Raw genomic sequence first — 72,089 nt, 5'->3', positions numbered from 1 at the left:
TGAACGAAGCTCGACTAGGCGGTCCAGTTCAAAGTAAATGGATGTATCATTCGAACGGTAAGCAATTGCAACATATTTAAATTCATGCATATATTTTTTTAATATAGTAAACATCTAACCATAAGATTGTACAGGGCAATTTAAAAATTAAAAAGGGGTCCAAAAAATAGACATAGGGTGGAAGGCTCTATAGTTGAGGCATATCTTGCAAGAGAAACTTCTCAATTTTGTACATACTACTTTCGTGATAAAGTTGCTTGTTCAAGAAACCGACCGAATCGTCAGCAGAACGATGTGAATGAGCCTCATTTACAACCGATATCAATTTTCAATCAATCTGGTTGTAAGGCTAAAAAGATCATACGTTGCCGGCTCACTCCCACGGAGCGCAAATCAGCAACTTTGCATGTCTTTCTTAATTGTCCGAAAGTTAAGACCTTTTTGAAGTAAGGAGATTAAAATTTTAACATACCTTATTTGTTTACTCATTCCCTTAAAGAAACTAATTGTGTTTCGCATGTTGGATCTTCAGTTCATTTAAGACTCAATTTCACGAAAATCAAGTGTATGCATCCTTTGCAACATGATTTACAAATGAGGTTAGTAAGTATGTTAACATTTCTACAAATTTTAAACATTTACACATTCCTCAACTAACACACACACACACACACATATATGTATAATATTATTAGGTACACCAGTCACCAAATGCATCTGCATACGATCAGCTCTTGAGAGATATTTCTTTGGGTCTAGTTGACGCTCATGCAATGTCCCATTACACAGTAAATGGGTTTAAATTTTTCACCAAACAACACTCCAGAACAAGGAAAACAAACAATAGTGGTGTTTGGGTTTAGGGTGATGATGATATTGATTAATTTGGCATCATACACGAGATCTTAGAACTGAAGTATATTGGTTTCCCAATGAAAAAAACTATCCTCTTTCGATGTAAGTGGTTTGATCCAAGCACAAGAGGCACAAGAGTACATAAAAAGCATAACATCATTGAAGTGAAGCACAATAGGTCGTATCCTGTTTACGATCTATTTGTTCTAGCACAAAATGCTAAAAAAATGTATTATTCTCCTTATTCGTCGCGCAATGACAAGTCTGATTGGTGGGCTATAATCAAAACAAAGCCTATAGGACGGGTCGATGTTGAGAATGTGTTGGAAACTGCGTATCAAAATGAAATACAGATTGATCACCAGCTAGTGGACGTTGACTTAGTGGATACTTTGAATCACTCAAAAAATATATTTGAAGAAGTTAACATTACGGAAGAAGAGACTGAGTGGGTAGGAGATGAGGAAACTTCCGGCGAGGGTGAATGATTTAGTGGAGAGTTTTCAGAAGAGGAGGATTTGTTTGTGTAGGTTGTATTTACTATGTATTGATGTCTTTATGCTTTATGGACTATATATTTACCTTTATGTTTCTTGTTTAAGATTGATATTAAGATTGTTCTTTTTGCTTTATCATGATTTATATAGTAATAAAAATATTTTTGTCTATCTCGTGTTATTGAAGCGATTTGAAATGTGAATTAGTAACTTGAAATTAATTACTTGTAATGTTTTCTTATATATTCATTTTGTAGGAACTAACTACTTGTTAACTTTACGTAATTTAGATGCCAGGCAAAGGCGACAAAGGTAAGAAAAAAGTTGTTCTTACGAAAACAAAAAGAGAAAACAATCTCCGCCGTATAGACGACCGACAGGTATTCATATATCTGAGGGTCGGTTTGCTGACGCGACAGCACCACCCTTATATTCTAGGTCGTCTCAGCATTCAGTTCCTACACCTACGTATGTGGGGCCACTTCATGGATCTACACCGACTCATTCTGCTTCTATCACCGTGCCACCACCATCACAGCACTATCGGTCGACGGCTGGCACATCCTCACATCTACTATTGTCAGTACCCTCCTGTAGTAGTCACGCAGCTACGTACAGTGATTCCGCTTGATCGATTGGGTTGTCGGATCTTCAACTTGGAGGCACTCTATCTGGTGCTTCAGATCCGCCCACGCCGGTACATCTGCCATCACTTGCTCCGCAGCCAGAAGACAAAGATGATTCTGGGAGGATTTATCTTATTCCATATGTGACAAGGTAAGACTTTTAAATATAATAACATTATTCATTTTTTCATTACTATATTATTATGCACTATGAAATTACTACTTGATCTTGTGTTGTAGGTTTAAACCAGATGCTGGAGTTGGACAAAATACGAGAAAATGTATTTGTCGAAACTTCAGCGACTACTGAACTAGTTGGCAAAAGACTCCAGAAATTGACAGGGAAAGAATGTTTCAAGAATTTCATGTAAGGATTTAACTTATCGACTACTTAACACTTTGTTATAGCGAAAGATTGAACATTATATTTTTATCTTTGTTGAAGAAATTTTACTGGTGTAATGATGCGAATATATTTCTTATAAAGAGGAACTTTTTCAGAAGATGTAGAGCAAGATTTAATGGGCTGTTGGATTCTGACCGAACCAAGTTGGTAAAACCCGATTGTATTGCTGAACCCATATGGCAACAGTATCTTCGCCATTGAAATAACAAAGAATACCAATTGTTGAGGGAGAAATGAAAGAAAGCCCAGGCATCATCCAAGGGTGGCTCCCTACATACTACGGGTGCCAAAAGTATGCTTGTTGTGGAGGAAAAATTGATGTCACTATTACAGTTTTAATTGTTTGTTTCTATTTAAATTTTTGATTATTTGAATATTAATAATTTTTTCATATGCAGGAAAAAGAAAAGGGAAGGAGCATACCACAGGATGAGCTATTCGAGGAGACGCATTTGAAAAGGAAAAAGACCCCGACTGATGAAGATGTCTGGGTTGAACCTCGTGCAAAAGCTGTCCATGTAAGAATCAAATTTTTAATTTATGAATCTTTTTCTCAAAGTTGATATTATTCAAGTATAAGTATTTTAATATTATTAGACTAGTAATTTTAACTTTACTTTGAATATAGAACAAATATAGGCAGCTCGTTAGTGAGTATCGTAGTAGTCAGCCTCCTGAAAGTCAGGGTAACCCAATACCCCAACATGTAGAGAAGGAGTTATAGGAACAAGTTGCAGGTCCTGCAGTTAAAGGTCATTTCTATGGATACCACAAAAAAAAAATTGGCGAGAGTATTAGGTGTTCGTTCGGCCCTGCATACTCTACCTCTTCAGTTGATAGAGAAACCATTGAAAAATTACAAAATACGGTTTCTAAACTCACTGAAGAGCTTGCTGAACAGAGAGAGAGGCAGCAGAAGACGGAGGAGGAAGCAACATCACAAATCAGGATGCTGCAGCAGTAGTTCAGCTCTTTCATTCAGACTGGAGGGATTATTCCTCCGTGTCCTGGTGATGCAGTTCGAGCGACAAAAGTTCTAGACCCTCTGGATTCTATCAACTCAGATAAGGATGCGGAAGACGAGGACGATTACGATGACGATGTGTTTTAGTTTTTTTTTACTTTTGTATGTTTTGTACTTCAGATTTGGACATTTTGTTGTAGTTTTTACACTTTTACAATTTTGTTGAACATTTTGTATGTATTGTAATGCATTTTATATGTTGAGTGGGAATACATTTGATTTTTTGTTGTTGTTGTTGTATTGTATTGTTTCATTTGTTGCTTTTTATTTTTTTTAAAAAAAAATTCAAAATAACCGACCATTTTTTGTTGATTTTAAAAAGAAATCAGAAAAACCGACCACTTGTGGTCGGTTTCTTTTAAAATTAATTAATTAATTTTTTTAAAAAGACGACCACTTGTGATCGTTTTTTTTTTTTAAATTGTTTTTTCCTATTTTAAAAAAATAATCATTACTTTTAAAAATATATATATATTTTTAAAAAAACCGACCACGTGAAAGCTACCACTGCTTTACCGATTATGCATTTTGATCGATTTTATGGTCGGTTTTTGTGGTCGATTTTCCTAATTTTTTTTTTTAGTAGTGATGGTTTTTCACCTGTCGACATATTTCGAAGTGTCTAATTAAGCAACATAGTATGAAAGAACCCACTTGAAGTTAATTAAATAAGGGATCCACAAACCAAAGAGGAAATTTGACCCGGTCCAGACATGTTGACTCTAATATAATTTTCGTAAATTGTTTAGGGAAATGAGAATGCACAATATGCAAAAAATGAGTAAAAATTTTTTAATCCAACACGTAATAATTAAGAATGTATATTATCGTTTAGAGTCAACTATTGTGAAAAACTGTGTTAGAACTATGATATCATCCAATATGTCAACACTACTTGCTCCTTGAGTAAACAGAAAAAAAAAAAAATTTAGTATATTGACATTATTAAGCATAGAATCTTTGGAGAGTTGGCTTTGTCAAAAATGATTTGTTGCTTAAGAAGCAGGCAAACCTATTCAGTTCAAAAATGTGCATGCAAGTGTTCAGGCTAGATTAAGCTACGGGCTCGATTAAATTCAATAACTTTAATTCAAATACTGTATTTATATCATGAAATCAACAGCTCAAGAAGGCTAAAGTCTTAAGCACATAAACTTTAAATTCTTAATTCACGATTGAATGTACTTCAAAATAATCAGAGGCGGAGCCAGGAATTCAAGTAAGGGGGTTCAATATTCGAAGAAAACTAAATCGAAGGGGGTTCAACACCTACTATAACCACATAAAAAATAATTTTAATCATGTATAAATAGTATGTTTTTCTATCGAAGGAGGTTCGAACGAAACCCGATAGAGGGCTGGCTCCGCCTCTGCTTCAAATTCTTCTTTTTCCTGCCCAGGGTAATGTTTTTCACTGTAATTACAGCTAACTCAATTAATTACTCAACCTCCTAAGGTCCCCCACGTTAGATAATTCAGTAGATTCTTCCCTTTAGGATTTTTGCAATTTTCAATTATTTGGTGTCATCTATCTATTTGGGCGCTGCAAGTAAACAAAGAATTGACGATCGACAACATTTCATAATTAAACCTCAAAAATACTATGTTAATTTCATTTATGTATGGATTAGCGATGGATTATAAGAAAAAATAATTAGTTAAAAGCATTTTAGCAACAAATTAACTAGAGATTGTGGATAAATTTCGTAGCTAATTTCATATTTTCTTATAGTGGGGCATAGGAGAGGAGCCCTCTCCAAAGAAGACATAAAGAATATTCTCAATTCTTAATGTAAGCATACTTTTCAGCATGGCTCACCTACTTTTTTCTGTTCATTGGTTCTGCCAATTACAACCCTGGCCAATAATTAAAAGAAATTAATGGCGTAATTGCTCTGTAGCTAATATAGATGTTGAGAGTACGTGTGCCTGTTTGCCGCCTACTCTCAATATATTTTATTTTCTGCGTCTTAAAATATTTGCACGAGTGTTTGTAGTTTTTTTAGAACAATTATCACGTACTAAGGGTTAAAATTTTTAAAATTGTCTTACACTTCTAAAATAACAGATAACTATTTTAATAAAGAGGACAACTATTTTGAGACCGGAATAGTATCTCCACAGCATAATCCATTTTGCTATCAATATTATCGCATATGAATAGAGCAATTGACGGCAAGTCAGCTTAAATTACTGATAATTTGATAAAGTAATTGTTGGGTTGAATATGAAAAGTGTGAATGGAAAATGAAGGGAATAAAGTGGAGGAAAAAATTGAGAAAACACTAATATGAAAAGTGTACTCTAAAATTGGGAAGTCTACTAATTCTCCCACATTGATGGAGAGAATGTGACTTTTAAGTATTTATATTAAGAAACACTTACTCCATATGGAAAATGAGGCAAGAACCAAGAGTTGCCTCGCGCCGCCGTCGCCATTGCTCGCTCGGCTTCGGCTTTGGCTTCGGATTTGTCAAATGATTGATTAGTGAGATCTACTTTTTGGACAAAATTTATTTGAAAGAAATTCAATCCGAAAAATTCAAAGGAAAAAACGCAATTGTTTTCTGTATTTTGATCCTCCAGTAATGCATGCATGCAGTGCAGAAACACGGTTTCGAAATGCAGTTTAGAATGCGAAATGCTGCTTCGGAAAGGGATGCAACCCTTCGACGAAATAACACACTGATTCGTGAAATGGTACGCTCGTTTGGATGGTTGTAGCTGTTCGAAAAAGACACTTTTTGAAATGAACAGACATGATTTTTCAGAAGGGATACACTTTTTTGGTGAACCATTGCCACCTTTCGGAAGGGGCACTTGATGGCTATATAAATCTGCTTTTATCCACAGGTTTACACACGAAAATTTCTGCATTTACAAACTCTTTTTATCTTCTAAAATTACTCTATGTGATCATCTAATCGTTAAGTGAGTTCGAAGAGAATTCGACAGTTTGAGGTATCGCAACAGTCGAATTGTTCGGCTATGTTATCCTGGGAGGAAAATTCCACAACCTCGGGTACTAGAGGAAAATTATTTCCTTAAGGACACTCCGTGAATTCGGAGGACTTGGCCCTTTTCTATTTCATCTAATTTTTTGAAAATCACACTTCTTTGAAAGATCACTTTGATCTTGTGTTGAATGTGGTATTATGCTACGTAAGTGTTCTTGTTTTTATACTTAACATGAGTTGAAGTTAATCTATCAAACTACAGATTCTTGTGTACCCGTAAACTAATAGTAATATGCACATAGTTAGCTTTTATTACTCATACTTTATGTGATAAAATATGTTGCTCTCCTCTATAAACATGCATGCAGAAACGTTGAAAAGCTACTTAAAAAAGACACAACCCTTTATGAAAAAGACACACTGTTTCGAAAAAGGTGTGACTGTTCAAAAAAAATACAATGTTTTGAAATGGACAGACATTACTATTCCAAAGGGATACACATTTCTAATGAACCATTGCTTCTTTTTGTAAGAGGCACTTGATGGATATAAATACATACATTTTTTCACAGGTAGTAACGAAAAAAAATTTCTGCATTCAAAACACTTCTTGTCTTCTAAAAACTCTATGTGATCATCTTCCGTTGAGCAAGTTTGAAGAATCCAATAGTTTGAGGTACCACTATTGTCGGATTGTGAGCCACTTTATTCTGGAAGGAAAAATTTCATAACCTCAGGTACTTGAGGGGAATTAATTCCTTAAGGACACTCCGTGAAATCGGAGGACTTAGCTCAAATTCTGCTTCATCTCTTTTCTTTAAGAATATTGATTAACACATTTCTAATGAAAGTTCATTTTTTATCTTGTGTTGAAGGTGTTGAAACTTTTAGTTGTTCTTGACTAGTTTGTTCTTGAACTTAGTTGAAGTTTATGCGAAGTAACATACAGATTGTGTACCCAAAACAACAATCTTAAGGAATTAACCTTTCATAATCTGTAGTGTTTGATTTCTGGAGATTAAAGCTTTATGTTTTCTGCTCTGTTTGAACTTAAAAAGTGATTTGAAAAGATAAAAACTTCATCACAAGTTAAAGATCATTCGATTAACAATTGGAAGACATAAAAACTTTATCGTTAAACTAGAAACAAGGGGTGTTTAAATTTGCTACAACCATATAAATAGTATTTCAATATACTAAAGTTGAATGTCTTTTTGTGACAAGAAAAATGACTAATAACGGTCATGTGAATGATGCTGGGACAAATATGACAGTAACGAATATTGCTACAACTACTCGGAAAGTAATAACGAAAATAGCTAACCCAATAGCAGATTTCGCAGCTGCCACCGTTGGAACCAATGAAGCAAATGATTGACCCATCATATCATCCAAAGAAACAGAAAATACCAAAAAGTCGTACGAGTGCTCCGCAAACAATGGCACCAGCGGAGAAACCCAAAAAATTCACGGGTGTTGATTTCAAAAAGTGGCAACAGAAGATGTTATTCTACCTTACCATCTTGTATCTTCAAAGATTTACATCTGAAGAAGCTCCAGAATTGCCCGAAGAAACTTTGGACCAGGAGCGATTTATTGTTATGGAGGCGTGAAAATATTCTGATTTCCTATGCAGGAATTTCATTCCAAGTGGCCTTCAAGATGACCTATACAACGTGTATAGTGGAATGAAGACGTCAAAAGAGTTTTTGAGTGGGTTGGAAAGAAAATACAAGACTAAGGATGCTAGAACCAAGAAGTTCTTTGTTGCAAGATTCCTTGAGTATAAAATGATTGACAATAAGTTTGCCGTATCTCAAGTATAGAAACTGCAAGTTATCATCCACGATCTCCTTACGAAAGGTATGAGTTTGGAGAATAATTTATTTGAACATGTTAAAAATGTTCTTAATGCTCATATGAACTTTATTGTAGGTTTGGTTGTGAACGGGGCGTTTCATATCGCTACAATAATAAAGAAGTTGTCACATATGTGGAAGGACTTCAAGAACTACTTGAAACATAAACGAAAGGAGATTACAGTCGAATATATCATAGTAAGGTTGTGCATTGAAGAAGATAATAAAGTCGCAGAAAGGAGGTCAATAGAAAATTCTACAAAGAATGCAACAAACATTGTAGAAGACGACCACAACAACTCGAAAAGGCAGAATAAAACTGGACAAGAAATCAATCAACCTAAGAAGAAATTCAAGGGAAAATGTTTTAATTGTGGGAATATTGTCCACAAGTTAACAAATTATCATGCACCAAATAAAGGCAAAAAGAAGGACCAAGCAAATAAGACTGAATCCAACAATGAAATAGACGATCTGGGTGTCATGTATTCTAAATGTAAATTGGTGAGAAATTCTCGAGAATGGTGGATGGATTTCGGTGCCACCCGCCACGTTTGTGCAAATAAAGAGTTGTTTGTTGCATTTGCTCCGACTCAAGGCAAAGAAAAGATCTATATGGCAAACTCCGCAACTGCAAAAGTTGAAGAAACAGAAAAAATCTACTTGAAATTAACATCAGGCAAAGTGTGGACTTTTAACGATGTCCTGTATGTACTGGAGTTGAGGAAGAACTTGATTTCTATATCACTTCTTGATAAAAATTGATTCAACTATGTAATTGTCTCTGACAATATTGTACTTAACAAAAGAGAAGTGTATGTAGGAAAAGGCTACCTCACTGAGGAGCTATTCAAAATGAATGTAATGACAGTTGAAATCAATAAAAGTTCTATTTCTTCTTACTTTCTCGAGCCTAATGAATTATGTCAGGAACGATTGGGACATGTCAATTATAAAACTTTGCAAAAGCTGATTCAATTAGAAGTTTTGTCAAACTTTAAGTGCAATAAAACAAAATGCCAAACGCGTGTGGAATTAAAGTATGACAAGCATCCGTATAAATACGTTGAAAAGAATTTCAATCCCTTAGACTTAATCCACACTGACATTTATGATATGAAGTCAACCCCACCTCATGGTGGGAAAAAGTATTTTATAACTTTTATTGATGATTAAAAGAGGTATTATTATGTCTATTTGCTAAACAGTAAGGATGAAGCAATAAATGCGTTTAGACAATATAAAACAAAAGTTGAAAATCAATTAGAGAAAAAGATCGAAACAATAAGAAATGATAGGGGTGGAGAATATGAATCTCCATTTATGGAGATATGTTTAGAGATTGGAATTGTCCATCAAACTACGGCCTCGTATTCACCTCAATCTAATGAAATTGTGGAAAGCAAAAATCGAACCCTAAAAGAAATGATGAATGTCTTATTAATCAGTTCAGGTTTACTGCAAAACTTGTGGGAGAAGCTATACTTACATCTAACCGAATACTCAATAGAGTGCCCCGTAGTAAGACACAATCAATTCTATATGAAAAATGGAAAGAAAGAAAACTCACTTGAAATATTTCAAAGTGTAGAGGCGTCTAGCGAAATTTCAAGTTCCTATGCCAAAAAGGGTGAAAATAGAATCTAAGACAGCGGATTGCGTATTCGTATGATATGCTAAAAGTAGTAAAGCATGTTGATTTTTGATTTATAAATCCGAACATCTGGATATCAATAAAATATATGGTAATTGAATCAAATAATGCTGAGTTCTTTGAATATATTTATCCACATAAAACTAGACATAAACAGTCATGTAGAAGGTCTAAACGACCTCGAGATGAACCAAGTGAGGATGTACATAATGACGAGAATCCAAGACGTAGTACACGTCAAAGAACGTCAACTTCGTTTGGATAGAATTTTGTAATATTTTTCTTTAAAAATGAGCCTCAAACATTTAAAGAAGCGATGTCATCTTCAGACTCATCATTTTGAAAAGAGGCGATTAATAGTGAGATTGAATCAATTTTGAGCAACTATATGTAGGAGTTGGTTGATATCCTTTAGGAAATAAACCTTTAGGTTCTAAATGGATCTTAAAAAGGAAAATGAAAGCGGATGATACTATTGACAGATACAAAGCAAGACTTAATAGTAAAAGACTTTAAACAGAAGCAAGACCTTGATTACTTTGATACATACTCGTCTGTAATGAGGATATCATCAATTTGAATGTTAATTGCCTTGGCGGAGCTATATGGTCTCAAAATCCATCAAATGGATGTGAAAAAAACATTCCTAAATGGAGAATTGGAGGAAGAAATTTACACGAAACAACCTGAGGGTTTTGTGGTTTCAGATAAAGAAAGAAAGGTGTGTAAGCTTGTTAAGTCACTTTATGGACTAAAATGAGCACCTAAATAGTAGCACAGAAAGTTTGACCAAACCATGTTGGCAAACAGGTTTAAGATAAACGAATGTGGTAAATGTGTTTACATTAAAGGTACCCCAAATCACAAGGTCGTTGTTTGCTTGTATGTGCATGATATGTTGATTATCAGTAGAGACATTTCTGACATAAATACTATGAAATGAATGTTTGAGAGAAAGTTTAATATGAAAGAGCTTGGAGTTGCGGATGTGATCTTAGGAATAAGAATCTATAAAAATCCACAAAGGTTGTCATTGTCACAGTCTCATTACATTAAAAAGGTATTTGACAAATTCAAGTATTTGAAATTTGGCATTGCCAAGACTTCATTGAACGTGATCTTTGCACTTCAAAAGAATGAAGGTAAAAGTGACTGACTCTTGGACTACGCAACAGTGTTGGGATGTTTAATGTATATCATGAATTGTACACGGCCAGACATAGCATGTGCTATTAGTAAGTTGAGTCGATACACGAATAATCTCAATAAAACTCATTGGATTGCAATGAAAAGAGTTCTGGGGTATCTTAAATACACTCAAGACTATGCTTTGCGTTATAATAAATATCTTGCGGTAATTTAAGGATATAGTGATACAAACTGGATTACCGGATCGAATAAAGTAAAATCCATAATGGATAAGTATTTACCATAGGTGGAGGAGCAGTCTCTTGGATATCCTCCAAACAAACAAGTATTGCTCGTTCTACAATGAAATCTGAATTTATCGCATTAGATAAAGCCTGTGAAGAAGCGGAATGGCTTCAAAATTTTTTAAAAGATATTCCTTATTGGCCCAAACCATTGGCACCAGTATGTATATATTGTGATAGTCAAGCGGCGATAGGTAGGACAGAGATCATGATGTATAACGGTGAATCTCGTCATATAAGCCGAAGACATAATACCGTTAAAGAATTTCTCTCTAGTAGAATTATCATTGTTGACTATATGAAGTCAACGGATATTATATCAAATTCACTTACAAAAGGCCTATTTAGAGAAGGAGTTGAGAGAACATCCAAGGGAATGGGTTTACAGCCTAGGATAAGTCAGCATGGTAGTAACTCTACCTAGCAGACTGGAGATCCCAAGAGTTAGGTTCAAGGAGATCAAACAAAGTTATATCTGACAGGTTCAACATTGTCAATATACCCAACCCATTCTCATGATGTTGACAATGTTTAGTAAATAAGGATAAGACTTATGGTGTGAAGTCTTTTAATGATTATCTAAATTTGGCAAATTTGATTAAATAGTTTAATCTATAGGATTGAGCCTATTCTCTACGCTCTCATGAAATCAGGATATATGCATAGCTGAAACGAATAAAATCGTGAGAACCATAAATGGTAAAAGGCTGATTGTGTGACATGTGTTGTCTAGGTGTACATTAAAGCTCGACGGTTCAAGGATATCAAATCTACCAATTGACCGAGTGCATCTGATGTATGTTCGCTACGGAAAATTCAAAGGGAAGCTCACTTATCCAGATGTAATCAGTCTTTGTTTGCTGATCACATACTTGTCCGTAAAATTTTATAAAGAATAGTCATTTTTCATTCATGTGGGGGATTATTGGGTTCAAGTTGGACGTGTGAATGGTAAATGGAGAGAATTAGTGGAGGAAAAAATTGAGATCACACTTAAAAATAAAAGTGTACTAAAAAATAAGGAAAGTCTATTAATTCTCCCACATTGGTGGGAGAAAGAAACTTTCATGCGTTCTTATTAAGAAACACAACTCCACATGGATAGTGAGGCAAGAACCAAGAGGTGCCTCGTGCCGTCATCGTCGTCGCTCGCTTGGTTCGGCTTTGGATTTGAATTTGGAAAATGATCGATCAATAAGAATAATTTTTTAGACAAAATTTATTTGAAACTTGAAAAAACAAGTGATCCGAAAAATCCAAAGAAAAGCGATAATATTTTTTCCTCCGTGAACATGCATGTAGAAATGCTGAAACGCTACTCGAAAGGGACACATCCCTTCAAGAAAAAAGCACACTGTTGCGGAAAAGGTGTGACTGTTCGGTCGGATGTGACTGTTCAGAAAAAGCACAATATTTTGGAATGGACGGACATGCCTGTTCCGAAGGGATATACCTTTTCGATGAACCATTGCTTCCTTTTGTAAAAGGCACTTGATGGCCATAAATACCTGCATTTTTTCCACAGGTAGTAACGAAAATTTTTTCCTGCATTCAAAACACTTCGTGTCTTCTAAAAACTCTGTGTGATCATCTCCCGTTGAGTGATGTTCAAAGAATCGGATAGTTTGAGGTACCACTACTATCGGATTGTGAGCCATTTTATCTTGGGAGGAAAAATTCTGTAACCTCGGGTACTTAAGGGGAATTAATTCCTTAAGGACACTCAGTGAAATCGAAGGACTTGACTCAAATTCTGTTTCATTTCTTTTCCTTAAAAATATTGATTAACACACTTCTATTGAAAGGTCATTTTTTATTTTGTGTTGAAAGTGTTGAAACTTCAAGTTGTTTTGACAAATTTGTTCTTGAACTTAGTTGAAATTTATACGAAGTAACACACAGATTGTGTACCCAAAACAACATAAATGTATTCAGTAGTTTTGTCTCAAAAACACTTATTTTTTAAATAAACATCTTTTGAAAAAATACACACTTTTAACCTCCTTAAAACTCGACGGAACAAACTATCAATTTGATGTCATAATCGTTAAAAAAAAGAAAAAAAAAAGAGGCCAATAAATGCAACGACATCAGTAATAATACTTGCTGTAAAGTGGAGTATGAAAATAAATAAAACAAGTCTGAAATGACATATTTTTGTATAATAATGTTTTGTCTGACTAACACAAGAATCAAATGAGAATTGGTAAAGTTTGTTATGTATGATTAAGAACACAATTGTTGGACAATATAATGAATAATTCACCTAACCTAGGATTCTACTAGTTGGAAACACGTGTTGTAGAACATGAAACTAATTATATTGTAGGAGACACATTTAGATGGACAAGACCTCTATCTGTTTTTATTTTGCTTGTTGACATTGCTAGGTTGATTGTAGTATACTAATTTTAGTATAAATTCCAATATAAAACTACTGTATATAATAAAGTTTGATTAGACATAAAAGAAATAATAATAGTAATTAATTTTTAAAAATAAAAAATAAAAAATCATCCGTACAAGTATCCCGACTTGGATTCTCGTCGGCCGCCGCATAAGACTTATTTGAAGTAAAAACGCTCTCTAACCAGATTCTTTTTCACTCTCAAAGTTCAAACGCGAGACATCTAATTAATAATAAAGAAAACCTATTCATTTCATGACTAGCAGCAAAATTTGGATTTTTACTAAGTAAATATATAAAAAAAACAAGTGACATATACTGCATATACATAAAAATAATTTTAATTATTTATAAATAATGTAATTTTCTCTGAAAAAGGACTCGAATCGATGAACTTCTTGGCACTACCTGACTCCGCTGCTGATCATCACCACAACCCTTATAGATAAAATAATAAGTGTTCCATTCATCCCAATTGTATATAAAGGTGTTGTTGTCATTTAGGGAAAATACATCAAAAACCCCTCAAACTTGTTGCTAAAATTTACTTTAAACCTTAAACTAATCGGACAATTATTTAATCCCCTTAATAACTTTCAAATGAATTATTTACCCCCCTAAAAAAATTATACCACTCTCACTACGGAGAGTGAAGTACACACGCCCCAGGTCATTGCCAAATTAGCGTCATATCAGTGCCACGTCATTTCCATGTAAGAAATTATAATTTTTTTTTTAAAAGTAATCCAACACATATATGATTTTTATATATTTTTTAAAAAAGCAAAAAATATATGTGTATTATTTTTTTTTATATATATATATAATATATTATTTTTTTAATATATATACATATAAATTATTTATATATTATTTTTAATATATATAGATATATATAAAAAAAAAAAAAAAAACCCACCCAACGCCCTTGCTCCTCCTTCTTCTTCAATAGCCCACTCCACCCTTTCGTTCCTCCTTCTCCTCTTCCTTCTTCTTCAAAAACCCCCACCCCCATCCCCATTCTTCCATCTCCTTTAATTTCTTTTTCACCATTAACACCATTAACATCATTATTTCACTATTAACATCAATAGCTTAATTCGAATTTAACAAGAAACTGAAAGAAAATTCACCCACATAGATGAGATATGCAATCGTATAAGATAGAAAATTCACCAGATTTCAATTTTTTCGATGAGAGTGGAACGTTTTTAATCATAAATTTTTTCAATGAGAGTGAGACACCCACAGTAGTCACAGAAATTTACCAACAAAATTCCACCATTGAAAACTGAACGAGATCAACTCAAGTTAAACCGAAACCCAACAAGTATCACTCAAAAGAAGAGCAAAAATCAAATCTTTAAACAATAAACATTGAGCTAAACAAATCTGTCCGTACAAAAATTGAGCACACGCAAATCAGATAAAATCGCAAGAGATCTGCTCAACCATAATAAAACAAAAACAAAAAGAAGAACAAGTTCGTAATCAAATCAAATAAAAGTAGTGTAAGATTACAAAATCAAGAATTCCGAAACGAAGAACACGGAGCTAGATAAATCAACCAGTCTGGTGCTCTAATCGGGAATTAGTCAGGTGCATAAGCTAGCTCGAATGGTAGTGAGAGGATGAGCTACCATGACTGAAAAATTTGATAAAGAAAGAAGGGGGTGGGGGGTTACAAAGAAGATGATAATGAGGGTGGGGTTACGGCTGGGAAAGAAGGGAAGGGTGGGTTTTTTTTTGTTTTTTTTTAAATTTTATATATATATATATATATAATAAAGTGGGCCCTTTAAAAAAAAATCACTCATTTTTTTTTTTGCCACGTCAGTCAGAGAGGGTGAAATTAATTCACTTGAAAGATATTAAAGGGGTATATAATTGCCCGATTAGTTTAGGATCTAAAATAAGTTTTGACTACAAATTTAGGGGTATTTTGATGTATTATCTCAATTTTTAAGAAAAGATAAAAGAATTTTTAAGCTTAAATTTTTTAGCATTACTAATTTCATTGCCCCAAATTAAAGTGAAATGTGAATCTTGACAGGTATAGACTTATGTAACCAAACGAGTCTTTGAAGTTATAAATAATTTATCCATAACAATTCTTTCATTGATAATTATCATACAATAATTTTCTTTATTATTATTCACTGCATATATAACCAATTATAGGGTTATAATTCTGAATAATAAGTGAAAAGACTTAGCGGCCCCTTAAGTTACTCAATTTGAGGTACTTCCATTTGTGATCTTTTAGCAATTCATTTCATGTACCACAAAAATGTAAATGTCATAAAAATAATTTATAGAATGTCCTCAATTTTAAATACAATATCCGCATATGAATTAAAGCAAACAGATATTTTTAACTTTCCTTTTTAACTTTATTGAGCAAGAAGTTTATGTGCTCACCTTTTTGGGGTTATCATATCATTCTGTTAACTATGTTTTTAAAATAATTTTTTAGAAGCATTCATATGGTGTTGTTCATAGTTTTGCTGAAGTATAACACTCAGTTAGAGGCGGAGCCAGAATTTTAAGTAAGAGAGTTCAATAGTCAAAGAAAACTAAGTTAAAGAGGGTTCAACACATACTATAACCAGATAATAAATAATTTTAATCATGTATAAATAGTATATTTTCGGTCGAAGCGGGTTCGGACGAACCCCCTAAAGAGGGTCGGCTCCGCCTCTGCACTCAGTTGACATCTTAGTTTCAAGGTTAAGATACAACACTCGGTTAACTTCTCATATGTTAGATTGAATTTGTTTTTTAAAATTTTCAACTTTTATCATTAGTTAAAGTTATAAACCGAAAAAACCGAACCAAACCAAACTAAACAGACAAGAACCAAACCGACGATTATTTTTTTGTATGGTTTGGTTTGGTTTTAGAAATTTAAAAATCGACTAAGTTGGTTTGGCTATGGTTTTGACCAATAACTGACCCAAACCGACCCATGAATACCCCTAGGTGGGGGTTTCACTTTAATATTTTAATTCAATTTTGAGATTAAACAAGTTTAATAACTATTTATTTTCTTAAAATCAATGAAAAATATTTGAATATGTGTTTGAAGTATTTGAAATTGAGCAAATACCCCGATATACAGTTTAGCTTTCTTGTCATTTAATATAAGTTGATTTAAATATGCTTTTAATTTAACTGAAATCCCCACCCAACCTAATTAGTTGATTCATAAGTTAAAAGGGATCAAATATATCCTAAAGTAGGCAAAATTAAGTAGATATGTTTCTTGTTATTTTAAAGGGATAATTAGCCCTTTTTTGCTTATTAATTAGGTTAACGGGAGGTTAGTTCCAGTTAAATTAAAGACGTATTTGAACCAATTATTGAACGATAAATACTTGTGTAATCTAAACTATTAACGAATGACATATCTGCTAGCTGCTGCTACCATTGAAATTGGTCATTTTCCGTAAAATCAAGTCTTTACTAGCAAACTACGAGTAGTACTAATAGGAATTAAAGTACAAATGACCCTACCTACACCTTTGAAAATTTGATACAATTGTTGCCTTGTTGGGTTATTGTCTGTAATCAAGTCTTCAAATTGAAATGATATGGTCGGTAATCAAATAGATAAGAAGTAATTAAAGTGAAGAGTTAGTGGCAAGCTAAGTGTACTTAGACAATGAAATCAAGTGAATTGTGTGTATGGTAAAATGGAAACAAGACAAACTAACTTTTTGACTTTGTAGTTAACCATTCTTGGCTTTTAAGTCAGACTTCAGACAGAGCCAAATTAGGCTTTAACCCAGGATTAGTACATTTGATTAATAATTGTACAACCCACTACTAATCTTAATCTGATAGTCTGTCTTTTCGATTAGAGAGTCGCTTTCTTGGTTCCCCATATAATCTCAGAAAGCAATCCAATATATACCAATAAAACTAATAAAATCAGTTAGGAGTGGTTTGGTTGCTAGTCAGAGATATGTGAATATTATTAATAATACATATATGGGTTGTTTGGTAAGTTTTACAACAATAATGTAAAATATGATATATTTGTTATGTCGACATTATTTCTGATGTAATGTTTGATTTAATGTGTTAAAAATAATTTGCATTGCAGATTTTTAGATTAATTTTTTTTTTTATAAAAATACTATCCACAAATATAATGAAAATGATGTGAAAAAAGTTTTTAGGGGCTATTATGTCTTTACATATGCTAATGCATATGCACTAAAGTCCCTACATTGCTAATACCAAGGTTTCTCATGCATTAGTTGTGCATAGCATAATACACAATAGAGTTTACCAGGGGCGGACCTACCTTGTGTTTTGTGGTGCTTCAACACCCACTAAACTCGATGCGGAATAGGTATAATTTATAGAAACTATATGAAAATAGGTATAAAACATATAAAAATATCAACTAAAATAAAAGTTGATTGGGTGCATTGGCATTTAAGTTGATTTTAAGCCTTAAGGTGCTTCATTGGAAGGAGGTCTTAGGTTCGAACCTAATTGAGGTTATTTTTTTACCTTTTTCTATTTTTAAAATTTTCAAACACCCACTATCCTTAAATCTTGGGTCCGTCATTGGAGTGTATAACTAATGCTTGCATTAGTTACACATAGGCTGAAAAAGAGTACTCCCACGTAAGGTATTAATGCATCCTACCAAATTACCCGATATTAGTTATGAGAAATTTATGTATTATTTTATGCAAGGTTTACTTACTCATGTTGTTTATTCCTTCTTTTATCCTATATAAAATAGTAAAACATAGATTCCTTATAACTTATACATATATTACGATTTCTAAATTGCAAATCAAACACCATATTAATTTTACACATGAATAACTGATCTCCCAATCAGCAACCAAACATAATGATAGAATTTAATACATACATAACTCTTTTCCAAATAAACCAGCTACCAAATAACCCCTTACTTAATCATATTTATGAGTAAATTAAAGACCGAACTTCTGGTGATATTGTAGGTATTTTTCGTTCTTAAGAAAAATATGTTATTGACAGACATCGTAATTTTAATTGTCGAATTTAATTTTGTGAGACTTTTACATTGTTGTAAAGGACATGTAAAACGATATTATAAATATTCAAATTGTGTGTGCATGGCATTGTTGACTATGCATGATGAAAAGTTATTGATTATAAATCGATAAACAGTGGGACAATTTTGAAGTATAGAAGACTTTGTCAAATTTTTAAGAGAAAATACGATAACATGAGCTTACAGGCGGAGCTACCCTTAAGTATAGGGTCATTTGAATTTCATTTAATGAAAAATTATATTATTTATATTTAGTTAAAATTATCTTTTATATATATATAATAAATGTTGAATTTCCATCGATCAATTTATATGTTTATTTCTTAACCGCCGTTATAATAATTCTACCTCTACTACTGCGCATGAGCTTGATAGGTTTGTTCCACCTCACTAATTAAGCATCACTAATTTCATTGCCAAAAGTGAGTCGTGGACCCATGTAGACTTTGCCACTTAGGTAAGGAGTGTCTTTCATTTAATTGGTCTTATATACTAATGCAATGTAATTTAAATTAATTGGGACATCAAAATAAGTATTTGGTAAAAGATAATAAGCAAAACAAAAAATAGTAATACTCCTTTCATCTCATTCACGTGAGATACTTTTTCTAAGTTCGTTTAAAAAACGAATGTATTTTACTATAATTAAAAATAATTTAACTTTGAAATTTTTATTATTTCCTCCGTTTCATAATTAATAAATTATTAAATTTTGACACACATATTAAGGAAAAAGCATTAAAAACATAAACTTAACATAACTTTTTATTTTTACTCAAAAAAGGGGAAAAAGGTGACCTTGTATACCTTTTCAAAAGTTAATTGATTGTCAAATCATAAGGATAAATTTGAAAAAAAATTCAATGATTCACTTATTTTGAAATACCAATAAATACCCCAATAATTCACTTATTTCAAAATGAAAGGACTATCTTTTAATAAAATAATTTACAGCTATGCAAATATCGAAAGATTATTTTTAGATAATAAATTTGATAGATTTTTCTTTTTTTTTCTTAAAATCATACTCTATAAATTAAATAAAGTCACAACCGTGATTAGTAAAAATTAGGAGATGAGAAAAAAAGAGAAGTGAAAGGTTGAAAGAAAGGAGGCAATAGGCAAAACCAATAGCATAAAAAGAGGAGAAATGTCAGAAAAGTTAAAAAAGATTGATAGAGGGAGAAACAGACCAACTGTTGGATTTGGCTGCAAGTTGTCGGTACATCCCTTAACCAATGTGTGCCGTTCGATTCTTCATCACTCTACATTATTGAAAATAAACTAATTACCCTATTACTTCATAATATATCGTAAGTATTATTTTGATAAATCTTTTATCGATATAATATTATGTATCAATAATTTGAAAAATAAACTATAAGAAAAATAGAGTACGAGATAGAGATATAGGATTATTGTTGGGCTCAGATTAGTCCAAAGACATATTTACTTGTGTGATATAGTCCGTTTTGAGCCAAGTCCGCATGATTTTTCCTAAAAGGCAACACATATTAAGAGATACTGCACTTCATATGTAGCTTTCCAATTCCTTCAGCTACCAATGTGGGACTGGTTCGTACATCCAACAATCTCGCCCTTGAACTAAGTTTCATGTGACCCATCACCATGATTCAAGGGTTAATTTTCAAGATTCAATATATTATGTGCTACTCACCCCAACAATCTTTCTCTCAAACTAAGTTCCACGTGGTCCATCACCACGATCCATGGGATCTTGATTCGACCCATGTAATGAGATGAGTATGGTCCTTCTCCTTGTTAGAAATCTTGGTTCGATCATTAGGAATCAATGGCATGTTATGTGCTGGGCAAATTAATTCATTTGAGTTTTAAAATGGATATTGAACACTAGAATTTACATTGAATTCTTATTATCAAATTTTTGATCTTTCAAGTAATTCTAATATGGGTTGGAAATGTACCATGGTTTCTGAGATATGTCTTTTTTTCTCTTTACTTCTTTTTGCACCATTAATTGATTGTAACAAGTTGGCATTATTCTCATCAATTTATTTTTTTCGGTCGGTTATAATTCTTATATTTTAATCACACTATAATTCGTTATTCTTCTTGCTTACATTATTGAGGCTCTGTTTACTAAATTTGAAAGTTTCTGCACCACGTATAGTAGTCAATTTTAAAATAAAATATCCACAATATGTTCTCTCCTTTCAACTTTAAATAATTGGTAATTAAGGGGGTGTTTGGTTGGTCAAAATCTTTAGGAAATAAGATTTTTTTAAAATGAGACTTTCATAAGGAAAGTAAGGAAAACAAGTTATATGAGTGAAATTTCAAGTTTATTGTATTTTCTCGACCGATACGATACCACCAATTCCCACTTGACCATCTCTCCCACCTCCGCCACCCTCTAATCTCACCCCCGACACCCTTGAAGGCTTGAACCATCACCCACATGGTATTTTGTTAGATTATGTATAAATATTTTTGAAATAATTTTATCTAACTTATAAAAATTATAATAAATAAAAAGTTTTTTTTTTTTTGTCAAAAAAAATATTTTCTTAGAAACACACCCTACATATTCACGTAATTTCCTCTCCCTACCCGGATATGACCATAAATTTAACCTGTGATTCAAAAATATTTTCGGGTCAAATCTTTTAACTTATTGGCTGTAAAAAAGAATGAGAAGTATGGAGAATGAAGGTCAAAACAAGTAGTAATTTTTTTTAATGGATATTTAAACAGCTTCTCAAATTTTCAACGCATTATTTATATACTTTATAAGTCTAAAAGTTGTAATTTGTCATAATCAGAATATTTGGTGAACATTTTGAAAGATGTACTAAAAAAAGCTGTAGAATTAGATTTTCAAAAATTAGAAAAATATTGGTCAAAGTCAAATTAATCCTACGGATTTTGTTTCTTTTACTTCCAAGTCTATTTGTGCACTTTGACTTGAAAAAACCTCTTCCTCCCTTGTCTACTTTTTGTTTTTTATTTTCTTTTTTCTTTTTTCTCTCAGTTTTGTTAGTGCCTTAATTAACAAATATTGGTTTATTATAGAGAAATGACAAAAATGGTCTCATATCTTTGCCAGTAGATTCAAATTATGAGTCCCTTAAGTATTACTTTAATAAGTTTGATTCTTTAAATTTATTAAAAGTAAATAATTTTAATCTTCATCAAATGTTTATCAAACTCTTATCATTAAATTTAATCAAAACTTTAAAACTCTTTCAATCATAAACCTAAAAAATCTCAATCAGAACCTCAAAAATCGCAACATTATACTGCACCAGACACAAAAATAGGCAAAAAGCAATATAAATTGCACAATAAAAAGTTTCACCGAAACATAAAATAGTTCAAAAATAAATAAATTGCAAAAATTATACCTCCAAGAATAAGTTTCCGTTAAATATTTTATATTCTCACCTTTCCAATTAAATTTAGCTATTAGAGTTTAATAAATATTTGATGATGATCAAAATGCTCACGTTTGCTAAATTTAACGGACTAAAAATACTTAAGGACATATATAAAGGACTACTTTAAACTTACTAGCAAATATAATAGACCATCGTGTCATTTTCTCGTATATATTGTAAAAAGAAATGTTTCTTTTTGAATAAAATCAACAATTAGCTCAGAAGTTTGTTTTGAGTCACATATTGTTATTCTTTACTCTAAATTTTAAATTTTAACAACCTTCTAGTGATTATCATATGCTGCAGTGGAATAGTATCTCATTAACTTTAATTAGAGGCTCTTTTGATAGAAAATAATTTTATCCTTAAAATAGAAAGTTTGATATAAATATCTCAAGATGAATATTAAATATCGAATTAAAAAAGAATAGTCCGTCCCTTTTATAAAGTGATTTTAAATTTAAGTCAAAGAAAAGAAATCATCAAAGATGATAACATACGTCCCTTAATGTGCTTGAAACAATTTATTTGAACTTGCAAAAAGAGAAACTAATAACTATATTAATCAATATTCAACTAACTAGTTATTATCTAAATCGTTTTCAATGCCAAATTTCATAAACATCAATTACCTTACGCTACTAAATTTCATTTAAAAGAAGACATGTTGCAGTTTCATAAAGAACTGGCCAACAATAAAATCCAAATGGCTTAAGCTATCCCAGATTTAGAAGAAATAAGACTAATTTTCTCTGAATTAGTATGAGTTGTGTCCATTTATAAATTTTGGTACAACCACTAACTAATATCTTGCCGTCAAATAAGTCCCACAATGCATATTGTTATTCTTTCTAGTCCAACAAATATCACGGTTTTAATATTTAAAATCTAAATTGCATCGAATTTTAAAATATCATGTATATTATATAAATTTGTGTTATATTTTGTATATATAAATAAATAATGATTCGATTTTGTATTTGAGATTTACAAAAATGTGTTGGATTTGTGTTTAAATTAAATTGATAATTATAAGTTTTTTCTTAAATGAAAAATTATTTTTTTAGAAAAGAGATGTCTTTTGGATAAAAGGTGTCTTTTAGATGAAATGTTTCTTTGTTTACATCATGTTTTATATAAGTCCGACTTCACGGATTTCTGACTTATCTTATACAAAAACTTTAATAATTTTTTCAAAGAGTTCTTCTCTTTCCAAAATATAAGTTCAAATTCTTACTTTCCAATAGGATTATCTTTACTATTTATTATTTTGGGTATAAAAATCTATATGTTTCAATCCAAACTTTAATACTAAATTCAAGAACAACTTTTAAAAATCACAATGAAGTTAGAACAATTTCGAACGCAAGTCCAAATGAATAATCAAATGAACTATCAAAATGAAGTGTTTATCCACTTTAAAAAAGAAGATGTAGCAGAAAATTATTGAATCAAGTCCACCAACTATACGGTGTGTCCTTAAGGAATTTATTTTCTTCAAATACTTGAGGTTATGAAATCTTTCCTGCCAGGGTAAAATGATTTTATTTCTGAAAATAGCGGTACCTCAAATTTTCAAAAACTTCAATGGCACTCAATAATTTGATGATCACACGAGAGTTTTTAGAAGAAGAAGATTGTTTTTCTACTTAAAAAAACTATCTTTACCTGAGAAAAAATTCAGGTATTTATAACCATCAAGGTGTTGCTTCATGAAGAGAAACAATGGTTCAGAAAAGTGTACCCCTTCATAAAAGTCCAACTCTTCGAAAAGTCATAACCCATTGGAAAGGTCATAATCATTCAATCCGAAAAGGTGCCTATTCAAATTGCATCCTTTCTCTTTGTGTCTTTTCAAAAAAATACCACATTTTTATTTTTCATTCACACCTCTTAATAACCCAACAATCCCCCACATGACTGGGGAATGACTATTTTATCAAAAAATTACGAACAAGTATGTGATCAACAAGAAAATGTTGATTGCATCTGGTTAAGTGGGTTTTCCTTTGAACTTTCCATAGTGAATATGCATCAAATGCGCTCGATCAATAGATAGATTTGATATCTTTGAACCGTCGAACTTTAATGTACACCTAAATAACACATGTCACGTAACAAACCTTTTATCGTTTATTGTTCTCATGATTTTATTCGTTTCAGCCATGAACACGTCCCGATTTCATGAGAGCGTAAAGAATGGGCCTTTAATAACATTCTCCATGAAACGGCTTCCATTTCACCTTCACATAGGTGATTTCAAAACGTTCGATCCTATAGATTAAACTATTTGGTCTAATCTGTCAAATTTAGATAACCATTAAAAAACTTCACACCATGAGCCTTATTCTTGTTTCCAAAACATTCTCTATATCATGAGAATGAGTTGAGTATATTGACAATTTTGAACCGTCAGTCACAACTTTGTTTGATCTCCTTGAACCTAGCTCGTGTGATCTTTAGTCTGCTAGGCAAAGTTACCGCCATGCTGACTTGTCCTAGGCCGTAAAACTCATTCCCTTCGATGTTCTTTCAACTGCTTCTATAGATAGGCCTTTTGTAAGTGGATCCAACACATTATCCTTTGACTTCACATAGTCAATAGTGATAATTTCACTAGAGAGTAGTTTTCTTACGGTATTATGTCTCCGTCTTGTATGACGAGATTTACCATTATACATTATACTCCCTGCCCTACCTATCGCCGCTTGGCTAACATAGTGTATATATACTGGTGTCAATAGTTTGGGACAATAAGAAATAATTTTCAAGAAAATTTCAGGGGCATTCAGCTTCTTCACGGGTTTTATCTAATGCAATAAATACAGATTTCATTGTAAAGTGGGCAATACATGTCTGCTTGAATGATTTTCAAGAGTCTGCACCCCACCTAAAGTAAATACATATCCACCCGTGCATTTTACTTCATTCGATCCGGTGATTCAATTTGCATCACTATATTCTTCAATTACCGCGGGATATTTATATTCAAAGCATGGTCTTGAGTGTATTTAAGAAACCCCAAAACTCTTTTCATTGCCATCCAAAGAGTTTTATTCGGATTATTCATGTACCGACTCAATTTACTAATAGCACGTGCAATATCTGACCGTGTACAATTTATGATATACATTAAACATCCCAACACTCTTGCGTAGTCCAACTGTGAGTCATTTTCACCTTCATTCTTTTGAAGTGCAAAGCTCACGTCTAATGGAGTCTTGGCAATACCAAAATCCAAATACTTGAATTTGTCAAGTACCTTTTCAATGTAATGAGACTGTGACAATGTCAACGCCTGTGGAGTTTTATGAATTCTTATTCCTAAAATCACGTCCGCAACTTCAAGGTCTTTCATATCAAATTAAACTTGCTCTCAAGCATTCATTTCGTAGCATTTATGTTAGAAATGTCTCTACTGATAATCATCATATCATCCACATATAAACAAACAAACAAGGACCTTGTTATTTGGAGTGTCTTTAATGTAAAAACATTTATCATATTATTTTATCTTAAACTTGTTTGCTAACATGGTTTGGTCAAACTTTGTATACCACTGTTTGGGTGGTTGTTTTAATTAATAAAATGATTTAATAAGTTTGCACACCTTCTTTTCTTTATTAGGAACCACAAAAACCCTCAGATTGTTTCTTGTAAATTTCCTCCTCTAATTCTCCATTTAGGAGTTGTATATCCATTTGATAGATTTCAAGATCATATATCGTCGATAAAGCAAATAACATCTGAATTGACATTATCCTTGTTACAAGCGAGTATGTATCAAAATAATCAAGGTTTTTCTTCTGTTTGAAACCTTTTACTACTAGTCTTGCCTTATATTTGCCAATAGTATCATCCGTTTTCTTATCCTTTTGAAGATCCATTTAGAACCTAAAGGTTTGTTTCCTGGAGAAAGATCAACCAACTTCCAAGTATGGTTGCTCAAGATTGAATCAATCTCACCATTGACTGCCTCTTTCCAAAAGGATGAATCTGAAGACGATATCACTTCTTTAAATGTTTAAGGCTCATTTTCTAGGAGAAATATTACAAAATTCGATCCAAAGAAAGTTGATGTTCTTTGACGCGTACTACGCCTTGTATTCTCATCATTATGTACATTCTTACTTGATTCATCTCGAGATCGTTTAAACCCCCCCACTTGACCGCTCATGTCCAATTTCATACGGATAAATGTGTTCAAAGAACTTAGCATTATCTGATTCAATTAACGTATTTTCATTGATATTTGAATGTTCAAATTTATGAACCAAAAACCTATACACTTTACTATTTTTAACGTATCCTATGAACACGTAGTCCACAGTTTTAAGTCTTATCTTTACCTTTTTAGGCATAAGAAATTGAACCTTCGCTTGATACCCCCACACTTGAAATATTTCAAGTTGAGTTTACTTCCTTTCCATTTTCATATGGAATTGAAAATGTCTTACCATGGGGTACTCTATTAAGTATTCGGTTAGCTGTAAGGATTGCTTTCTCTCACAAGTTTTACGGTAAACCCAAACTTATAAGTAAGACATTCATCATTTTATTTATTGTTTTGTTTTTTCTTTCCACAATCTCATTTGATTGAGGTGAATACGGGGCATTAGTTTGATAGAAAAATTCCATTCTATACACATATCTCTGCAAAGGGAGATTCATATTCTCCACCACTATCACTTCTTAGCGTTTTGATTATTTTCTCTAACTAATTTTCAACTTCTGTTTTGTATTGCCTAAACACGTCTATTGCTTCATTCATACTATTCAACAAATAAATATAAAAATACCTAGTGCAATCGTCAATAAAAGTTATAATATATTTTTTTTTACCACGAAAAAATGTTAGACTTCATATGACAAATGTCTATATGAATTTAGTCTAAGGGACTGGAATTTCTTTCAACAGACTTATATGAATGCTTAGCATAGTTATATTCCTTACATATTTGACACTTTGATTTATTACACTCAAAGTTTGGCAATAATTTCAAACTAATCAGTTTTTTCAAAGTTTTTTACTTGACATGTCCTAAATGACTATGCCGCAAATCGTTTAACTTTAGGAAGAAAAAAGAAGCCTCAACTTTCTTCATTTAAAAAATCATTACATAAAGTTTAAAAAGACCCCCATTGAGGTAGCCTTTCCCTACATACATTTCATTCTTTCTGATTACAACTTTCTCTGAAACAAACACACAATTAAACCCATTTTAAAGAAAAGTGTTGTCGACACTAAGTTTTTCCTAATAGTAGGAACATGAAGAATATTGTTGAGATTCAACATCTTGCCGGAAGTCACTTTTAGGAATATCTTCCCACTTTCCTTCAACCTTAGTTGTTGCATTATTTTTCATGAAGATCACTTCTTTGAGACCAGTGGGATCATAAGTAGCAAAAACTTCTTTGTTCGCTCAAACATGTCTAGTGGCTCCTAAATTAAAGCACCATTCATTTGGATATCCAACTAGATTGCTTTCAGTGATCATATCACACAGATTTTCAATCTTTCTAGTTGTTTCCAACATGTTTATCTAATCTCTTTTCTTGTTCTTATTTAGAACTTGACTATTTAAAGCTTTGTGGCCAACCTCACTACAAATGTAACAATTGCCTTTGAACATTTTCTTATTCTTCTCTTTCTCTTGTCCAAAAGACTTCATCATCTTCTTATTATTTGGAGCATCATCATTAACAAGATTTGCAACTATCATTGATGATTTTTTATTCAACTCATTATCCTCGTCTATCTTGGAATGACTCACAAGATCTTTCAAATTAGACAATTGATTTTCAATCATTATTTTTTTTAGAATGTAAGGATCTATGCGTGTGAACATTTGCATTTCAAGTTTGATCAGCCAAAACGACATCATTCGCTGTCATTTTTTGAAATTCGCACCAAAATATTTTTCTAATTTCTCTGTCGTTTTCATTGCTAGAGCAATACCTTAATGACTTAATGGCGCAACATTGGTTGCCATTGGGACAACTTCATTCACAATCAAATCAATTTGTTGTTCAATTTACTTCGTAATTTTTCTGTCAATCTGTGACATGCTCTTTAGTATTTCAGAATATTAACAATAAAGACTTTAATTCTTAGCCAACTTGTTTTTAGTAACTGATGAAGTTTTTATATCTTCAAATCATCAACCGAATGAACTTTGAAACATGACGAAGGTTTTATGACTTCAAATCAGAATCAAATTCTAACTGAGTAAAACTCTACAGATTTTAAATTCCAGAAATCAATACGGAGATTTTAATGAGTCGGTGAAGTATTTATATTCTTCAAACCGAATTTCCACACTGATTTCTCGATGAAGTTTTTATATTCTTCTAACTGAGGGAGTAGAAATAAAAAGATTTTAGTTTCCACAAAATCATACCCAATACAGATTAACCAAATTATTGATTTATAAATGGTGATAAAATTTTATTTTTTTCTTTCACTAAACAAGCACGATAAATAAATATTTTTATAATTTTCTTAAAATTATTGGTTTTCTTGGGTTTGGTAAAATCTGTATTTTTCAACAATAACTTTAAACACATGTTCAAAATAACATATGAACAATCAAATGAAATTTAAATTCCGTATTTAGAACTTTGATCTTTTAACAATAAGTTTAATCCAACTTATGAACATCAACAAAATGAAGTTCAAACTATTTTTCTGGAAAATAGCAAAATCAATTGTTAATAACTTCAACGCAGGTTCAATCAACTCATGAACTATCAAAATGAAGTTTCAAAAACTTGAAACGTAAGTTCAGACAGCTGAAGAACTATCAATATGAAGTTCAAACTATTTATTGAAAAATAGTAAAGCCAAACAATACATATTAGTTTAAATTCCTTAAGATTGTTATTTTGGGTACAAAAATCTATATGTTTCAACCCAAACTTCAATATTAAGCTCAAGAACAACTTTCAAGAACTACAATGAAGTTACAACAACTTCAAACACAAGTCCAAATGAATAATCAAATGAACTATTAAAATGAAGTGTTTATCAACTTTAAGAAAGAAGATGAAGCAGAAAATTACTAAATCAAGTCCACCGAATGCATGGTGTGTCCATATGGAGTTTACTCCCTTCAACTATCCAAGGTTATGGAATCTTTCCTTCCTGGGTAAAATGATTTTATTTCAGAAAATAGAGATACCTCAAATTGTCAGAAATTTCAAACACACTCAACGATTTGATGATCACACTAGAGTTTTTAGATGATGAAGAAGAAGAAGATTGTTTTTCTATTAAAAAAAATTATCTTTACCTGAGGAAAAATTTAGATATTTATAGTCATAAAGGTGTTGCTTTATGAAGAGAAGCTATGGTTCAGAAAAGTGCACCCCTTCATAAAAGTGCAACTCTTCGGAAAGGTGCAAGTCTTCGGAAAGTCACAACCTATTGGAAAGGTCATAACCACTCAATCCGAAAATGTGTCTATTCAAATTGCATCATTTCTCTTAGTGTCTTTTTGAAAAAAAACATACGTTTTCATTTTTCATTTACACCTCTTAATAATTCAACATTTATTTAGTGCAAAAATTCATAGACTCGTCACATCCAATAAATTTTTTTGCATTGAATTTCATAACAATCTTGTAGAGGTGAGAGAACAAATATCTTTTTTAGGAAAATGTTTTGTGTGTGTTTCAAGCCTCAAATCTTGTGTTCGTTGTTCTATTGCCAAGTCTATTATGTGCCTTATACAAATCGTGTGAGGTACGCTTTTTGTTTCACAAAAAAGTGGACCCCAACAAAGGGGGGGGGGGGGGGGGGGGGGGGGGGACTACAATATCTAATTATATATATAGTGCTTGAATTTATTTCGTATGCATATAAAATAGATATTAAATTTTTTTCGTTAATTTTTTTGTATGTTTACTTTTTTCATATTAATTTTCTTGATGAAAGTTTTGATTATGACACTCGATCCAGTTTCACACTTTTGAATCTATCGATTTTGTAGTCAGATTCCTACAAAAAGGTATTCCTATGGTTGGAATCACAATAGCTATTACTAAATAATGTAGAAATTATTACCTTAGGAATTTTGGCTACATTGTTGATGCTTGCTTCACCATAAATGTAACTAATATTGTTAGGGCCCCGGGCTAACGAATAAGCGGGTTGAATTAAATTTTGAATAATCGAGTTAATAATGGCATGAAACTTAATTTACTTAAAATTACTTTTAAATCAAATAAATTGAGATAAAATGAATTGATAATGAATCGTAATTCAACCTGTTCGCGATAACTCATCATTCCATTCTTTTTAAACATCATCATAACAAGTGCTAACTGCTAAATGCCAAGAATAGATCTTGGTAGGTTCATGTGAAGTTTCATCGAGAAGCTCATGAGCTAGCTAGCTGTTTGTTTATTATAATGATTATACTATAAATGTGTGGTGTTCCCTAATAAAAACATACCACTTTAAGCAAAAAATGTGTGGTGTTCACTAATAAAAAGCTCATGACCTATTTGTTTCTTATAATGATTATAAATTGTATTTTTATTCTCTTTTTCATTTTTAAAAATAAAATAGTGGTAGATAATTAAGAAGGACGAACAAAGATTGAAAAAAGAAACGGATTTCAGATGAGATACTTTTTCTAATATTTTTTTGCTATATAGATTACATGGGCTACATTTTGATCCGATTGGTAATGTTACTTCAATTCATTTTTAATGTGTGATGTAAAAATGAGAAATTTCAATTTGAGAAATATTTTATTAATAAAAATTTAAATAACTTACATGTTTAAAGTGTAGGAGAATTATCTACTACTAATATCCGGTATATCTAATTGAATAATCTGTGTTCTTTTTTATTTTTGAGTTTGAAGATACAAAAAATATTTATTCTATTATCTATAATCTATATCTATATCTATATTTTATATAAGTGTGGAGAAACTAGAAAAGTGATTTGAACTTTTTGTTCTTCATTAAAAGATTCTTCTTTAGACAAAATTGTCTTTTCACTATTTTTTAATTTATTATTTAATTATTTTTTTATTATATTAACTAGACTTCCTAAAATATATGAGACTCCTAAAATATATGGTAGGAAAATTAATTAATATTTTTCTTTCTACTAGGTTTCCTAAAATATATGAGACTCCTAAAATATGTGGTAGGAGAATTAATTAAAAATTTTCCTTCTACTGTTCAATTAAAAAAATACTCCTAAAATAGGACTCTATTAATTAAGGAAATACTTCTATAAATATTGAGATATATGTTAAACTAGAGAACAGACTGGTTTGCCTATTGAGAGAATATGATTTGATACTCATCTAACTTGATTCGATTGCATGTCTAGGTTGGTGGATGCTTGATTTTCTAACCCTCAACTCCTTCATTGTTGTTGTCAGCATAATATAATTCAACATGTGCGTATATATATGTCTTCTTTGTCTTCATTCTTTAGGATTAAAATTTTCGCTCAGACAAGAATTAGTTGGATCAAAATCGAAGTTTTGTGATCGCTATTATATTTTTTTTATAGTTTACAGGTAGTAGATGAATGTCGGTTGGCTTTGAAGAATTTTTTGTGCAAAGATTAGTTTTAATTATATTGTTTTGATATTTTTGTTAGGAGTATTGTTTTATTTTAATTTATAGATGTTAAATGAATTTGATTCGATTTTGATTTTTTTTAGGTAAAGGTTAGGTTTAATTGTATTATCATAATATCTCTATTAGTTTGTTATTTTGTGGTAGTTTACAGTTCGTAGATGAATCTCGGTCGGCTTTAAAAAAAAATTGTGTGTAAAATTTAAGTTTAATTGTATTTTTTTTATATCACTTTTGTCGTATTATTTTGTTACAATTTACAGGTGATGGATAAATGTTGGTCGGCTTTGCGGATTTATTTTAATATAAAAGTTAGGTTTAGTTATATTATTTTGATATCTCTATTATCGTATTATTCTATTATTGTTTACAGGTAGTAGATGAATGTCAGACGACTTTGAGAATTTTTTTTTGGAGTAAAGGTTAGATTTAATTGTATTATTTTGATGTCTCTATCATTGTATTGTTTTGTTGCAATTTACAGATGGTAGATGAATGTCGATCGACTTTTAAAAATATTTTTTGTAAATGTTAGGTTTAATAAATAAATTTTTCATATTTACATACTCAAAAGATATTAAATTTAATTATTATATTCATCTTTATTATTTAAACAAATATCCTGTTTAGCGTAATGTTTGAACTCATTAAAGTGAGGTACACGCGCAAGGAGCGTACACCTAGTATAACTTATTTAATAAATTTCATAAATTAAATTAATAAAAATCACTTAAACGACCTAAGAGAGTATTTCTTTGCTTTACATATGCATTTTATTTAGGAATGCACTTACAATTAGAATCATTTAAGATGAAATATTTTAAATGATCATATCTTAAATTTTAGCCTGAAATTTCAACAAATTCAGTATATTTTGTTTCAATTAACTATATAATAAAGCCTATTGTATACGAATATCAAATCACTTACTACTACCAAAAATAAAAAATCTAATCAGTTAAAAAGTAGTTTGTGTTTTCCTTCGGATCTGGTTTATTTTTGCAAGTATGCGTTTCAAAAAAAAAGAAGAAGTAAATCAATCTAAAATATCAAGTTGCCTTAAAAATGCATTTGGTGAAAAATTATTTTGGATTTTTGAAAATTTACCTAATTAAAGCTATTTTTTGGCTTTTGAAATGCTGCCTCAGTCTCAAAATAATTCTTAATTTCTAAACATGATTATCTCAAATCATTAATCGTTTTAGAAGTTTAAAAACAAATTAAATATGATTTTTCCCTTTTATCCTTAGTAGTATTCTCCGTCGCATATTAGTTGGTTATCTTACTAAAAATAGTTGTCCAATATCAGTTGTTCACCTTACCAAATCAAGAAAGGATTAATTAATTTATTTCATATTATCCTTGTAATTAATTTTTTTTAAAAGTGTTCACACTTGTTTGTACAATACTCAAGAAGTTTTTTAAGGGGTAAATTAGTAAAACAACATTCTTATTTATGATTTCTTAAAATGCATGTAAAAAGGGAAATAACCAACTAATATGAAACGAAGGGAGCAATTATTTTAAATACTCCTGATCAATAGAGTAAATATTTAACCAAGAAAAAATAAATCTTGAACTAAATACCTTCTAATTAATATTCTTTTAAGAAGCGTATAAAAAAAATTACGTAAGATAATTTGAATCGAGTGATTAGATTTGAATTTATTTTTTCAGATAACAAGAATCTATTGTACGTGTAGCAAACAAAATAATTTCTATAAATTGACAAACATTTCAAGTCCAAACAAACCCAGTACTCACGAATATTTTAAACCCATATGTTAAAACATGTAGTAAGAATAAATGTTGGCATTTATTTATGAGACATATCACGTTAAAGACCAAACAAGTAAAACCAATTAACGTCGTTATTAACAGTAAATAAGAATAACTGTTCGCATGGAACCAATTTAAGTACACATGAATTAAATTCGAATAACTGTTAGCATGGAGCATATTTAAGCTTACGTAATTAATTTTGAAATTAACTGCTAGAGCATGGAGCCAAACCTAATTTCATTGTAATTGTAATAGTAATATGAACCTCTTAATTTCAAACAAGTTGACAATGATTTAATAAGTAAATATTTGGATATGATTTGATTGAGATTTCTAAAGATAAGTTGTAATATTTGAAATTAAAATTGAATATATTTAAATATTAAGTTATGCAATATAGATACAACGTGGAATTATTGTGAATGAAAATTTAAAGAAATAAACTCTTTAAACATATTTTTCAAACTTTAAATTTTATTATTCCAGGAATAAAATTGAAATGACAGTCCATCGGCTAAGCAAATAATTTGTCGAAATAATTTTCAAACACTACTTAAATTTTTTAGAACCAAAACTATTACTAGCTAGAATATAGCCTATTTATTTTTAATGTTTAATTTTCACATGGTGTTTCGAAATTTCGATTAATTTCAATTTGCATTATGTAAGGTTCATTAAAGGAAAAATGCTTTCTTTCGGGATTTCTTTTTCATATTTAAGTTTGATCACACATATTTAAGTTAGAGTTTGACCATAAATTTTAAAATTTGATTTTCAAGATCTATTTGGTCAAGAAATTTTATCAGATTTTAAAATTTTGATTATCAGATTTTAAAATTTTGATTTTCAAAAATTAATAACCTTTTAGAACTTCCACTAACAAAATTGATTTTTTTCCCTAAAGTAATATATATGTCAAAAGATCACTACTTTAACCTTTCAAACTTCACAATTTATAATCAAACGAAGCTAAATATTCAATATTCACGTTGATCTAGTTAATCTGCCTCACTTAATGCGTTTTTAATACTTAAAAAGATAATTGGAAAATAAGGAAAAAAGTAGAAAAAGAAACTCTATTTAAATAAAAAAAGAAATTTTTTTTGATAAAAATACACAATTAAAAGAAAAGGGGGACTCTGTAAATGAGAGCAGATAGTTGTGGGCAAAAGTAGGGTGGCGCACAATACAGAAAGTACCCCTATCTTTTATTTTACTTGTCTCATATATTAAAAATACTAGATATTGATGGCCCATATCAGCACAAGCCCAATATATATTATTTTTTATTTTAATTTAAATTATTAATATATTTTATACTTTTAATTATTATAATTTATAATATTTTTTCTTTTGTTTCAATTTAAATAATGCTGATATTATTTCAAGAGTCATTCAAATATTTTATATTTTAAAAATTTTTTAAGTTGTTATTTATGTGATTTACAATATCTTTTACATTATTTTTCAATAATATATGTATATTCTCCTTGTCTCAATTTATGTGGCACAAATAAAATTTCAACAGTGAATCAATTTTTATACATATATACTTTTATAAGTTCTTAATTATTGTGATTTATAATACTTTTTTTATTTCATTTTAAAATAATATATGTTATTTTATGTCTTGCTCTGTCTCATTTCAATTTACGTGCACTAATATAATTTCGATAGTCAATTAAATTTTTTATGTTGACATATTATTTTATGTCTCTTTTACCTTTTTTTATGAAATATTATCAATTTTTCAATGCTTAGAGGAACATAATAATTAATTAGTGGTGATTTAGTAAAATCACGGTAAAAGCAATGAAGCACACATGTCTTAAGTGACTTGTAATAACTAATTAGAAGCGACATAACAAAATTATTATAAAAAAACACTTGTATAATAATTATTTAATAATAGTACAGTAAAATTACGATTGAAACAATGGAAACAGTCATAAATGTCTATTTTACTTTTTTTTAATTAAATATTATTAATTTGGTAATATGTAATGACTTATAATATTTAATTAGAAATATAATAATTAATTAGGAATGGTATAGTAAAATTACGATTGAAGAAGCTGAAGAGGTATGTCATAAATGTCTATTTTAATTTTTTATTAAATATTATTAATTTTCTAATACATAAATGACTTATAATAATTAATTAGGGGTGATATAGTAAAATTACAGTTGAAGTAGCTGAAACAGACATGTCGACCTCGTGGTTGCTTTGCTGATACAGTAAAATTACAATTGAAGCAGCTAAACCAGTCATAGATGTCTATTTTACCTTTTTTCTAATTAAATATTATTAATTTTGTAATACATAAATAACTTATAATATTTAATCAGGGATATAATAATTAATTAGGGGTGATATAATAAAATTACGGTTGAAGCTTTGTAACAGAAATGTCATAAATGTCTATTTTAATTTTTTTATTAAATATTATTAATTTTCTAATAATAAATAACTTATAATAATGAATTAAGGATAATATAGTAAAATTACAGTTGAAGCAGCTGAAACAGACATGTCGACCTCCTGCCTGCTTCAGTTGCTTAACTCGCTCTTATAATATAAGAGAAAATTACATATTTATTCATCTAAAGTAAAATTTTAAAAGTAATTTATCACTATAATTCTAATTCATTGTTATTATTAACTCACTAATTTTTAAGGTGTTAAATTTATTTAAAAATTAATGAAGTTGTATCCCTTTAAATCTTTTCCTCAATTGTATTTTATTGAGCCAATACTCTATCAAAAATAGTGTTTCTAAGTCACTTTTGAATTAGTGAGACGGACAACGAACAACTTATTCTCTCTGAAATGTATTATACATTAAATATATTGTTGTAATAGAAAATTCTGATATTTTGTACAGTAATTATTGAAAATCTCGATTTAGATTTATCGAAATATATACTTAGCCCTTGATACATTCAACGAAAATATATTTTTTTCTTTGTAAAGATACATATCCCTTTAAGTTATATATTTATATTATTTTATAAGTAATATTTATAACTCACGTTAAATGAATAATGGATAATTAAAAATGAATGGGAGAGTAGTAAGGAGAGACTACACAGGAGAGGACCAGACCCTAATACTCGTTAGTAGTACTACTACTCTCCAAAATCTCGTTTCTCGGGCCATCCGTAAACACGAATATCAAGAATATTTTTTTTCCTTTTTCCCTTTTCTTTTTCCTTCCTCATAATTATTCTTTATTCTTTATTTTCCAAAAAATAAATAAATAATGTTTCCTAATTTTAGATCCTTCTTCTTCCATTAATTACACCTTTGTTAAATTTTATTTATTTTAATGGTCAGTACTTTCTTTCTTCTTTGTTCAGAGAGGAACAAGAGAGAGGAAGTGTGTTGTGTTCTGTTGTGTTGTATTGTCTCTCTCTGTGTTACATATTTTTTCCTTCAAAATTTCACAAAAACAAGGCGGACCCATGTGAGAAAATCTTCTTGGCTTTTCATTTCTTGCATTTTCTTGAAATTTTTTCCTTTGTGATTTGCTAAATTTTTCATCTTTGTGTTTGCAAAATTTGTTTTTTTTTATTTTTTTTTTTTATATTTGGTGTTTGTTAATCCTTTGTCTAACGTTTGTACAGTCGTCATCTTGATGTTGGGTTTTCAATTTTGTGTTTGAAATTGCTGCTTATGTTGTTTTTTTAATTTGGGTTTGAATTTTAGGGTTCATATTTCTTTGTTGAAATGGTGTGGGGTGGGGGTGGGGGGTGGGGTAGTATTATACCCTTTATTGAAATTGAAGTATTGTTATGTGGGGGAGACCAGGTTCAATGGGAGTGGATTGGGATCCATGCTGGATCTATTGTTTTTTTTTGGTTGTTATGTTAAGAGAGGGGGGAAATAGTATAATTGTTTTTCTTGTAACTTAGAATAATGGTGTTGGTAATTTTTAAATCAGTTTTAGTCATCTTGGTAGTCGTGTTTTTTATGTTTGTTTACTAAAATGCAAACTTTCTTCATTTGTTTATTTATAGGTATAACTATGAAGGATGGATTATTTAACACATTTTCTAAGGGCTTAAAAAGATGATTTCTTGATGGGCTGAACTCAAGGTATCATGGGTAGCTTAAGTGATGATGAAGGAGAATGTCGATTTTTCGATGCCCCGGATAGTATTTCACAGGTCTCTGATTTGGGTTTTAACTGTAGTCCGATGCGCGAATCTAGCTCTGGAATTGACAATGGTGTTAGCTATGATGAGTGGATTAAGACTCCTAGAAGTGTTGGCGAGCGTCGTAGGCAATTCCGTTGTTGGATGGGGTTAAGTTTAGATGGAATGTCTGGAGAAGATTCAGTAGATATATGTGGAAGCTCTAATTTATGTACTGGTGAGATTGAAAGGATTACGGAGAGAAGTGGAGCCGTATTGCGGTCCTCCATTTTTGAGGATGAATTTTTGTCTTACCAGTCTGGTTTGTGTGTGGAAGCTTTGGATTCACCTAAACAATTGGGTTCAAATGAAAGTTTCGTGTGTAGGGGTGGCAATGCTGATAGTGGAATTGGGTGCAATGTACATGTTCAGGCAGAGAATGGACAGCGAAGTAACGGAGCTATCAGATTGGAACGATTGAAAATGTCTCGAGAGCCTGAGAGCTCTCCATGTGTGTCCCCTGTGATTGGGAAACTCGAACATGGAGAACTGGATAAAAATGGAGACACTCCAAAGAAACTAAATGGAGTTAAAAATCGGTTATTAAGTAGGCTACGGTCATTTACGTGCATGGCAAATGCCGAAGGGAGATGTTGTCATGATTCGATGGATAACAGTTCCATCCCTATTCAGAGGTCTAGAATTCAGAGGGTTAAAGTTCACCATCATAAGAAGCAGTTAAAGGAACTCTCTGCTCTTTTCATGGGGCAGGATATCCAGGCTCATGAGGGTTCAATTTTAACTATGAAATTCAGTTTTGATGGACAGTACCTAGCGAGTGCTGGTGAAGATAAGATTGTGCGGGTGTGGCAAGTGATTGAAGATGAGAGATCCAATGAAGTTGATATTCCAGAGTTGGATCCTTCATGTATGTATTTCACGGTTAATCATCTTTCTCAATTGGCTCCTCTGGGGACGGAGAAAGAGAAAAGTAGTTTTAAGTTGAAGGGCCTTAAGAAAACAAGAGATTCTGCCTGTGTTGTTTTACCTCCCAAGGTCTTTCGAATTCTGGAAGAACCACTGCATGTGTTCCAAGGGCATACTGGAGAGATATTGGATCTCTCGTGGTCAAAAAATAATGTAAGCTTATTTAATTGTCTTTGATCAGCATTTTTTCTGAATAATTCTGAAAGTAACCGCCTTTCTTGTTATGTATTGTTTCAGCAGTGTTTGCTGTCATCATCAACTGACAAAACTGTTCGTCTGTGGCAAGTTGGACATGATCTGTGCCTCGGAGTTTTTTCACATAGTAATTATGGTACGTGCAGACCTTTTTAAAACTCCACTCTAGCATGCTTTTGTGATTCTTATATGTTAATTGTGATAAACCATTTTATTACATCAGTGGATCATGCTGCATTACTCACTTTGATTTTGCAGTGACTTGCGTACAGTTTAACCCAGTGAACGATGAATACTTCATCAGTGGATCAATCGATGGGAAAGTTCGAATTTGGGCCGTTAATAGCTGTCAAGTATTGGATTGGTCGGACATCAGAGACATAGTGACTGCTGTTTCCTATCGTCCTGATGGAAAGGTTTGCTAATTTTCATCTTTTTAATCAATGGTACCTTGTAACACATTCAGAAACTTGTGCAGCATATTGAACAAATTATCTGCTTCATATAGGGTGGGATTATTGGTTCTATGGCAGGCAGTTGCCGTTTTTTCAGTTTAGAAGGTAATGTTCGCTCTTTGCTTTATGATATTGTTAAGTGCTGTCATTGATATCTCTCAGAGTCAGATTTTTAATTTATGGCATGGCAACACTATATGTCAAATTGTTACTGGTTTAAGTGGAATGGCCGTTGATTGACCTTCAGTTTGATTTTAGAATATGATAACATTTTGCTAGCTTATTTGGTATTGCTCATATCATATTTTGTTTTTAGTCTCTTTTTCCTGTGGTGACAGTGGTTGTCAGCACTTCTTGGTCTCTTGATTTTGTGGATGTGTTCCAGCTTTTTGCTTGGCTAAGCCATCTTTTGTTAGTAATTCCTTATAAATCATAATAGAAGTACAGAGGCATTTTTTTCATGAGAGCACAATTACCAGATGTTATTACTACTTTTACCTATCATGATAGTTATAACTTAGTGGTGTGTTATTTCTGGAGTATGTCAAATGTGTTTGCGAGATTACGATGAACAAGGAATTTTTGGGAATATTATGACTCAGTATTTTAGTCCATGCTTTTACAGATAAAATGTACAATATTTATTTAGTTGGAGTTGAGACATGGTTGTATCGTGACAGGTCATGAGATCCAATTAGAGGAGCAGATGTGCTTGGCCAATAAAAAGAAGTCCTTTTGCAAAAGGATTACGGGCTTTCAGGTAATATTACATCAACAAACTACAGATTGCGGTTCTGATTATATTAATTTTGGTTGTACCTTATGAGGAGATGTGTATGTGTTGCTTCTTGAATGCAGTTTTTTCCACAAGACCCATCTAAAGTAATGGTTACTTGTGCCGACTCTCATGTCAGAATCCTAGATGGTATCCATGTGATCGGCAAGTACAAAGGTTTGTTCCCTTCTCTTATTTCAGATATTGTCAGATTTGATTTCTGTTTGCCCTGTATTTTGAGTGCCTTATGCTTGCTTTAGTGAATAAAGGCAAAGTGAGTAGGTGCAGATTGATGATATGATCCTATTTTACAGTTCTATTTTAGTAATAGGATTAGTGCATTAAGCAGTCTTGTGCGTATCAGGTGACTGGATTAGTGCATTAAGTAGTCATGTCGTATCAGGTGACCAACTGTTAGGTTGTTAGAAAATTAGTTACAACTAACTTTTGGATTTCATTTCCCTATTTCGTTTAATTCCTGTACATGTAACAGAACTCCCAATTGTAAAGCTCAGAGTATGAATTCTCAAATCCCTAGTAATTCTCTCTTTCTCTAAAAATTACCAAGCTCAATTTGGGTTCTAGAATGAACTGTTCAAGAACCATTCTGTTGTTTGTTCTTTTAGGGGATCTCAATCTGTTTCATCACTCGACATTACTGGATCACCTCAATTAATATTGTGATTTTGTATGATCATGGGATATATGTAGACTCATTCCAATTGTCACTTGATTTACTTTTTGCGACTTGTGACGCCATTTTAGTTTTCTAGGTTTAACTTCTTGTGATTTACTGCTGCTCTGCTCTCCAGGCCAACGAACTGCAGGAAACCATCTCTGTGCCACTTTCACCTCAGATGGGAAGCATATTATCTCTGCGTCTGAAGATTCTAATGTCTATGTTTGGAACTGCGAAATTCCCAAAGATTATGTCTCACAACCTAAAGTGGTGAGGTCATCTGAGTTCTTCTCCAGTGATTCCTCCATCGCAATACCATGGTCCGGCTTGAAAACTGTAAATACAGATAACGGACGGCATTCTAGAGGACTAAGTCAAACTTCAAATAACATATTACCTTTCATTTCGTCTCCTTATCTTTCTTTGGGCAGTGAGTTGTTCCTTGAGGCAATTCCAAGAGGATCAGCAACCTGGCCTGAAGAGAAGCTTCCCGTGTCAAGTCCTAGGTCAGTGTCTTCTGGGATGTGCAAATCTGAATACAAGTTTCTGAAAGGTTCTTGCCAGAGTTCATCTAATTCTCATGCCTGGGGTTTAGTTATTGTCACTGCTGGCTATGATGGGCGAATAAGGTCATTTCATAATTATGGATTGCCTTTGCCACTTTGAGTAGTACTACTATACAGGGTTTTCTAGAATCGAAAGTTCTCTCTTTTTTCGGAGCCTCCTGTTGGATAATTTATGTTGTGGCCGTCCTGCTTGAGAACACTTCCTTTTTCAAGGGAAAGATATTCAACAGTTGATGTTGCAAGTGAAATTTTACTGGCCCCTCTAGGTATTTACATGTCCAGAGATAGATGGGTGTGTGCCGTGCTCTTGCCACCAATTGGTAAATATCCTCTGGTTTATCTATCTTGGCTTTGTTCTGGAGAGCAATCCTGTAATTCGAACTGATTGGAGATGGATATTTGCTGCTAATGGTGGGATTATACTTGCACAAGTAGAGACCGTTTTATATAAATGTATCCGGTGTTACTGCGCGACCATTGCTGTTCTACTGGGAAAAAGCTGGTGGTTGATGGTCAGAATGAACATTTTATCTGCCATTTGGTCACTGAAGGCGCGATTGACCACATACATGACACTAGTGAGAAAGGCTATGTGGGCAGCTTCTTGGTGCATTGTGTTTTTAGCTGCGGAATTGTACATGAATCTGAGTTACTATACTTAAAGGCAAGTGCTCGCTGTGCTTTTGGAATAGCAAGTGCCAAGCGCTTTGCTTTTTCTGGTAAAAATGGGAACTGCAGGGGTATGCCAGTGACAATGGATTACACTAACATATAGATGTCATTTCCATTTTATAGATTTAAAAGATAGATTTAGTAGTTTCTATCTCAAAAAAAGAAGAAAGAACAAAAAAAGGTAGATTTAGTTGTGTCTCGTGTTGATGATGAATCAACGCTTATGAAATTTGACACATTACGTCAATTATTAGTGGTGTACAGTAGTAGTTAGCGTATATGCTTTGTATATGCATTGAGTTACTAAAGCGCTCTCTTACAAAGTAAAAATTACACCAACTGAACCTTGTTGAGGTTCATCAATTTTTGTATCCATCGTGGTCATTGAAGTTCTTGAAATTTAAATTTGCCCAAGTAATTTCATGAGTATAAACTTGCTTGGGGGTCAGGAGTGTGAAGTGTGACATGGAATTAATAATTTAGATTCTCAACTTCGACTATCGTGGAACTAATAATTGATACATCAAAAATAATGCATTTTCCAAAAATAGTGTATCTAAAAACACTAAATCAGTGTCTGTTGAGTTGGTGACAATCATTAGTAAATCACATAGCGACGTTTGAACATTTGGATCATGTTTAAACTTTTAAGAGTATGTTACGTTTGGTGAGAATCATTCCCAAAGCACTACAATTGAATCGTGGTCTCTTTGGTTAGAGAGTGTTGTGGTAACATATGGTAATGTGGAAGTCAACGACAGTGCGTTATAACAACTGTAAACAAGAGACGGAAGGAAAAGGGGGTCACCGGGGTATCTGGATCAGCTTGCGCGCATCTCTATTAATTCCGTGAAATACCTGTCATCTCTCACCACCAACAATTACCAAATAACTCTTCCACCAAGGCCAGAACAAATAAGAAGAAATCACCTAATATTTGTCTCTATTGAAAATTAAACTTGGACCTCATGGTATTCAATCCAATTTCATTGAACTATTAGTTCAGATCCTTGAGTACAGAAAAGGAATTTAGAAGAGCACTTTCTTAATCAGTAGCTGATAATCGAGCCATTAAGAATCGCTAATCCATAGCAAATATCTTAAGCTTTGGTTCTGGTTCATTGGTTTGACTTGTTAACAAAGTGATGACTGATGAAGTGAGATAACCATACAAAACCAAATCGAGCCGTCTGACAGCCCCCGTCTTAGATGGCTGAAAATTCTAAGCCGCAACTTTGTTCATCAAACTTCATACATATGCCATCTCTGATGTCCCTACCATATATTTTTGTTTTTTGCCTTTTAGCAGAACAATCATGGTTTCAGAATATGTTGTGGAGAAATCAATGAAAATGACCAAATCTGTCACAGAACTACAACGAGATCTCGAATAGATTAAATAAGAAACACCTTAAGCAGCTGTTAAGTCAGATGTAGCCCACAAGGAAATAAGAAACAAACCAAGCAATCTCCCTCTATTTATCCCACATTTTACCCATTGTAGAATCTTTTCCCGTTTACCGACTACCAAGAACGTTCCAAACACATACAGGTCTTTGTTTGCTTTACCTGTCCCGTTCCTTGATATGGAACTGGCAAAAAAAATGATGAAAGGCAAGACTCAAAACAATATCACTTCTTTGTAGCGCAAGATAAAAATTATATTTCATAGCTGTTTCACTACTTGATGGATCTTTATCTAATTAGTAAAGATAGTTGCACAAGCAGACACTAAAGTAACCCCACAGGGTCCCTTTTACATTTTTCTTTCGATATAAGCTAGCTAAGGTTTCATTTCGATCACAGACATAGGGGGTGGTTATTATGTGGATATTTTGAAATTCAAGTAGCTCAAATGCTATGCATGTCAATTCTCTGTCACCAGAGCTACATGATGAGGCGAAGGAAAAGGAAAAGGAAAATGCATACAGTGCTTTTAGTGTTTTTGACCTTGTAACAATACTCTCAACATACAACACACTTTTTATATTACCCTATCAAAGAAAAATCAAATGTCTACTAGAATGTTACAGCTTATACCAGAGTAAATCTACTCTGTTGGCAGAGAAGGAAAAAAAACAGGAGAGAAAAATCCACTTTGTAAGAGCCAAAGGACTGCTATGACAAAGTTGCTGCATGATCACCGTTCTGAGGGAAAAAATGAATAAAGTAAGCTAAATCAGATCATAAACAGTACAGGTGAAGTAAGGTTACAAAAGCACCACGGACATGAACAAAGAAGCATATCATGGATCTCAACAGAACTTTTTTTCAAGAAGCAAGACAACTTATCGAAAAGAACAAAAGAAAAAGGGAAAGCATCGCTTAAGTAGATGTCAATAATTAGAAAATTATCAGTTTTATATAATTATGTCATTGCCAAAGATGCAGGCCCCAAATAACTCAAAAATTTAGCATCAATAATGCTCCAAGTCTTTGACTCATATTAACGAGGCCCTTTTATTCAGATAAGCTCTTCTAGAATCATAGCACTAGTAACCTCTTCCATCAGTAGTCTAAGCAAACAGACAGCGACTTCATCAACAGAACTGTGCTTTGGCCAAGATGACATTGGTTTGCAATATATACAGAGATCTCCAAAGTCTTTGATCTGAGCAGTGCTGCACAATCCCCATTTCAGTACGGTCTTTACTCTATACATATTCCAACAGGAAGCGTCGTACTATACGTTTCAGTATAATTGACCCATCCTAATTGACTAATTCTCTCCAAGAAAGGTATAATCTAACCAAGTATAGCTAAAAAATTCAGATTTATTCCACGGGCATTTTCGCTGGGCGCTAAGAGTTTTCGTCTGAGATTAAATACAATTACAATCAACCATAGTTTCTCCACAGGGTCATAACACAAAAGGCAACAATAATAGAGAGAAGCTGTGGCCATGCAGCAGTCAAATTTTTGTGGTGAGTGAAGTTACAAAGATGTTTTTGACCTAAAATAGATTCACACATCATCTCATATCCAAAGCAAGGAATTATATAAAACTGTCACAAACCATGTAGAAACAGCTTTCGTCCCCCAAAAAAAAACATGTAGAAACAGCTTTTATGATCCACTTGACAAACTGCACACTCTACGAATATGTTGCTCGGACTCTTCAAAAATGTCGACAGCTGAGTATAATATCCTTCAAAAGTAGTGCATTTTGGAGGGTTAGACACGGGTGCGAAATCATTTTTGGAGAGTCTGAGCAACATAGCTCTACAGTGTTATAATCCCGTTTAACAATGTTAATGGAGTAGTTCTTAAAGAAAAATCTGGAATCGAATATATTGCCCCAATTTATCTAAAGCCAGGAAATTGACACTGAGCAGATGCTCTAATAACCCAAGGTAGTACTCCATAAGAAGTCCTCATTTCACTTAACAACTATAGCATCTAACTAAGAAGCAATAGAGACTAACACTACATTGATGACACAATTTTAACACTTTGCTAAAGCTAGGTGTAGCCGCTATTGAGTTTAATTCCATCCATGAAGTTATCATTCCATCAGTATCCTATTCAAGTTATTTTCTTGCACAAGAAAACCTACCATTCCTTAAGAGAGTCACTAAACTTGATAAGCAATTCAATTCTTAAGTCTCCTACACTTTATAAACCCAAAATATCATCCATTTTGCAGAACAAACAAACTCTCAGTGCAAACTTAAAACTGTTGCTAGCCTAAACCTGGAGATGAAAGAGGAGCTTCAACGTGAAGCTTTCTAATAGCGGTTTCTCCTCAAACAATCAAGAAACTAGCACTGGTTATTCCAGCAATAGCTCTTACTAAACAGATTATACCCTTCATAGAGAAGCAGCCTTCAAGGGTACAGGTGTTAAGAGATTGAATGTTGCTTAGTCATTGCTCATGCACAGAACTATCCGCAAAATTGTTAAATGTGCTTCTATTTAACAAATAGTGTTTGACTGAGATTAAAATGAGATTAAACAGTCTCAATCAATCAAGAATGCCTCGGCAAGACAACTTCACTTATTTGACACAATTCCTCTGGTCATGCCTTTTCCTCTATACTCCTACAGTCCTATGTGCAATGATGGAGATGAAGTACTTGGGATCAGCAGAATTCTACAACATCAAGATTTTTGCAACTTCAGGAAACATGTAATAAACAACCAACATAACAGATATAACTTACCTAAACTAACATAAACCGGGATATTTTAATACCTATACTACATTCAATAGTCTCTAATTCAAATTGGTAACATTGCATGTACATATTCATATACAGACACGCATATACGGACTGCTGAGCTGTTTTCCGACGGAAAGACCAGAGATTGATTCTCAACACCAAAATACAACATTACTTACACAATTTAGAGTGCCAAAGCATAATTAATAAGGTTAGCTCAGCAAAATATACCTCTAATTTAAGCTTTCTTAAGGGCTGTACCAAGTCAAATGGGGAGAGTATTGATTCTCAGAGTCACTTCCTCGCTATCCTCAACAGATTTTACAACACTAACAAACAACCCCTATAAAAACACACAATTGAAACAAACAAGACAAAATTTTAAAAATAAAAACAAGGAAATTATACCGAATCAAACGGGGAGTTTTTCAACGGAGGCAGGATTGGTTGCTGCAGGAGGGGAAGAATCGAGGTGAGAAGGGAGATTGGAGACCATGAGAGGACGATCTTTAGCTTCTTCCTCGTTTTCATCGTCTTCATCGTCGGTGTTGAGATTCACACACGAGCATCGCTCCAACGATGCGAAAAACGCCGATGCAACGCTTGTCCCGAACCACCTTGCTAGCCCGTCGAGCTTCTCGTATGACATGATTGATTGAATTCTGCAGAGTTCGTTAAAGAATACACGGATCAAAGAGGAAAGAAAACCCTAGTTCGGTGAAAAGAGGGATTTGGGGGGAAAAAAGAGAGAAGGAGCGAGGCGATAATGGTCAATGTGGACAGCTGGAAGCTTCTCGTGAATTTATAGATTAGCTGACTCAGCTAAATATTAGGAGTATTAATTATTGTAAGAAAAAATACTCCAACATTATATAAATATTCATATTTATTCGTATAAAATAATGTTGTCAAGAGACATTATATAAATATTTATATTTATTCGGATGATGTTGTCAAGAGAGTTAGAGGCAGGTAAAAAAGTGTTACGCTGTATGATTAGATAGGACGTCTCTTAAGCCTTAGTAAGAACGTGATATATAAGAGGATTTGAACGTCGAAAATTGTAGTAGAAGTATAGAAGATTAGTTGATATTTTTTTTATTTTAAAATAGTAAATAAATTGTTGAATTATTTTTTAATATTTAAAATAAATAAATTGTTCATTATTCAAGAAATATGTTAATTTTCTTTTTAAATTTTATTCTTATATTTAGTAAGGTTTTTAAGTATTTCATATTTTTTTAGTAAAGTAATTTTAAAATAATTAAAAAAATAATAATAAAAAAATAACTTACAATTTATATTTTAATTTTCTTTTTTAGAATTGTGTCATATCTTAATGATTCAATTACGAGCGGAGGAAGTAATTAAATATTCTCTCACTTTCTTACCAGTAAGTTTCGTATTCGTATTTGAACCATGTTATCAATTGAATTTACAGTATCTTGTATTTCCTTGTTTCTTATTCGCTTTTAGTTATCATGTGTGTTTGGTGTGGTGCGCCTTCAACTATCACATACTCCCTCCGTCTTAAATTAATCATCTCAAATTAAAATGTCATATTAATTAAAAAAATAATTAAAAATATAATTAATTTATCATAATAATATTTATATTTTAATTTGAAGAAAAAATAATTAATATAAAGGGTAAAACATGAAATTCTTTTTTTGTCCTTTTTAATTAATAAAAATAACAAGTAAAATAAGAAATTAAATTAAAAAATTTGGGACGAATAATTTGATACGAAAGAGAAAGTAATTTGATTGACATTATTGATCTTTTCTATTTATTTTATTATTGCTATTATCCTATTTCTGCCTTTTTCGTTATTTTATTTTATTTTAAATTGAGGGTCTATTTTTACTTCCTTAGAACTCAGATTTCACTTGCTGGATTATATGTTATTGTTACTTTTGGTTAGAACAAAAAAAAGTTTAAAATGGAAAATGCTTTAAAAAAAGAGAAGTGTCTAGCTGCCACGACGGATGGAGAGATAGTATCTACAGTCCTTCTGGGGTTACGAAAGGATAAATGAGACCAGCGCTGCCAATAATAGTCACAAACAATGGCGTCCATTTCTATCCCCCTTGCGTATAAATCTCATTCTCTTGGTCGTTCTCCAATTTATCGTCCTCATTTCCCTGCTCCCCAACTTCATTCACCTATCCAAATCAAATGTTCAGGTACACGATTCTACCGGTTTCGTTTTTCCTTTATACTCAAAAAATAAGTTCTCTTACTGTTCAAGCTGATGAAATTGCATCTGGATTTGGTTTCTGTTTCATGTATGATTCACCCGGATGCAGCTTCCAAGGAGGATTTGAGTACTGAGGAAAGTTCGATTCAGTCGAAGCAACTTAGGAATGTAGCTTGTGGATTATTTGCTGTTTGGGCAGTTTCTTCTGTTTCTCCCGTTATTGCTGCTTCTCAGGTGGAGGAAAACTTACTAAATTGCTGTTCCATTTCACTTATTTCCTTCAATATGTTTTATTTTACCTATAGGTCACGGGTTCGAGCTATGTAACTAGTCAATGATGTTTGTATTAGGATTGTTTGTCCATATCACACTCTTGGGCTGGGAATTTTACCCGGATCTTGCTAACGCAGGATGCTTTGTCCATCGGGCTTCCCTTTTTACTGTTACAGTAATTATTGTGTTGTTAATTACTCCCTGCATTCACTTTTACTCGTCATGTTTTGCTTCTCGAGAGTCAAACTGTACGAACTTTGATCAATAGTTTAAGATGTATTTTTTCATCATATCAAGGTGAGAAGAATCGTGACTAATAGTAATTTTTCGTGTAGTTTTCGAGCATCTGAATTTTAAGTTTAAAATATTAAATTAATCTAATTCAATTTAGCTCTGAAGATTAGTCAAACGGACAGTATGAAGCGAAACTTGATAAATAACAGTGAACATAGGGATTGCATCTCATCTAACATTTTTAGCTGAGTAGTACAAATATTTTGTTGATTGATGGACCTTAGACTTAAACCAAGACCTCTTATACCAAGTTAAAATTGTGTCAGCTAATTCACCCTTAAGGTTATCGCCATTTAAGTTTTTAGTTTGGCAAACAAGTAGCCTAATCCAGGTAGCATTAAGAAATTCAAAATATAATTTTCTGATCCACATGTAGATTAACTCCTCAGTTGTACATTTAGATCTTACCATTCTTCTAACTGGTCAAGGATTAGGATTTAATACATTCATTAACTGTATTGTTCATGTGAAAGTGCGGTAAGCTAGGTTAGAACCGGACATGATTTGAGATATTTGATGTTTTATGAATGTTTCCCCATACCTCACTTTTGGGATTTTACTAGGTATGTTGGTGTTGATGTTTTATAAAAGTGCAAGTGTCTTATAAAAGGGAAAAGTGTCAATTTTGCTCCTTTTTTTCTTCCAAATTGAGAAACTTTGCTGTCCTTTAGACTTTTGATCTAATATTACCCTGCCATTTTGAAAAAGTCTCTTTTTAGCCTTGACCCCCTAATGGAGCTCCAAATTTAGGGTAATTTTAAAGCATTGTCGAAAGCTGAGGGGTAAATTTGAATGTTTTTCCTCAAAGAATTTGAACATGTGGAGTCCTATGTTACTCGGACTCGGCTGTTTTTCCGCCGAACTCGTCTCGACACGAGACTGAGGCAGGTGCGGGTGCTTCCGCCGTCTCCGATTCGGTCAAACGATTTCGGAGACGTTGACCAAATTAAAGAAGAAATTTGAGGGGGAAAATCGAATAATTAACCGGCGAGTGGCGACTTACTGAAAAAATTCCGACCAGCGACCACCGGAACAGAGACGGAGTTGTCGATGTGCCACCGCCGTCGTCGTCGTCGTACCACCTCAGTCATTGTCGTCAATCATCCGTTGTTGTCGATGTGCCACCGCCGTCTGCTTTTTATTTGTTTGTGTTGTTATATATATATTTATATTTACTAATATTAATATTTATTTAATAAAAACAAGACAACAATATTAATATTTGTTTATTTTTTTGTGTTAATATATATATATATATATATATTTAATATTAATATTAACAATATATATTTTTTAATAAAAACAAGATAGCAGCATGTCGGTTTATTGGACTGACAGCAGCCGACTTTTGTATTTTATATTCTTTACGATATAAAAAAAATGTATATTAATGTATAATTAAACGTAAGTTGCCCTAACATTGAAAAAAGAAAAAAATACTCTTAATTAGAGTTAACTTTTTATTTTTAGAATACCTTTAAAACTCTGTATTTATAATATTTGATTTTTTTAAGCCAAATCCCCGCACCCGTATCCATACTCGGATTCGCACTCCCAAATCTTAAAATTTATATTTTGACGAATCCGACTCTTGGATCCGCATCCGTCTGGGATACCCGCACCCGAGTCCGAGCAAGTTAGGTGGAGTTCACCCATTATTTCTCGTTGGAGCTCGGTTAATGGTAAGGGCAAAAAATGACAATTTGCTGACAGCGAGGACTGAATGGGACCAATAGGGTATCGCAACCATGAGCAACTTCAAATACTACAATGGCAATGTTGAACTTTTTCCCCTCATAACAAGAAAAAAAACATCTTGCAGCTCATGTTCCCACAACAGGAAATAAGCCTACGTACATTTGACACAGAATTAATCTATCAGGACTTGTCATAGGTCCATACATGTATGCAATTTTATCATTTGTTTACATTTTGGGTTGATTTTGCAGAGATTACCTCCATTATCAACAGAACCAAATAGGTGTGAACGGGCCTTTGTTGGAAACACAATAGGTCAAGCCAACGGTGTTTATGATAAACCACTTGATCTGCGCTTTTGTGATTACACAAATGAGAAAACTAATCTCAAAGGGAAGTCACTTGCAGCAGCACTTATGTCTGATGCAAAATTTGATGGTGCAGACATGTCTGAAGTGATCATGTCTAAGGCCTATGCTGTTGGAGCTAGTTTTAAGGGTAAGTTTACATTACACTTTTGTAGGAAACATATTTTTTCCTTGTGCTTTTAAGGCGACTCAAGAAGTGAAGGCTAAAACTAAAAAGAAATGCTAGAAATAATGGAAATGATTGAGTGCAGCTGATTGACTTATTCTAAGACATGTGTGTAATTTCCTGTATATGGCAATGGAAACCCAGTATTTCATGATATTTATAATCAGTGTCTTTAACCTGCTTTTATAATATATAAAATGTTCAATTTATAATTTGCCTCTAATGTCAAGGCTGGTTGTAACAGTAGGAATTATGTAACAATTTGCCTATTAATGAGTACTTTTCAACTACTCAGTGTTTAGGAAAGATGAAATGGAAAATGAGATTCGAGTACCTGTTATCTTATTGTCTTTCTAACAGACTAATAAGAGTAACTCTTTTTCATCAAAACTACTTGCACATCGGTTGGATGCTATGCGTCTGAATTTAAGTTAAGCTGAAGCGTCTTTATAGGAGAGCGCACATGATTTGGGATTCAGTACTACTCGGTTTCTTTTTCCATTTTTCTTATTCTGCTCTTCGCTGAAATAAAACTAATTGAAGCTGCAGTGTTAATATTTGAAGTGTATATGTTTTAGCATATCATGGTAGTATTGCCCTTCAAGGCTTTCTCTGATTTTCGACAGTAGCCATGGGTAAATTTGACAACAACCACTACTATGTGTCACTGGGAAGGGCTAAAAAATTGCTTAAGCTTTCTATACTTGTATGCCTGGTTTTGAATACTTGCGTCTTTTTCAAAGTTGGAAATCTGACTCCTCAGTAATACAGGGACAGACTTTTCCAATGCTGTTCTTGATCGGGTGATCTTTGATAAAGCCAACCTCCAGGGAGCTTCATTCAAGAACACTGTACTATCTGGATCTACCTTTAATGATGCACAACTAGAAGGTGTAGATTTTGAGGACACAATCATTGGCTACATTGATCTTCAGAAGATATGCACGAATAAAACTATTAGTGAAGAAGGGAGAGTTAACTTGGGATGTCGATAACCTTATGCTATTGTCCAGTTTTCTCGTACTTGATTCATCTTCCATGCTCCGTGGAATAATTGAATGTAAGCTACTACTTGTATATTTGTCTTTTTGGTATAGCAAAGTGAGTGAGTGAGTTATCCTGGTCATGGAAATTAAGTTCAAGTCTCCTTGTAACTTACATCGTTTATACCTGATAGTCCAATTAAGCATCAATTTTCATCTGATGGACCATTTTTAGTTTCTTAGAAGCAAATCATTCTGTAATTTATTCCATTTATGATTTGTTGTTTTCGACAAGAAACGTTCATTAGGCAATGGGGTACTTGACCAGTGGGATATTATGGGAAATCATGTCTAACAGCAAAATGCCAAGTTATACTTTGAAAGTTACAGGATATTTCATGCGGAATCTGCCAGCGATCGGTAGTATATATTTGGCGTTGTTCTCTGTTAGAAACTGCTACACCTCCAGAATTGGAACTCTAAGCAACTGGAGATGTAGTTACCCATTTTAGCATTTCTTTTTCTCAAAATTCTCTTATTTCCTTAGTGGTACTTTTATCCAAATTTCAAAAATATATAAAGCCCTTTTCTTCGTTACTGTTTCAGCACAAAGGAGAATGAGAAGTGAAAATAATTTTGAATATATCCAAACTTCAAAAGTATATTCCTTACTGATCAGCAATAGCCATAAAAGAAAAGATTCCTATCCAATAGGAGTCAGCTCATGAATATTCCTTGCCTAATTTGACACTCCAGAACTGCAGCTGGAAAGCCCATTTTCGAAGGAAAGTATCCCAAACAGGTGCCTTTCTTCATCCAAGTTGCTGACATGCAGACATAAAAAAAAAAGTTGCAGCAACCTGTGATGACCAAGCCTGAGCAATGGAGAAGGTTATCAACACACCCCTGGCTCATCTGCTCGGCGCATTGCTTATCCTTCTTACACCAATTTTTCTTCAAGGTAAGTGAGTGACGCACTATATTCAACAATACGTATTTTATACACTGTCAGTGGTTATAAGTGGAACCTTTTTTTTGGTAATAGGAGTTGAAGGAACTATTGGTGTCAATTATGGTACTGTAGCTGACAACCTCCCTCCACCAGTCCAAGTTGCGAGCTTCCTCCGTAACTCCACCGTTATCCGTCGTGTGAGGCTCTTTGACGCCAACCCAGAAATCTTGAAAGCGTTTGCTCGCACTGGCATTTCAGTGACTGTAAACGTCCCCAATGATCTAATTCCGCAGCTTACTGAGTTGAGTTTTGCCCAACAGTGGGTGGAAACTAACGTCCTGCCCTATGTCCCTGCCACCAACATAGTGAGAATACTTGTTGGCAACGAAGTAATTTCCACTGCCAACAAGTTACTTATTGGGAACCTAGTCCCTGCTATGCAAACCCTCCAGGTTGCCCTTGTTGAAACGTCCTTGGACCGCCACATCCACATTTCTACGCCACATTTCCTAGGTATACTCTTAAATTCTACCCCACCTTCTACTGGGAAATTTAGACCAGGATACGACATCCATGTTCTCAAGCCATTGCTTGAGTTCCTTAGAGCTACTAATTCACCATTCATGATAAACCCATATCCATTTTTTGATTCTTCTGATGACACACTTGATTATGCACTCTTTAGGCCCAATCCAGGGGTCTTCGATGAGGCCACACGACTCACCTATACAAACATGCTGGATGCTCAATTAGATGCAGTTTTTTCAGCCCTGAAGCTCCTGGATTTTGAAGACATTGATATAGTCATAGCCGAAACAGGATGGCCATCGAAAGGAGATCCAGGGCAAGCAGGAGTAGACACTGGAAGCGCCGAGGAATACAACAGAAAGCTCATACAACATGTGATGTCTGGCATTGGGACACCCCTAATGCCCAACAGAACATTCGAGACCTACATTTTCGCACTCTTCAACGAGGACTTAAAACCCGGGCCTACATGTGAAAGAAATTTCGGGTTGTTCAAGCCTGATATGACACCAGTCTATGACATAGGAATCCTACGTCCAATTGTAGCTAATGCTGCTGCAAATACTGATCATAGTCGAACTAAAAGCAGAGCATATTTGTTAATGCTTCTGTTTGTGTGCTTGATGTGTTTGTGAAACTGCCTCTGGCTTGGCAGGCAAAACGAATTTTCCATCGTGCTCGACACAAAAAGCTTCATCTGAATCCAACAACACCAGTGCCTGCTAAGGGGACAACGCGGTGTCTCCGGAAATAGGGGGCAAATATGGAAGCACAATGGAGGTACATTGGTTATGTTTGCGGATTGGGTTTCAATTATAGACCCATCCAATTGGGGGATCCATGCTTTCTTCCCTACTCTGTTCAAGCTAATACTGCCTATGCCACGAACGCTTACCATCAAGCTAGAGGGAAGTTTTAAAGAAATGGAGCTCAGGCTTAACTCAACCCCTTAAACATCAACGCGGGACCCAACACAGCACGCTCGGATAAACAATGAATTGAGATCGGCCTAACTCTAATTCCATGTTACCAAAAAATAGACATTGGGCCTAATTCAACAGAGAATTTTCCAAGGCCATATAAAAAGATAATCTCTGGTCTAGTGGAAGTATGGTTGTGATTGTGATTTCAAAGGAAGTGGCGCTGTCACCACTAGAGATCAAAGTGAGTTGGGGGTTGTTGAAGTTTCAGGCCATGGAAGGTGCAAATATTGAAGCAAATGTGATGGGGCAAAAGAATTTCAAGCATAGAAGATGTACAAATTTCGTTTTGATTTAGCAAAGTCGAAATAAGAACGACAAATTTTGTTTTGATTCAGCAAATCGAAAATAAGAAAGATATATATTTTGCTTTGTGAAATGAGACATATGTTGTTTATTAGAAGTAGATCAATTTCACTCGAATTATGCATTCAGCAGCTAAGTTTCAGCTGTGTCATGTTAGGCACTGTTCCAATTATTATTTCAGTAGCGCTAGAATTTTCCTATTAAGACACAAATTTTCCTCTAGGAGGGAGTGGAAACAATAAGATTTTAAATAACAAAAAGTAAGTTCGGTTATGAAAAGAAGAGGAAGAATTAACAATTTATATAGAGTACGCTTTTGTGGTTAATGTTAATGCATCAGATGAATCTAATTTTTGTGTCCTTACGTGACATTCCACAAGAGCAAAAAAGTTAATTTTTCTTTCAAAATTGGACATGTCGAACATTTCATGAGAGCAAAATATTTATTTCTTTCAACTGGCAAAAATATTCATGTTAGAAAAATGAAACAACTTTCAAATTAGCACGAAAATTTTCACTTTATTAATTCTTTAAAACCATAAAGTACAAGTAACTTTTATTAGTTAACTGTCAATTTATTAGTATCATATTGGTGCTGGGTGGTTGAAATAGAGGCTCGCTTCGGGAGTCTTGTGTGATAAGAAGGCGTCTCTTAAGCTTAAAGGTAAGTTCTATAGAGTGGCAGTCTGATCGGCTATTTTGTATGAAGCGGAATGTTAGCTAATTAAGAACTCCCACATCCAAAAGTTGAAGGTGATGGAGATGAGGATATTGAGATGGATATGTGGACTTACCATAAAAGATAGAGTTAGAAATGAGATTATTCGGAGAAGATGAGAGTGGCTTCGATGGAAGACAAGATGCGGAAAGTGAAGTTTTGGTTCGGGCATGTGATGAGGAGGTGTGAGAGGCTGGCTATTGATGTTTCTAGACGGGGTAGAGATTGGCCGAAGAAATATTAGGGGAGGTGATTAGGCATGATATGGAGCAGGAGGACATAACCCTTGATAGGAAGGTGTGGATGACTTGAATTATGATAGAGGGTTAGTGGATAAGAGTTCAACCGTTATGGTGGGAAGGAGTGTTTTGTTTGTATCTGTGCCTGGAGTTTCTTGTTCGTGGTGTTTCGGTGATGTCTAGAATTTTGAAAAAATAGTTTAAAGTAGTATCTTGTTGGTGTTTTATTTCCTTTATTATCTAGCAGTGTGTTATCCCAACTTGATTGTGTGCTTTTATGTTTTTATTAGTTATACTATTATATGTCCTGAGCTGAGTCTATCGAAAATTGTCTCTCTACTTCATGTGAGGTACTGGTATGAACCGAGTAGACTTTACCCTCCCAAACCCCATTTTGTGAGAATACACTAGATATATTGCTGTTGTCATCATCGCCAGTTGATCAACAAACAAACCACACACTTTTAAGGCACTGGGAGAGTTTTTCTCATGGACTGCATTGTTGGGAGGAACTTGCAATCAACTGGTTCTCTTCAATGGTAGTAATTGCTTTAATTATGTGAACCAGGATATGTTCGAGCTCTTTTCCATCTATACACCCTTGGATTTCTGCTCTAACGAGTTCACGATTTTCATTTATTAATTTCCAGACCAAAAAATCTTTCCTTGGCATTACAAAATCTTGCTCTTTGAGCTTCAACCTAGGACAAAAGTCTCTGTAATGTATGAGGATTCAATTGGGAAAGTGAGTGGCAGATGTGGATTTAGGAAAGTTTAAGGAATAAAGGGAAGCCCAGCTTTAGAAGAAGGTTCCAAAGAATGGATCGGTCAAGGAGTAGTCCAGAACTCAAGCCCATCAATAATCAAGCCCAATAGTGGAAAGGCCCAACAACAAACAACAGTCTAGTAGTCTATTAATAATCGGGAACTGAGAGCTGAAGCAGTTAGTCAATTTCTGGTAAATTCAGCTACAACTCTCTAACTAATGTTCTCTCCTTCATTTTCTTCTTCTCCCTCACCTAAATCACCTTTCTTTCTTCTTCCCCAGGTTCGGGCTCATCAGTGGAGTTAGTTTAGTGATCAATGTTGTAATCGTATTCTACACGTTGATTCATAAAAGAATTCATGTTTCTCCCACTGTTTGGTTATCAAATTTCATTCCAAGTCTTAGTATATAACAATTTGGTATTCGAGACCTTTCCTGGAACCATGACAATCACTGAAACTCGAGCCAAAACTACAGAAGAAAATGTCAACAAATTGGAGGTTCAATTACAGAATTACATGGCGGAAACGAATAAAAACTTGGAGTCCAGCGATTCTAAAATGGATGACTTGAATCACAAATTTGATGTGATGATGGAGAGATTCTTTGCGAACAGGGAGGGAATCTTGGGTAGTTCACCTGCAGATGTGCACCATGCTGAGAACTCAGGTAGTAGACCCCGAATGGTGGATCCACAAGATAACTGCCCTGGTAGGCTTCACAATCACTACTCCGGGGCTAAAGTGGAATGCCCTTACTTTGAAGATGGAGATCCCAGATCGTGGCTGCAAAAATGTGAAAGATATTTCAGCTATCATCATCTAATAGACGCACAAAATTAGAGACTGCAGTGTTACATCTAAATGGGCGAGCTGAATCGTGGTTTTTATTTTATCAGCTAAGTAGGGGTACTGTGTGATGGAATGATTTTGTTGAGGAAATCTGCAAGAGATTCAATGATTCTGATAATAGCAATCTCAATCTACTTGGAAAAATAAAAATGATGGAGCAAAAAGGATCAGTTACGGAGTACTTAGAGAGGTTTGAAGATTTGAAGGCATGGGTACTGATTACAAACCCAACTATTCCAGAGGAGTTCTTTCTAGGGTTCTTCATTGAAGGTCTTAAAGAGGAAATCCGACACACAATGAAGATGTTGGACCCTTTCTCTTTGAGTCAAGCAGTAGAGAAGGCTAGGTATAAGGAAGAAAGTTTAGAGGTCATGAGTAAAAGAAGTAGAATCACTGGGGGTAAACAGTCATTTCAGTATCATGCCAATTCTAGCAATGCAGTGGATAAATCATATGTTTATGGTCAGAAAGAAGGGACTTCTACTTCAATTTTATCAGAGAGCAAATTATTTGATGCAAGGAGGGCAAGAAGCGAGTGTTACAGATGTGGCGAGAAATATTTCATAGGACACCAGTGTAAGGATAAGCTGTTGAATACCTTGAGTAGTGCAACTGAGCAAGAGGTGTTAATTACAGAAGGTAGAGAAGAAGTCTTGGAGGGGCAACCAGATGGCCAAGAAGTGATTTTTGACGAGGCTATCAGCCTTAATGCTCTCTCAGGTACTATCACTTCCACTACTATCAAATTAAAAGGCATGTACGGGAGGCAAGGACTTATCATTTTAGCTGATAGTGGAAGTACTCATAGTTTTCTAGCCAGTAGTACTTCTAAACAATTGGGATGTATGGTAAGAGATGATCTACCCATGAGGGTCACTACGGGAAATCGGAGTCATTTGATGATCTACCATTCTTGTCCCCAGTTTAAGTAGAAGATACAAGGGGTGGAGTTCAAATTTAAACCTAGATTGTTAGACATTGGTGGATGTGATATGGTGTTAGAGGTGGACTAGATGAGACAACATAACCCCATTTTGTTTGACTTTAGTGGGTACAAGTTACAAGTTAGTGTGAAGGGCAAGAGAGTGGATCTTAATGGGTTTTTTGAAGAGGGTAAGCTGCAATCTCTCTCAGCTTCTGGAGTCAAGCAATTGTTTAAAAAGGGCAAACTCTTTGGGCACATATTTTCACACTTTCAGCTATGGAATCACAAGAGAAAGTAGTCATACCTGAGGAAATTAGTGTCGTTTTGCAAGAATTTCCAGGTGTGTTTGAGGAACCAAAATCCCTGCCATCCAACAGAAGACATGATCATTTTATTCCTCTGGAGCTTGATGCAAAGCCAGTCAGTATCAGACCTTACAGGTATAGTTATTTTCTAAAAAATAAAATAGAGAAACAGGTGAATGAAATGTTGAATAATGGGGTTATACAACCAAGTCACTCACCCTTTTCTTCTCCAGTGTTGTTGGTTAAAAAGAAGGATGGGAGTTGGAGGTTTTGTATTGACTATAGAGAATTAAATAAAATGACTATTAAGGATAAGTTTCCTATTCCTCTAGTGGATGATTTAATAGACGAGTTGAGTGGTTCTTGTGTATATTCTAAGATTGACCTTAGAGCGGGGTACCACCAAATAAGAATGAAGGAAGATGACATATACAAAACTGCATTTAGGACTCATCTAGGTTACTATGAGTTCAAAGTTATGCTATTTGGCTTGACCAACGCACCTGCCACTTTTCAAGGCCAAATGAATCATGTCTTTCAGCCATATTTGAGAAAATTCATACTAGTATTCTTTGATGACATACTAGTGTATAGCTCTTCTATCCATGTGCATGCCTTACACCTTAGAATAGTGTTGGAGATACTGCAAAAAGAGAAGCTATTTGCTAAACTGTCTAAGCGTTACTTTGGGCAAGATAAGGTGGAATATTTGGGTCACATTATTTTAGGCATAAGAGTTGCTACTGATCCTTCCAATATTGAGGCCATGGTGTCTTGGCCTATTCCTAAATTTCTCAAGGCTCTTAGGGGTTTTCTGGGGCTTACTGGATATTACAGAAGTTTTGTTAAATCATATGGCATAATCAGCAAACCTCTAACCAATTTGCTCAAGAAAAATGCTTTTCAGTGGAGTAAGGCAGATTCAGTTTTCCAGCAGTTGAAGCAAGTTATGGCTTCAGTACCAGTGTTGTCCATGGATGGTTTTACTAAAACCTTTGTTGTCGAGACAGAAGCTTGTGCATCAGGTATGGGTGTTGTATTGATGCAAGAGGGTAGATCTATTGCTTATTTCAGCAAAGCTCTAGCTCTCAAACACCGAGGTTTATCTACCTACGAAAAGGAGTACATAGCAGTATTGAGTGCAGTAGAGAAGTGGAGACACTACCTCCAATGTGGCCATTTTGTCATTAAAACAGACCATCAAAGCTTAAAATATCTCTTGGAGCAGAAGATTACTACAACATTACAACAGAAAGGACTCATAAAGCTCTTGGGTTTAGACTATGAGGTGCAATATAAGAAGGGTGTAGAGAATAAAGTAGTTGATGCCCTGTCTAGGAGAGGTGGAGAAGATTCTTCCTTAATGGCTCTATCTACTACTCAAGCTACTTGGCTACAAGAGGTGGAATCCAACTATGCAGATGACCCTGTGGCTTCTCAATTACTGAGTGAGTTAATTGTTTCCCCTACTGGTATTCCTGATTATTCACTATCCCAGGGTATAATTAGATTCCGAAACTAGATTTACATTGGGGGTGTGGGGCATTAAATACTAAGATCATGGAGGTACTCCACCAGTCTACCTTGGGAGGGCATGCAGGCCAACAAGGCACTTACAGAAGAATCCAGTCCCTTTTTTACTGGCCTAACTTGAAAAACTATGGGTGTAGATGGGTAAGGGAGTGTGATGTCTGCCAACGAGTGAAGAATGAACAGATTCATCCTCCAGGGTTGCTACAATCCCTTCCTGTTCCTCAACAGGTTTGGCAAGATATTTCTCTTGATTTTGTGGAAGGCCTACCTTGCTCTAGCATAAAAAATGCAGTCCTAGTGGTTATTGATCGATTCACTAAATATGGACATTTTTTAGCCATCAAGCACCCATTTACTGCTCAAGATGTTGCAGATTTGTTCATGAAAGAAATTTACCGGTTACATGGTCTGCCCAGCACAATTATTTTGGAGAGGGATGCTTGTTTCACCAGCCAATTCTGGCAACATCTCTTCAAGTCCTTGGGTACTAAGCTTACTATGAGTACAGCTTACCATCCTCAGATGGATGGGCAAACTGAACGTCTTAATTGATGTATAGAATCCTACCTACGAGCTATGATTTTTGACAACCCCAGACTGGGTAAAGTGGTTACGTTTGGCGGAATTATAGTACAATACTAATTACCACACCTCTCTCAAGACTACACCTTTTCAGGCCCTGTACGGCTACCCACCGATTCAATTACCCTTGGGTTCACTTCCCAACACGGGACTCAACACTGCAGGGGTGAGTATAGCCCAACGATAACACATGATTCAGACCTTAAGGAATAATCTAATATAAGCTCAAACCCGCATGAAGTTCTATGCGGATCGACTTCGCACTGACAGGAAGCTAGAGGTCGGGGACCTAGACTATCTTAAATTACAACCATATCGACAGTCCTCTTTGGATGTGCGCGGGAATGTTAAGTTGCGTGCAAGATATTTTGACCTTACAAAGTTCTACAACAAATCGTAGAGATGGCTTATCGCCTGGAGTTACCTGCAGGTTTACAACTTCATCCAGTTTTTCACATTTCTCAATTGAAACGTCGCGTGGGACCAGTTATAATTCCTCAGCCACAGCCTCCGACTTGTGATGATACTGGTCGTGTCTTGATTCAATCCGTGGCAATCCTATAAAGAAAAATAGTTAAGGTCAACAATGGTGTCGGTGTTCAAGTTTTGATTGAATGGGCTAATCTAGGACCAAATAATGCTACGTGGGAAGAGTGGGGTTACATCAAAAGTCGTTTCCCCGAATTCGTTGCTCAACAGCGGTCATTCTTGAAGGGGTACGGATTGTAATGTACGAAGATTCAATTAGGAAAATGAGATGTTCATTTGGGAAAGTGAGTGACAGATGTGTATTTAGGAAAGTTAAAAGGAATAAAGGGAAGCCCAGCTTTAGAAAAAGGTTACGGAGAATGGATCGGTCAAGGAGTAGTCCAGAACTCAAGACCAATAGCGGAAAGGCCCAACAACAAACAACAGTCTAGTAGTCTATTAATAATCGGGAACTGACTGCTGAAGCAGTTAGTCAATTTCTGGTAAATTCAGTTACAACTCTCTAACTAATGTTCTCTCCTTCATCTTCTTCTTCTCCCTCACCTAAATCATCTCTCTTTCTTCTTCCCCAGGTTCGGGCTCATCAATGCAGTTAATTTAGTGATCAATGTTGTAATCGTATTCTACACGTTGATTAATAAAAGAATTCCTGTTTCTCCCACTGTTTGGTTATAAAGTTTCATTTTCAAGTTTTAGTATATAACAATCTCCTGCTCCGTCACCAAAGATAAATACCCTTGCACATGTTGGGAGGGCAAACATTGCAGTTGTAGCCATGCGAATCATGGTAAGGACGGATTTTAAGTTTCCCTTCCTCATCAACGTAGCTCGAATTTGTGCAGGGGGGCTTCACAAGGGTAAAATTATAATATTAAATTTAACTTTTAATCAAAAGTTTTGAAGTTTCGAAAAATTTAATAGTAATTTTATAGTTTAAATTTTATTTAAAATAATATTAAAAATTATAAAACATTGAAGGTACAAATTTTAAATTAAAAAAAGAAGAAGAACTATCTATTTTTATTAAAAATATTTTAAATTTTTTATCAAATCTTCTTATTAATAAATAAATTTTTTATAATAATATTTAAGGTAATGCATTGCAAATAAATGACTAGTATCTTATTAATTAAAATTACTCCTTGTTTTTATAAATAATAATATTATTATGTGAAGTCAAATATTAAATATCTTCTAAGTATATTATACTTAAAAAAAAAAAAAAAGTAGTACGTAAGAATAAAAAAATAACTCTAATTTATTGATAATATTTTTGTTATGTGCATATATTTAAGGCCTTAGAATTTGACTTTAGGCCATTAATTTTATTGAGATAGCCTTGAATTTGCATTCATCTTTATCAAGCAATCACGTATTCCAGATGATTCAATATTTTTCAATGAAGAAGTGGTTCGCAAACACAGAAAGTCACTAGTGAATGTTTCAGTACTTATTCAATGTCCATAATTTTTTTACCTTGTGCATGAAGCTATTCTTGGTAGAGAGAAACTGATTGAACAAATCAGTAGCATCCAACTCATCCCCACCCAATTATCGCTATCTATAAAAAGCACAACAATTCCTGACATTTATTCTTGAGAATGAAACAAAAAAATAGAGAAAAATCCTCTGGTTACTTAAACAATGAGTGATAAAAATATTTGGAAGTGGAAGGCTATTATATAGTAGTGGAAAAGAGGTAATAAAATTTCTTATATTTCTATTAGAAAAAGAAAACAATTGATTGAGCTTCAAGGAATATTATGTTAGCTTGGTTGTATTGGGATTTTGAGTTTATGATAACTTAAAAATAAGTAATTTTAAGCAATTCCTTCTTTTAATTTGGTAAATATTTTTGTCAGTTTTTGCAGGAAAGAAAAAAAATTGATAGATAATGTGGGATGATAGAGTATATGCGTTGGTTGGTATATTGTGTTTGTTTTTTGAAAATAAATTGTATCCTCCTGTCATATAATATAACTTGTGTGATATTACTATATGAAAATATAAATTTATGTCGGTTTTTTTTTTTATTTCAGCGTCAAAGCCATATATAACTTCTTGTGCCTTATAACATAGTGGGTTATTATAATATACAACTATAAACGTTTGTCTCTCAATTTTTTTTTGTTATTTTGGTGTTGGGAGTATTTGATGTTGAATTTTGTTCGGACAAGCTCGTGCTCAAGGGCAGTAAATGTACTCAAATTTTCCTTCTAGAGAAAATGGTCAAAAGCCCCTCCAACCTTTACCCCAAATCCCAACTACATATTTATACTTTGCTGAGGTCCTATGACCCCCTGAACTATTTTAAAGTGAAATTATTATCCCCTGAACTATTTTAAAATGGAATTATTATCCCCTCGAAAATTAACAACCAATCATTTTGACATGTGGTGTGATGCACGCGCTGCCACGTCATTGTCACGTCATTTTTTCTTTTTTTACTCTACAAAATTAATTATTTAACATTATTATTTTCTTTTTTCTTCCCCTTTCCCATTTTGCTCCATTTTCTTCTTCAACCCAATTTCATCTTCTTGGGTCAACACAAGAATTCTTGGGGAAAGAAATAGCAGATTAATGAGTGTGTAATGGCGGATAAATGCTCCTCAAAGCTTTTCATTTCTTTTTGCTCAAGATCGCCATTAATGGCGAATTCTTCCCTATTGTAGAAACTCAAAGCTTTGAGCTCGCCATTAATGGCGGATTTAGAGCAAAAATAGAGAAAATTAGAGAAATGGGTTGAAAATTATACGCGGGTTATGTTGGAAATTATACATGGCATTGTGGAAATTCAAAGCTTTAAACTCACCATTAATGGCGATCTTAAGCAAAAAGAGAGGGAATCGAAGTTCTTGAATTTTTGCAAGGTTTTTGAATCGGAGTTCCTCATATTCCTCATTCAAGAATTCATTAATCGGAGAAATCTTATTGTTTCCTTAGTTCAAGTATTTCTTGATTTCAGTAATAACATTTTTCAAATTATCAAAAAAACACCATTAATGAGAATTTGAAGATGAGAAAGATGAAGAACTCCATTAATGAGTTCTTGAATTTTTGTTTTGAAAAAAGAGAAGAAGAAGAAGAAGGCATGATGTGGCAATTATAATTCATTAAGAAAAAATAATAATTAAAATATTTATTATATTATTAAAAATAATGATGTGGAAATAAAAAAATAAAGAATTTTAAGTGAAATGAACTCAGCTAACGCGCTCATAGGCGATGTAGTCACGTCCGTTGACACGTCAGCAACTGAGGGGGTAATAAATTCGATAAAAATAAATTTAGGGGTAATAGGTCACCTTTAAAAGTTGAGTGTGTAGTTGAAATTTCAACTAAAGGTTGGAGGGGTAATAGACCATTTTCTCTTCCTTCAACATTATATGTTCAAATTAATGATAAAAATAAAATAAAAATTGACTTTTAAAATGCAAATAGTATCACATAAATTGAGATTGAAAAAATAATTATTTAGAAAAACAATTTCAGGAAGTGGTTGTCAATTAGGTGCCTTCACCTATTGTGCCACATTCTTGTGCACAACCATCTTACTGAACAATGCTAGCAAGGTTTAAGTAGGAGTTTGACCATGAAAGTTAAATATTATATTATTTTATTTGACATTTTTAAAGTTGATTTGTTTTTTAAGGAAAATTTTAAAATTTTATTGATTAATTAAACTTATACATCGCTTTGGATCAACACCCTTATTAATCCACACAAAACAAAAACAAAAACACTTAAAATTAAAAGTGGCCCACCTCGGGTTCAAGTTACTGACCCGAGTCCACTACTTCTACAAATACCCTTTGTGGGTTTCCTATTCCAAATTCTTCTTTTCATTTTCTATCCCTTCCACCTGTAGCTATGTTGTCGCCGCATGCTAACTCCACCTTTATCAGTTTTCTTCTTTGGATGATCAACATTATTGGTTTAATCATTCCATTTCGTGCTTTATCAGCTATCAAGAGTACTATTTCTTCCTTTCCTTGCTTTGATTGCACTGTTGCTTTTTCTGATTTTTCTTTTTTCCAGCTGAGCTCTCTGATGGATGGTGTAAGATTGCAACACTCTATAGGAACCAATCTCCTGGCAGCTCGTCTTTTCATCTGGTAAGTTGTACTGCTGTAGTTAGAAAGTTGATTTGAAGTTGTGCTTGGCGACATAAATTTTTAAAATTTGAATGTAGTTTTCTAAATATGATTTATGTCGCCCTTCTAATTTCTAAAAATTAGTAAAATCACTTAAATTGATTAATTTATCTGAAATACACAATTAAATTTGTTTTCCAAAAGAGTAATATCACAAAATAGATAGTCACAATATGTTATATATATATATACATACATATATTGGGTGTAAATGGGTGTTCAAAGTCGAGTACTTAGTCCCAGGAGTTGTTGAGAGGTACAAAGCCAGATTTGTGGCTAAGGGGTTCAATTAGAAGGAAGAATTAGACTATACATAGAATTTCTCTCCTGTGGCTAAAATGGTCCCAGTCAAAGTTTTAGCAGTTGTAGCCTCCAAAAACTGGCCAATCTTTCAGATGAATGTTCATAATGCCTTCTTACAGGGTGATCTTCTTGAAGATGTCTATACTATTATACCTCAAGGCTTTTGTAGTCAGAGGGAGTCTGGCAAAATCTGCAAGCTACATAAGTCTTTTGTATGGGTTAAAACAAGCCGTGAGGCAGTGGTATCTCAAGCTAACCACAACCTTGTTACAACTAGAATTTGTCCGAAGTCATTATGACTTCACTTTTCATAAAAAATAAAGCAAGTGATCTGGTGGTAGTATTAATCTATGTAGATGATCTCCTGGTAACTGATAGAAGTGATAGTCTAATTCTCCATACAAGAAATAATCTAAAGATGAAGATCAAAACGAAAGACTTAGGGTAAGTTGAAGTTCTTTCTAGGCAGAGAATGTGTTAGATAAAAAACAATTATTGTGATGAGCCAAAGAAAGTATGCTTTAAAATTGATATTTGAAATATGATTAAGTGGCTCAAAACTTACTTCATCCCTTCTTGAAGCCCACTTGAAGTTAACTTTTGTAAAATATGATGCTCATCTGCAAGACTGCAGATCATCCGAAGATAAGCCACTAACTGGTATTGGAAGGTATCAAAGGCTGACGGGAAGACTACTGTATCTCACAATGACTAGAATTGATATATCCTTTGTAGTTCAATTCTTAAGTCAGTATATGCATGCACCAAAGGAGTCACATATGGAGGTTGCACTCAGAGTAGTAAAGACATCAAATTTGCACTAGAGCTAGGTTTGTTCATGCCCTCACACGTTACCAATGTGTTTAATATGTTCTGTAATTCAGACTGAAGATCATGCCTATAGACTATAAGGTTAGTTACTAGGTACTTAGTGAAGTTTCGAGATGTCCTGGTATCATGGAAGTCCAAAAAATAAGTAATTGTTGCTAGAAGCTCAGCTGAAGCAGAATTTAGAAGCATGACTTCAGCTGTAGCAGAAGTCACATTGTTGATTGGTGTATTCAAGGAACTAGGAGGGGAAATTAAGCAACCTGTAGATACCTATTATGATAGTAAGGCTGCTATTCAAATTACAGCCAATCCAATCTTTCACGAAAGGACAAAACACTTTGACATTGACTCTTTGTAATAGAAAAATTGGTTCAAGGTATGATCAAGATACATCATGTTTTAACCAAGAAACAACAGGCTGACTTGCTCACTAAAAGTTTAAGAAAGACAAAACACATGTATCTAGTTTCCAAGCCGGGCTTGAAAGACATCTTTTCAAGCATCAGCTTGAGGAGGGATATTGAAAGTAATGAGATCAAATAAACATATTTAGTTAGCATTGTGTACAGTTGTAAATGAATAAGCTTATGTGTAGTTGATCTAAGAGTCGGTTACCTGACTCATGAGTATATATTGTAGAGTAGGTAGCACATTGTAACTAACTCAAATATTTTTTCAATACTAATTTCTCTCTCTCCCCCTCTCTCTCTCTTTGAGTTCTCCCTTTCCTTAATGTACTATTTCATTGTTTTTTTTAATCTCCATTGATTAGAATTCATCATATGTGTATGTGTGTGTGTATATATATATATATATATATCGTATATGAACTACTACATACAATTATGAATATTCTTTCAATTTATTTGAAATGCTTAGAGTTGAAGATGGAATGTTGTATCATAGAATTTTTGCAAATAATATTTGAAAAATAAAAAAAAATATCATCGTTTTGAAATGAATCTTTATTGACTGCCAGTTTAGTTGGGTCTGGGGATGCAGGGTGGGTCTGATAGTGCTGTTGAACCTCTTTGTTCTTCATGTCTCTCAATAACTTTTTCCCTTAAAAATGGTGTAGATCAATCAGGGGCAACATCAAACATGTACAACTATGCTTGCTTATCATTTATTCGGAAAATTGGGTGAATTTTTTCTTTGGCATTCATCAAACAACTGATGATCAAGTTGTTTTAATCTTTTGCTTTCAATTGTGCTCTCAACTATGTCGTCATACGTACCATTGTGACGCAACATAGGCACTATCTGTTGGAGTCCCACATCAGTGGGTTAAATGATCCTTGGTCTCCTTATGTGGTCTTGTACAATCCTCCCCTCATGAGCTGGCTTTTGAGGTTGAGTTAGGCCCAAGGTCCATTTCTTTATCATGGTATCAGAGCCAGGCCCACTCAGTTCATTGTTTCTGATGTTAGGCTCCCCATCTTGTATTGTCCATACTCCAGATGTCCAGCCCTGAGTGTGCGGGGGAGGGGGGTGTTGGAGTCCCACATCAGTGGGTTAAAGGATCCTTGGTCTCCTTATATGGTCTTGTACAATCCTTCCCTCATGAGCTAGCTTTTGAGGTCGAGTTAGGCCCAAGGTCCATTTCTTTATCATGGTATCAGAGCCAGGCCTACCCAGTTCATTATTTCCGATGTTGGTCCCCCCATCTTATATTGTCCACGCTCCAGATGTCCAACCTTGGGCGTGCGGGGGGTGTTGGAGTCCCACATCGATGGGTTAAAGGGTCCTTGGTCTCCTTATATGGTCTTAGGCAATCCTTCCCTCATGAGTTAGCTTTTGAGGTTGAGTTAGACCCAATGTCCATTTCTTTATTACTATCACCTTATTCAGACGGTTCCACTTCCACGGTTTGAGGTCTTCTCCCATTCACTATCATAATCATCACCTACAATAATATATTCAGTAATCGACATAATAAATCAGTAATGATCGAAGCTACTATTCACTGCTTGATGATTGTAAATTAATTTAAAATAAGAAACCACGTGGATAGATCTCTTAACAGATCAGATGCGCCAATGAAATGATGAAATAAACTACCATAATGTCGCCAAAAACAATCGAAAAGAGGCTGCTGAAAAAAATAAATTTCTTCTATAAAATGATGAAATAAACTACCATAATGTCGCCAAAAACAATCGAAAAGAGGCTGCTGAAAAAAATAAATTTCTTCTATAATGGATAATTTTTTTCAAGCTACTACTATAATGGAAGGCTATAAATGACTGATCTTGAGCAGTTTTTTGTCGTGTGGAGTAATTTTTTTGATAAAAATTTTAATTTTTTGTCGGAAAATCGACCTGTATGAAGTGTTTTTGAAGGAAAAAAATAATTTTGTGATTTTTTAAAAATTTCTAAATAAGGATATAAGATATTTATAGTAAGTGGTTAGTTTGTATCTTCTAAAACTTTGATGCTAGGATTGAATATGTTACAACGAAAAGGCTCAAATATGTCATCAAACTATTAGAAATAGCTCATCCATATCACCTGTTAAAACTATGCTCATTTATACCATCTCCATTAAAAGTTTGGTTCATCTATGTCACTACTATTATAAAAAGGTTGTTTCGGACGATTATTTTTTAACGGTAATTTTGCAAAACTATTTTTGCCACATGAATTTTTATTAGGTGTCCACATCATCAAATCTAACAATCAATATTGCTTAAAATTAAAATAGAAAATTTGACTCATAAAAATAATTGACACAATTAATGAGTTCGATTTTTATGTTTAATGAGTCTAATTTTTATTTTAACATTGTGGGTCAAATTTTATTTTAACGGGTTTAAACTTTAATTTTGATTATACGTAATTTTGTCGAGTTGAATTTGGTGACGTGGATCTCTAATAAGAGGCCACATGGCAAAAATAATTTTTACAAAATCATCGTTAGAAAGGAATGACGGGAATGAACCCTTCTGTACCGACACTGCATAAATGAGCTAATTTTTTAAAAACTGTGGTATAAATAAATCAAAATTTAAACGAATTACATATATAAAACATTTCTAATAATTCGATAATATATTTAATTTTTTTCCCTATATTATAAGACTTTGGTGATAGGTGTCTTTTTATATTCTTTAGACTTGAATGCAAAAATGTCTTGTTTTGAAAGTTCAAATGATGACATCATAAATGATGGCGTTTTCTCCAATCAACTAAGACTTGTATCTACAAAATAAGTTGATAAGGACCCGTTTGGTCATGAAAATTAACATTATATTTATTTTATTTGGTATTTTAAAGTTGAAATTAGAGTTGGAGTTGTGTTTGACCATAGTATTTTGGAAATAAGAATCTTAGAGTGAATTTAAAAAAAAAATTAGAGTTTTATGAAAATTGAGTTATTTTATGAAACTAAATAATTTAGATTTTTTTGGTAAAAAAGTAAATTAAAAAAATACAAAAAGTGAATCTTAAAATAATGAAAACACATCTCGAGCTATTTTTATTTAAAAAGAGTAAAAACATATTTCAAAAATATTTATGATCAAATAAGTATTTTATAATAAAATAAAAATATATTTTAAAATATTATCAATAACATGGGTCAAGCACCTACTTATAAGGAAAGAGTTGACATTGTGTCCACTTTGAAAACTTATTCTGTTAAATAGCTGCTAAATTTCTTTTTCATTTAATTTTTAGGGTTAGAGTCCAAAAAGTGAAAAAAAATTGGAGTACACATGTGGGCCAATGGGTCTTTTCAACATTTTTAAAATTTGGGGAATTAATTAAACTACACCTAACATACTCCACTTCTTTCAATATTAAACTAAACCTTTTATCTCTCCTACTCACTCCTCCTCTTTCTTCTACTTTCAAGAAAAAACTCCCAAATATTATTTTTTCTTCATCTTCTTCTCCAACGGCAAAGGTCTCAGTTTTTTATACTAAAATAAGTTAATATAAAATTCTAATTATTTCTAGATTCATTTTACGGTATTTTATTTGTTATTCGTTTTGTAGTGAATTCTTGTATAGGAGTTTGTTTTTCAAAAAAAGCTGAGAAAAATGAAGAAGAATTAGTTAAAATAGATGAAGAAGAAGCAAACAAAGAAGAAGAATCTGAGAAAACAGATGAAGAATAAAAAGAATAAAAAGAAGAAACAGACAAAGAAGAGGCTGAATAAGAGAAGAAAAAGGAGAAAGAAGAATGCCACACCCTTTTTTACCCAAAAGAATAGATTTTAAGTTTGAAAGGATTTTTATTATTAAGTGACTACAGATGAAAATTTATTTTGAAAAGGATTTTTACAATTAAATTCAGAGTCACCACTTGACATAAATCTGGTGTGCCAAGTCATCGTTGGAAATCCTTTTTCAAAAATGGTTTGATTCTTTAAAACTGATCCACAAACAGAGATTTCGATTAAGAAATTCTGTTGATCGAGGGGAAGGTGTTAGGCACCTCTCGATCCCGTGGTTCGACCACGGTCGCTTTGTAGAGTATATCAGCTAGCATGAAACTATGAATGTATAAACCCACAAACACATAAACACGAAAACAAACAACCAAAACACTCAAAGTCCAAAAATAGCATCTAGTCCAATTTATTACAAACCAAAATAAAATACTGAAATTAAAACCTAAACCATTCTAACTATGCTTTACCCGATGCCTCGGGCCTTGATTACGAACATCTTTCGCCTACATAATATATCGGGGCATTCCCCGGTGAATGAATACAAATGACCTGGGGGCATTCCCCGACAAAATGAATACATTTTTTGAATGTGAAAAAAACAGAATCATTCAACAAACATTCCAAACATTCAATAATCCACAATCCCTAAGTTTTGCCTACCCAACCTAAAGTTTGCCTATCGATGCCCGACCTAAGACATGATACTGTCAAGTTCGATGAATTTAACATCCATTTCAAATCAAACCAACCAATTAATCAACACAAGCCAATATTCACTTTTGCCGATTTTCAATCCCTTCTCCCGAATAGCTTTTCAAAAGAAATTTCTTATGTGAGACATGGTTATCTAACCCATACCAACATCAAATTCATACCACAATCAATTATCCATAACAAGTAACATCAACGACAACAAAATCACCCAATCATCATCATCTAACACATAATCATAAAATTAATTTCCCAAATTTAAGATGAAATAAAGAGAAAGAGTTGAAGAATTGAACCTCAATTATCGATTTCAATATACCAAAGATAGAACTGTGCCCAAAAAACGTTGATTCGAACCTCGACACGAAGTCCAAATTATAACTCTTGACTCGCAACCCATTTTGTGCCCAAACCCAACTGTTTTCGATGGGTTTGACACTAGACTTGACCGACTGTTGCTGTTTTCAGCGAGGAGATGCAGTTTTTCGGCGATTGAAAGATCGTCAAAATAGTAGCGTGAATGAGCTGTTGTTT

General features: G+C 33.3%; 3 protein-coding genes and 2 long non-coding RNA genes across 8 annotated transcripts; 3 read left to right on the top strand and 2 right to left on the bottom strand.

The window, feature by feature from the left end:
• Positions 1-36,711: 36,711 nt before the first annotated feature.
• Positions 36,712-42,431, top strand: LOC107863086 (uncharacterized WD repeat-containing protein alr2800). 4 transcript variants are annotated; one of them, XM_016708853.2, is made up of 8 exons: positions 36,712-37,057; positions 37,611-38,867; positions 38,955-39,045; positions 39,168-39,325; positions 39,418-39,469; positions 40,045-40,124; positions 40,223-40,316; positions 40,952-42,431. In XM_016708853.2, exons 2-8 carry the CDS (start codon positions 37,695-37,697, stop codon positions 41,482-41,484), a joined length of 2,181 nt encoding a protein of 726 aa, XP_016564339.1. In that variant the 5' UTR covers positions 36,712-37,057; positions 37,611-37,694; the 3' UTR covers positions 41,485-42,431. The 4 variants fall into 4 exon arrangements, with proteins under 4 accessions (XP_016564339.1, XP_016564336.1, XP_016564337.1 ...); XM_016708850.2 differs by having other exon boundaries at positions 36,732-37,057; positions 38,952-39,045; positions 40,913-42,431; XM_016708851.2 differs by having other exon boundaries at positions 36,734-37,057; positions 40,913-42,431.
• Positions 42,432-43,872: 1,441 nt separating this feature from the next.
• Positions 43,873-47,211, bottom strand: LOC107863087. The gene is made up of 2 exons (XR_001672088.2): positions 46,628-47,211; positions 43,873-44,204 (listed from the first exon to the last, which is right to left on the bottom strand). It is a non-coding gene; the product is annotated as an uncharacterized LOC107863087 (long non-coding RNA).
• On the bottom strand, positions 44,801-46,563 carry LOC124897095. Its single transcript, XR_007053694.1, has 2 exons — positions 46,451-46,563; positions 44,801-45,204 (listed from the first exon to the last, which is right to left on the bottom strand). It is a non-coding gene; the product is annotated as an uncharacterized LOC124897095 (long non-coding RNA).
• Positions 47,212-48,047: 836 nt separating the features above from the next.
• Positions 48,048-52,422, top strand: LOC107863088 (thylakoid lumenal 17.4 kDa protein, chloroplastic). The gene is made up of 4 exons (XM_016708854.2): positions 48,048-48,405; positions 48,529-48,653; positions 50,936-51,182; positions 51,990-52,422. Exons 1-4 carry the CDS (start codon positions 48,288-48,290, stop codon positions 52,211-52,213), a joined length of 714 nt encoding a protein of 237 aa, XP_016564340.2. The 5' UTR covers positions 48,048-48,287; the 3' UTR covers positions 52,214-52,422.
• A 138-nt stretch (positions 52,423-52,560) lies between these two features.
• LOC107866115 (glucan endo-1,3-beta-glucosidase) lies at positions 52,561-54,460 on the top strand. The gene is made up of 2 exons (XM_016712297.2): positions 52,561-53,162; positions 53,247-54,460. Exons 1-2 carry the CDS (start codon positions 53,084-53,086, stop codon positions 54,314-54,316), a joined length of 1,149 nt encoding a protein of 382 aa, XP_016567783.1. The 5' UTR covers positions 52,561-53,083; the 3' UTR covers positions 54,317-54,460.
• Positions 54,461-72,089: the final 17,629 nt, after the last annotated feature.

The sequence above is a fragment of the Capsicum annuum genome, chromosome 3 (genome assembly GCF_002878395.1).
Source record: "Capsicum annuum cultivar UCD-10X-F1 chromosome 3, UCD10Xv1.1, whole genome shotgun sequence".
NCBI lineage: Eukaryota > Viridiplantae > Streptophyta > Magnoliopsida > Solanales > Solanaceae > Capsicum > Capsicum annuum.
This window is presented reverse-complemented; position numbering and strand designations above follow the sequence as displayed.

Coding starts and splice junctions, on each gene's coding strand:
- LOC107863086 (XM_016708850.2), top strand. CDS start 37,695: ATGGGTAGCTTAAGTGATGATGAAGGAGAATGTCGATTTTTCGATGCC. Junction 39,046..39,167: donor TTTTTCACATAGTAATTATG/GTACGTGCAGAC, acceptor TTGATTTTGCAG/TGACTTGCGTACAGTTTAAC. Junction 39,326..39,417: donor CCTATCGTCCTGATGGAAAG/GTTTGCTAATTT, acceptor TGCTTCATATAG/GGTGGGATTATTGGTTCTAT.
- LOC107863088 (XM_016708854.2), top strand. CDS start 48,288: ATGGCGTCCATTTCTATCCCCCTTGCGTATAAATCTCATTCTCTTGGT. Junction 48,406..48,528: donor TATCCAAATCAAATGTTCAG/GTACACGATTCT, acceptor ACCCGGATGCAG/CTTCCAAGGAGGATTTGAGT. Junction 48,654..50,935: donor CCGTTATTGCTGCTTCTCAG/GTGGAGGAAAAC, acceptor TTGATTTTGCAG/AGATTACCTCCATTATCAAC.
- LOC107866115 (XM_016712297.2), top strand. CDS start 53,084: ATGGAGAAGGTTATCAACACACCCCTGGCTCATCTGCTCGGCGCATTG. Junction 53,163..53,246: donor TACACCAATTTTTCTTCAAG/GTAAGTGAGTGA, acceptor TTTTGGTAATAG/GAGTTGAAGGAACTATTGGT.